The 72089-nt window shown below is 35.1% G+C and overlaps 1 protein-coding gene across 3 annotated transcripts; it reads right to left on the reverse strand.

Moving 5' to 3' along the window:
- Positions 1-210: 210 nt before the first annotated feature.
- Positions 211-41962, reverse strand: LOC114396398 (kinesin-like protein KIN-14B). 3 transcript variants are annotated; one of them, XR_003663296.1, is made up of 24 exons: positions 41474-41962; positions 40178-40301; positions 22954-23040; positions 22590-22760; positions 22379-22485; positions 22010-22141; positions 21708-21886; positions 20797-20958; positions 20005-20096; positions 16894-17045; positions 16521-16694; positions 15788-15934; positions 14756-14944; positions 8926-8997; positions 8372-8427; positions 8057-8282; positions 6374-6565; positions 6037-6228; positions 5260-5610; positions 4122-4220; positions 1563-1703; positions 1319-1477; positions 565-1105; positions 211-427 (listed from the first exon to the last, which is right to left on the reverse strand). XR_003663296.1 is itself a non-coding variant. In XM_028358358.1 (23 exons), the coding sequence occupies exons 1-23, from the start codon at positions 41687-41689 to the stop codon at positions 650-652; spliced, it is 3876 nt and encodes a 1291-aa protein (XP_028214159.1). In that variant the 5' UTR covers positions 41690-41962; the 3' UTR covers positions 281-649. The 3 variants fall into 3 exon arrangements, 1 of the variants encoding a protein (XP_028214159.1); XR_003663295.1 differs by having other exon boundaries at positions 510-1105; XM_028358358.1 differs by having other exon boundaries at positions 281-1105.
- Between the last annotated feature and the right edge of the window lie 30127 nt (positions 41963-72089).

Consider the following 72089-nt stretch of genomic DNA (forward strand, 5'->3'; position numbering starts at 1 on the left):
TTATTCTTTTTTATTTACGTTTTTAGATTTATTTAATATAATCACGTTTGAAAACTGTTATCAAAACTAATTCATTAATCTACTTCAATCTAAACTGCGTTAATCAGATTTATTAACTTAAATTTGATATTATATTCAATCCAAACTATATTACAATTTACCTTTTATATGATCAGATCAAATAATTTTACCTAAATATCAATCCAAATCCAACCACAAATACTCTCAATTTTGCCAAAAGTTGAATATAACTACATGGACAATGGTTGGAAAATGGGAATGAGTAAAAGATGGTAGAGCCTAGACAATGATATTATATTTAAAACCGGATTTGCCAATGCAATCAGATGGCGCAACTTGTGCACCAGGTTGAACTGAACCCGTAAGCTGCGTTTTAAGCTACTTCCATTAACTACCCGAAGCAAAACTGCAGCAAAAGTATACTAAAAATAATTACTATTACATACAAGCATAACGTGCAAGCAGAGTGATAAATACTTTGTACATACATTACAGGGAATCTGCTTCCCCAAGAATAAAGCAAGCCAGACAGAAATGTAATACCACTTAACCAAACTCCCCAAGAGCATTAGCAATTTAGCACAGGCACCTGCACATATAAGTTAAGAACCATCTAACCCTTCAAAGGTCATGTTCTCACATCTTTGAGTGCACCCACTTTTTCAAGCTCACCGACCAAATCCTTAAGCGATGGAACCTTAGTAGCCAAGGTCCTGTATAATCTAGAATATCGTGCCCGAGTGCCATCAGCAGTCCTTGCTAGAGCAAGCAAGCTTAGAGCCTCGGGTAGTTCATTAAATACTTGTTTCATTTCCTCCAAGCTCATATTTTCCAAAACGGAGGGTCTAGGGGCAACCCTCACAATTTCACTACCTTTTGGTTCCTGAACTCGTGCGTCGGCTTTAATGACTAGTTCGGAATTAGAGTTTGCACCACATTTTATTATAAATGGTGAGGACGAGCCTGTATTAAATTGGAGTACATTCCACTGTGCAACGTCAGTTTCAGATCCAGAGCCCAGATCTGTTGATGGCTTGCGACCATGAGAAATATCTTGAATGGGGTCATCTTCTTCAGGAATTGACTGTATGATAACAAAATAAAGGATTTGGGCATCAAAGAAAATCAATCCAAATTCATTTTCATCAGTGCAGTTCTTTAGCATATACCTAAGCTATAGTCACAAACAGCAAAGTAATCAATTTTGTTCAATTTCAGTATTGATGATTATTCGAAGTGTTACCAACTCGGACACCAGATGAAAGAAGTTACGCATACACTACACTATTTTGCATACCTCAACCAAGTAGTGAGCATCTGCAATGTGCCTCTGAGCACATGGATGATCAATTTCAAGAAGCGAAGGCATCTGCTCTGTTAATTCATTCAGAGAAGTAAGCATCGTTTTTTTCTTACTTTTGCTCAAGATGTTCACGGAAGAAAGCCTTATTATATCCTGTTTAAATAAAGCCTTGAATTATTAATAATATCCAATCAATGCACTAACTTTCAAAAATAGATTTGAACAATAATATAAAAACCTTGATTTGCTTTAATATGCTATCAAGTGAAATAAGAGATGCTAATCGTGCATCTTCAGCTGCAGTAGAAGGATTTTGAATAGGGGAACCACCATTTTCTAATGTCAATAAAGCTATATCACTTTTCATTTGTTGCAAAATCTGATTAAAGAAAATTGAAGAAATCAACGTCAGCGTATGATAAACAAATTCATTCAAGATAACAGAGCAGGAAGATCCTTCTATGGAATAGTTTGTAAAACCTGATCTTACCACGGACAATGCAATTATCACTATGAATTGATTATCTATGAACAAAGACCAAAGAATACAAACTAAACAAACCAAAATAGCCATCTATTCTTCATCACAGGATACCATATACAGATAGACCTTCCACCCAAGACTACTACCTCCTTTAACCTAAATTGAAACTACAGACAATTATACACATAAAATCTCTTCCGACCTAGAAGCACAACCAAAATGAATTTCTTATTACGTTGGACAGCAATTGTGTTATTCCACCAAAATGATTCATTTCATTGAATAGAATTTCATCTTTATAACATTCCACTACAACAGACTTCTTTAATAGACAATAAATGAGATTGATGAAGAATGTTATTTTTGAATACTAGGACCAAGAATGTTATTTCTAGGTAAACTCAAAAACATGTTTGGTTAGAATTCAATATCTTAATATTTAGTAAAATTCAAATGATAGGAGAAAAGATTTGAAGTGGAAAGGGAAGTTAATATTGTGGTTACAAGATAACTTAAAATTGTCGTGGGAAATCAAAATACTTATCACTTGGCATGGGAACGAAAATCAAGCAAAATATGGGATCACTATATTCTCAACTTCTCTTTTCCAGGTATAGCATTATACACCATGGAAAAAAAACTCCAAGCAAAATATAATGCAAAAAATAATTAAGATGTGAGGCTCTGATATTTCAATATAAGCAAATGAACAACCCTAATATGCCAAGGTCAAACCATTGGATGATATCTTCTCATGCGGCTTGATTGAATCAGCGTAATTTTTAGTTAGAATATCTCACATTGTCTATATATTATATCTCTCTTAAATTAGAGTATCTAAAAAATTATCTCTCAAGATTAGTTTCTCTATTTTCCTAATTTTCATGTTTTCTAATATTTTATGATTCATTACCTTAGAATTATTAGTATAAATAGGCGTGAGTGCATTAGGTTTCATCATCACATTATATCTTATAAAGTAAATATCATTTAAACTCAGTTTTCTCTGTATTATCTCCCTCTATTATCTAAAACCCCATAATTGCAACAGTTATCTTAGATCATCACTTTGGAGTAGTTTCTATTTCATTATTTTTTAATTTGATTCTCCTTTTGATTTGATTAGGATAAGGAGTCCAAGAATGCTATAAGCAAGGGCTAGTGCTTTGTCTACTGTAATGTATCATTATACATCATAGATAAATATCATATTCTATAAATATTATCCAACTGTCTTTTCCTACCCAAATACTTTCAGCTATACTGTATGGTAATGTTGAGCTTTAAAGGGACATGAGAGAAACGTGGGAGTAGCAGAAATGAGAATGTTAAGATGGATGTGTGATCATAAAGAAAAGATAGAATACAGAATGACTATGTACGAGAAAAGATTGATGTAACACCCGTTAATGAAAAGATGACAGAAAACCGGTTAAGGTGGTTTGAACATGTACAAAGAAGGCCACAAGACAAGGGGCGCCAATTAGAAGAGTAGATTGCATGATTTTTAAACCAGTGAAAAGGAGACCAAAAAGGACGTTGGAGGAAATTATCAAGGGAGATCGAGATCTCAAGCTAAATATTTCCGAAACTTTGGTTTTTAGCCGTGCCGAATGGCGTTGTGTGATCCATGTAGCCGACCTTACCTAGTGGGATAAAAGGCTTTGTTGTTGTCTTTTCCTACCTAAATTCCTATAATTTCAACATTGTATGATATCTGAGTTTTACCATCCTTTGTAAACCAATCCAATCACTACATTACTGCCAAGTTTCCAAAGGTTTGAAGCTCTTACTGTTTGACATTTTTTATCATAATTTTCAGTGATTGTCTTTGTCCATGCTCTATTCCCAGCATTGATGCGGAGAGCAAGAATGATGAATTTAAACCTTTTCACTGAGAATTAATCCAATAGTTCCATTGATGATAATATAATTGTGGCTAATATTGATTGTGACTTGCGAAGGCACCGATATCAAATTCACACAATTTAATTCATGTCTTCGTTCTATATGCACTCTCCTAGGTAGGAGAGAGATGTTTAAACAACTAGAACTTGTTACCAACATTATCAGGTCAAAAGGTCACAACCATATCATTACATCAATTCTCAGACTCTAGTGTCAAAATAAATTTTAAAAAAAAAATGTTTTTGCATTATAATCAGGGATTATATCAGGCATTTATTGTGCAACTTTTATCTAGTAACCAATGCAATGACAAAAGTGTGAGCTCATGCAGCAACTAAAGATATATTATAACATGATTGCAGGCATGTATAAGATTTAACAATTGGAAAAAAAAAAACAAAGCACCTTTCTTCTTTTATGATCAACTGATTCTAGAGCTGAGCGTAGCTTCGCTACTTGTGCTGCATCTTCAGCCTCCTCTGTCGCCAAGGTACCAGCAATATCCTGACAATCAAATGGCAGAAAACAGAAGCCTGACACATTATCTAAGGAGCACATTATCTAAGGAGCACAATAACAGATCATGCTCTCATACAAGGGAAATCAATTAAAAAGGATTCATTCATTTCTTTTGGTCCAAGGTATACATCCACAGCACACAATCTAATCAAACAAATCACATAAATCTAACTTTCTCTAAGAATGTAGGTTTGGTCCCTAACTCAACCCCAAAATCTAGCTCAAATAGGATGAGGGTTTCCTCTCACTTATATACTCTATCTTGGCCTTATCTCTAGCAGATGTGGGACTTGATTTTTCCAACACACCCCCTCATGCCCAAACATTTTTTGGGCTTGGTGCATGGATAATATGGTGGGTGGCCCGCTAAATGGATCTTAGGCTCTAATACCATCTTAGAATGTGAGTTTGGGCCTAACTCAACCCTAAAAGTTAGCTCGTAGGGCGAGGGTTGCCTCCTACATATATACTTTATTTTGGCCTTATCTTTAGCTGATGTGGGACTTGAGTTTTTCCAACGCTATCCTAGAAGGTAATGAAGGTATGCATCTAAATATATGTTAGTTAATTTGAATGTCTGAATTCAAAATGCATTTAAAAAGTTAGGGAAAATAATATAGTGAAACTCTAAGCAGCACTCTTTCTTTGTTTTTTTTTTGGTGGAAATTTCTTTTGGGGCTAACAAGGGACCTAGATCTAGAATTAAGTATAAGAGAAGGTTAAAGAAAAAATTTTAAGTTTAAACTAGATTGATAGATAATATCCACCAAAGACGATACAGTGTGACCATTGTCTAAATATCATAAAGAAGCTATGAAAAGTAGCTCATCCAATCAAATATGCCAAAATAAGTAGCTGGACTCAGTCTATTATGTTTAGACTATTGTAATATTTGAATGCAATGAATTGTATGAGTATCATCTCTCAACAAAGTCCTAAAGTAAACAAGGCTTCTTCCAATAATCAAGAACTTCCGAGGTATGCATTTAGAAGTCATGCAACACAGAAGTAACTAGAGGCATACCTTTAAGTGTTGTAGTTGAGAAGTATAGACACGTTTTGAATATTCAAAGAAAAGCTGGCCAAGGGCATCAGTGTGGGGAGGCAGAGCAGCACCAAGTCCGGCCATCCAACCATCCATAATTGCAGTGGAAAGAAGTTCCAACTGACCAGTAGACCCCCCCGATGCATCTTCTCCTGTTAAAGATAGAAACTCAAAATTCTCTGCAAGCCAGGATCTAATTTGACGCTGCAGCTCACCCGCTGGTGTATGTACAAAGAGTGCAGCAAGAGCCCTGTTCCCAATTGCAAAACTTTTGGCCTCCTCAGTAATTTCCCTGAGCTTTCCACCAGTTACTTGCTGTCTCCAAATGTCCTATGCACAGTTTATTTCAAAATGCAAAAAGAATAAGTAAAAATGAAGTATCTACATGTGACCTAGGTTAAAACAATGAGAGAAAAAAAACTCTGGTATGTGCCACAAAAGAAACAACACAAAAGCAGCACAAAAACTAAAAGAATAAATGGCATGTCTTTGTGGAAAATTTGAAGTTTAAGAAATGTTTACTTTCTCAGCCTTCATTTCTCAACCAGTTATCAGTCATTTAGCAGATAACATAAGATAGGGACACCAAGAAATGGTCAAAAAAAGGCATTTATAATGTTCAAAGATCTAAAAGTCACAGGAGAAACTACAATTTCCCTCCCCAACAGTTTTCTACACCTTAACTGAGCTTTTCTGTTTGTTAGTGTGTACAGAAATAAGAATATATATAATAGATTAATAAGTATTAGCAGCTACCTCATCAATACCACGTATCTTCAACACAACAGATGAAAATTTGGATTTCTTTTCTGGTTTTAGATTTACTTTAAATCCCTGGATCTGCTCATCAACATATAACACAGGAGACCTACCAGGACTACTCCCTCGGCTGGAACTTCTACTGCGCCCAGTATTAGTCTTCTCAAGAAAGCACTCAACTGGCAAAACCTTCAAATTCAATGTGCAATACATACAAAATCAACAAAATGAACACCACTAGACTCTATAAAACATTCCAAAAATACACAGTGAAAACCTTATTAGAATTTATTTTCTTTTGAAAGAGAAATCCAATAGCCTCTACTGTTCTTACCTTAATTGATTGCAACTCTGGGGATCTAGCAAGCAAAGATCTTATATACAGAATTCTAACACGGGAAACAAGCATGGTGTCCATTACTCGTTTTGGTTCCATCTTTCTAATAAAAGAGAAAACAGAATCCTTAATTTCAGCGAGTATCTCATGTTCTCTAGAAGCACCAGCTTTAATGACAGCAGCCAGAACCTGCAACCAATTTAAAATATGCTCTTTAAATTGGTGCAGACATTTCATTGATATGCAGAGCAATCAACATAATTTGTTATGGATAAAATTGTAAGTACAACCTCTTTTGATGCTAAGTACATGATTATTTCAAGTTGTTATAGAATGGGAGCAATTCCAGCTGTAAATATTATCTTAGTAAATGTAGAAATTAGAATAGCACAATTATAGAGATCAGCAGTTAGCATTATAAACACACAAGATTATATATATCATGTACAGTGCTTAAGAATAAAACATTCATTTTCCAGCATGTTCCCTGCCATTGTTAACAGTTTCTGTTAATATGGTATCAAGAGTTGGTCAAAATTTTCCCTGATTTTTTGGGTGAACTTAGGTCCCACCGTCTCACTGCCCATAATAAGAGGTTCAGAATCCTAATACTCTAGCAATCAGGCAGCAGTGTGCTGGTATCACGGGCTTCTCACCAGGTTTCAGTCCTCTCTCATGTCAGCATGTGACAGTGCAAGGAGCCAGTTGTCCTCGGGTTTCCTTTCCTGGCAATGCTTTGCCATTTCTAGTATATTTCTCTGGTGTCTTGACTCTCTTTATAAACCACTCAAACTAGAATCCCCACTTTCAATGTGGGCCTCATGTCCCATACCTTCCAAAGTTGCAATTGGATCTTAACATCCCACCATGATCCACACTCCACAGCCCCAACATATATGCAAGTTGGTCATGCACTAGCACTTTGACTGGTCCTAAGCAAATAATATAATGCCAGGCATCACCAACCATGCTGTTCACTTGTAGCTGAGAGCCTGAGGCATGGTGAAAAGCTATATACCAACTGATAAGACACTTGGGGTTTATGTGGGTGCACAAAAGGCATACATTGAAACACAATGTCTCAGGTTCTTATCAATTGTTATCAATTGGTAAATCATTTAGTATCCATCAAATTTGTGTCATGAAGGGATTTATGAGGGCGCTTGAAGGTTTAAGAATTTTATGGTTTTTTGCAAGATTTGAGTGAAGGAATACATTAGAGCACAGGTCGATGAGGCTTAGGTCATGGGTCAGTGAGGTTTAGAGGTGTGAGGATGAAGATTGAAATTTATGATTTTAATTATGAGGGAAGGCAAGCTTGAATAGGAATTTTAGACATTTTGCCCATAAATTATACAGCAGCTGACACTTTACAATCAACAAAGACAAGTGTTGTGTCCCATACATCAGGAGTGTCACAAGTGTAATGTGCTCTACCCCTGAGATGAGTGTAATTTCCCTAAAGTTTTTTAATGCATCCAAGTTATTGTATTGTCCAGTGAGTAACTAGAAAGAGGTTAGATGCATATGGAAATGTTCAATTTCACATATATGATCAGAATTTAGATATTCTTCCCAGAAAGACTCAGCTTAACATAACTGAAAATAACATATAAGATAGCACAACTGCACATATTAGCTGTTTTCAGTAAAATGAATCATAAATACATTCACGCATACCAGCATCAAAAGCTTGTTTGCACCATCAGATATGGCAGCATGCCCTTCATATTGATCTGGATCAAAGTCATTCAGGGCAGCAGTAAGATATTCACCGGCAGGGGTAGTCTTAACTATTTCAGAGCCAGTTTTAACTAGAGCAACCGTGCCATCATTTTTATCAGTGGCCAAAGGTGAAGGAAGAACACCCATAGAACGAGAACTTGTATTGTTGTTGGTGCCATTCCTGTATCAAGCAACCAGAATATAGTCAATATTCAATAATCATATACTTGAAAAGAAAACAAAACTTACAAGGAATAGAATAAATTGTACCTTCCAATATCCCGAGGCTGAACATTAGCTGATCCACGAGCTAATGGACTTGACAACTGAAAATAAGGCATGAATTTTAGGGAGCCAGAAATGCCCACACACAGCAAAGAAGCATGACTATTGATATAAATAATTGTTACATTACTGTTTGGATATGTTATTTGTGACACGTGGTATGTATATTAAAATACAACATGTTGCTGATTCCTGATTGATCAAAAGAAAGCAAACAATGGTAGGAAAAAAGACATCTGTGGTTGCAGCCATGAAAATAGAAGCCAGTTTATGAATCAAAAGTTCTTCAAAATCAAACACTACTTATGGGTAAGATATAAACATTTGGTTTAGTGACACAACCACAGTCATCAAAAGAAAAGTATAACAGGGCCATATACAGTGTAACTTATATTTTAAAAAAGGATCATAATTTGATATACAAACGTTAAAATAGTTAGTGTCAAATTTAAAAAGCTTGACAACAATTCTTCCCTTTATATACAACAGTTCATAGTGATAGTATACAGTTAATCTGGTATGTAGTGAAACCCTCCTACCTTAGGTGATCCAGCTGTAGATGCTTTCTGAGTTAATCTGTCAAACAATTTCTCATTCTCTTCATGCAACCTCTGCAAACCATCAAAATATCAAATGGAGCCTCTCACCAGTCCAATATAAAACTATAGTAGGCATATCAAAATTCAATACAGCTAAAGAATTAAACAAAAGGTGTGTTTCATACACACTAAGTTAAAGTACAATGAGAACAGTACAGGACAATTATTCAAGTTACTGGACAACTTTTGGTTCTGTACATTATTTGGTATACAATGGACAGCACAAACAAAATAATATAAAGTTTACTGAAATACCCTTTTTAATATATTAGATAACTGTTAATAGCCATGATCGTGTTACTGAATTGGAGTATTGTAAAGGATCAGCAGTTATTCAAGCTTTTCACCGATCAAATTATGGACTGCGGAAGAGGAGGGAAAGGAATGTTTGATTCTGCCATTGTTGATCACTTTGATCGAACTAGGCTCAGGACACCATGATAGAAAAGATAACAGAAATGAAGGGGGAAAAATCAGTTTCATTAACCCAAAGATTCAATGCTTTACAGTTTTATATTTATAGACTAGTTAGTTAGGACAGCTAACTAACTGAGCAACTAACTCCAACTAACTAAGCAAACTTAACTCAGTAAACTGACTACCCAGGACTGCAGTTGAATAACTGCAGATCCTTTACAATACTCCAATATACTGTGACCCTCTCTCTCTCATCAGAGTTAAAAATGGCCTTCCCTAGTGTCATTGCTTTTCTTCTTCTGTAGATTCTTTCAGCTATAAGTGATTTCCCATCTCCGATCTATTCATTATATGATTTTTGAATGTTATCCTTTTTTCTAGCTACTTTTTCTATGGATTGGATTCCTGAAATCGTGATTCATATACCAAAGGTGTTATGAGCAGAATTTCTGCTCTATGTTTCCTAGAATTCGAGGACTAGGAGACCTCCAGAAAAAGGGGGATTAAGGAAAGGAACTTTTCTGATTATATTGCTTGCTTCATTACATAATAAGCGTCCCATATATATAGGCACTAGCCAAGGATGCTGCTCTGGAAACAGAAGGTGCTAGAATGCGAAAATAAACTAACAGAAAAGCAGAAAATGGAAATGGCAATAATGAGTGCTGCAAGATGGGAAACAACATGCCGACAGCATATTCCTTATGGACCAATATCCTCCTGCCAGCTCAGCGATGCCTAACAGATTCTGTTAGAAATAATATTCAAGGTGCTTGAGTGGGTTGCTCCTGCATTAGGGTTGCTGATCTTCTGCTGCGTCTCCAATGGTGCGTTGCAGGTCTGCTGCTTGTTCTGTTCATAACAAAAGGTTTCATGTCTTTTTTTCTTATGGGTCTTCTCAAGTTCTTTTTTTTTAATTCATTTGTAGCTTAAACTTTTCAATTTTCCTATTGACTTCCTGTTTTGTTTGCAATGTGATTTGAGTTCAGAGAATAGTTGAAAAGTGGAACGTGATCTTCAAAGGAGTTACAAGAATTTATATTTTTGTTCTGTCCATCATCATCTTTTTTGTTCTGTCCCATAATCATTTTCAATATCAAACAGGGAACAAAAAATTGTGTCATGCTGTCCCTTACCCAAAATAAATATTCAGAACTTTTAGAAACAACTTATATACTGAGTATATCTTCTACAAAGTAGAAGATCAGCAGAACAGAAGATACAAACCAAAATTTAAGCATGTTTGGTTTTGAGGAATGAAAAGAAGTAAAATAGAATAGAAAGAGAGTGAAAATTAAATATGTTTGGTTAAAGAGAATGAAAAAGAGATGAAAGATTTGATTTAAAGTGGTTTGGTAGGTAAATACATTTGTACCCGTTAGCACAATTAACATGAAGAAACACTTCTTTTCTTTTTGTTACATTTAGAGAGAGATAGAGAACTGATAGAAATCATAATTGTGTTTTCATTATTGATTTGATGATTACAACAAAGGTCTATATATATAGAGCAGAGTTCACAATGAGGCCTAACTCTGATTCTAACAATTACTAACTGATTCTGTTAGTAACAGAATCACAGCATACTAACTAACTAAGAAGAGACAGCTAATAGTAACCACAAACAGTTTTTACAACTAACTGAAAACTAATTGAATTTAAGACTTCTCTCTAACACTCCCCCCACAAGCTCAACAGTACTAAGTACTCTGAGTTTGGAGCGGAAGTTGTAGAACAAATGCTTGCTGAGTGATTTGGTGAGTATGTCAGCAACTTGGAGTTGTGCAGGAATGTAGGAAACAACCAAAGACTCTGAGGAAGTTATAATCAAGAACATTATTGAATAGAACTTTGAGGGGAATGCAATGATTATGAGATGCAGGGAGTCTGTTTATGATGTACACAGCAGTATGAAAAGCATGGTCCCAGTAATGATAAGGGAGAGAGGAGTGGGAGAGTAAGGAGAGGCCCATCTCCACAATGTGCCTATGCTTTCTTTCGACCACACCATTCTGATGGTGGGTGTGAGGGCAGATAATGCGATGAATGATTCCTAACTGACTGAGATATGATGTAAAACTTCTGAATTCACCCCCCCAGTCAGATTGAATGACTTTTATCTTAGTGTTAAGCTGTAATTCAGCTAATGCTTTGAATTGTTTGAAAATAGTAAGTGTTTCTGATTTGTCATGAAGAAAATAGACCCAAATATATTTGCTAAAAGCATCAATGAATGAGATGTAGTATTTGTAGCCCATAGAGGACTGCATGGGGGCTGGACCCCATAAATCACAATAAATTAACTCAAGAGGAGAATTATAAGTGCTTTGAGACAGTTGGGAAGGCAATCTGTGTGACTTGCCCAGACAACAAGAGATACAAAAATCAGTTTTGTTTTTATTGAATGTAGGCATATTACATGATTTCAAGACATTATTCATAGTGTCTAGATTTGTATGGCCTAGCCTGTGATGCCATTGAAAATACAAGTCATTGTGAATAGTTACAATAGAATGAACAGAATGGTGTCTAGAAGAAAGACTAGAAGTAGTTGATGACTGAGAGTGAATGGGATAAAGTCCAGCCTTGTCCAATTTTCCTTGAAGCAAGATTTGATCATTGTCCTGAGATTTCATGACAAAGTGAGATGGATGAAATTGAATGTATGCATTATTATCAGATGCAAATTTTGAAACACTGATCAGATTTTTGTTGATGCTAGGAACATGCAAAACATTATTTAAATGCAATGTATGATGAGGATGAGAAGGTGAAGGAAAAGCATAAGAGGAAATTCCAGTGACACGCAAACCTTGACCATTGCCAAGGAATATGTGCTCAAGGTGAGAAGGAGGAGGTGCAGAGCCTGGAGGAGGTTGCATGAGAGTAACATGCTGAGTAGCAGCTGTGTCAAGATTGTTGTTCATGGTAGGGTGCATGGCATAACCAGTGAAATTGGTCTGAGGTGCATATCCAGTGAAGTTGGCCTGAGGTGCTGCTTGCTGCCACTGAGGGTTACTTTGAGCCCAATTGTTGTTATTTGGTGTAGTGTTCCTTACATACTGATAAGGGTTGCCATGAACATAAGGTTGATTGCTTCCATAAGCAGCATTAAACCTGTGATAACAGTAGGAAGCATCATGGCCTGTGCGATGACAGACTTGACACTGAACAGTGGAACGACCCCCACGACCACCACGATTGCCACGGCCATTTCTTCCTCCACGGCCTCTAGATTGATTGTTGTTCTTGAAATTGTTGTTTTGAGAGTCGTAATTGCCTGAATTTGAGTTCCCAGTTGTCCAATTGGCTTGAGGAGCAATCTGGGTTTCTGTCGCAGAATTAGGGTTCACAGAATTGGGGGTTTTTGAATTTGGCTGAGATTGAGTAAAATTGAGGGATGCAGCTTCTTCAGTGATACGCGCCTTGTCCAATCGCTGCTCATGAGCCAGAAGAAGGGCCCTAATTTCCTCTAAATCGAACCATTCGATCTTTGAGTTGATTAGGGTTACGAGACTTTCAAATTCATTAGGAAGACCTTCAAGAATCACATCAAGTTGATCTTGAAGGGAAACAGACTCACCAATTGATGTCAACGAATCTGAAATGTGTTTGATTTTTGCCAAGAATTCAGAAATTGAAGATGATCCTTTCTTCGTGGTGCGTAGCTGAGTTCGCAATTGTCGCGCCTGAGCCTTGGTTTTCGATTGAAAGGATTGATGGATATTTTCCCAGAGTTGGAATGTGTGCTTGCAACCAATTACAGAAGGAAGAATGGCAGGGGAAAGAGATGATTGCAGCCATGCTAAGAGGAGCTGGTCCTCTAATTCCCAGTTGCTGAAGGCTGGGTTTTCAATATTGGCAAGGCGATCGTGTTCTGAAGCGTATTGAGGAGGTATCTCAGGAGTGACACAGAAACGATGAAGGCGATGAGCCCTTAGGACTGGTTCAATCTGTTGCAGCCATACAAGATAGTTTGTTGCATCTAATTTGACAGAAATCTTGTAGTTGAAAGAAGATAGAGGTGTGATTGTTGAGTTGGGTGTCGCCAAGATTGGTGGTGTACAAGGTGTGTGAGGTTGGGAATCCATTGAAGAAGGGAAGATTTAGAGGAAAGAGGAAAGAGGAAAGAAATGGAGGATCTTGCCACGCTTGTGGAAGAATCAGAAGGCTCTTGATACCATGTTACATTTAGAGAGAGATAGAGAACTGATAGAAATCATAATTGTGTTTTCATTATTGATTTGATGATTACAACAAAGGTCTATATATATAGAGCAGAGTTCACAATGAGGCCTAACTCTGACTCTAACAATTACTAACTGATTCTGTTAGTAACTAACAGAATCACAGCATACTAACTAACTAAGAAGAGACAGCTAATAGTAACCACAAACAGTTTTTTACAACTAACTGAAAACTAACTGAATTTAAGACTTCTCTCTAACACTTTTTTAACAAGGCATATAATTTACAAAATTATCAAGGTGAATCTTAATTACATAAAGTGTCCTGCAGGAAACACTACTCGATCCAGAAAAAAATAAAATTAGCAAAATAAGTGTTATCATTTAAGAAAATGTGCTAAAATTTCAACTATCTGAAACAGCGTTAAAACCTATATTAAATAGCATAAAAAATCATGAGTAATATATAATATTTTAATTAAAGTGAATGAATAAAAAAAATCAAGTGAATAGCGTTGCTGAAGAACTAGTGGCCTCACACACAGATCAGATAGATCATATTCTTATCACTTTGGTTCACCACATAGCATTCGTCCCAGAGGTGAGCAAGGCTAGTTCTGTAAAAATAATTCTTCAACGCCTTTCACTCTCAAACACTGTAGCTTTCCCCTATTTTCATCTCATTTTGCAATAAAAAACTATTTTGTGGGCCCATTTTTTTAAAAAAACTTTCATACATCTTTCATTTCAACCAAACACACTTACTTTTCTTCTTTCTACTCCTTTCCATCCTTTTCACTTTCATTCCTCACAAATAACCTCCACCAAACACAATGTTTAAGCCTTGTTCACTTGGCTCCAAGTTTAGCTTTTATCTTTTTTTTCCCTTTGATCATATATATTAACAAAGCTACCATACTAACTATATCCCCATTTCAGTTTTAGACTTAATTGTTGCTATCAAAAACGATGGTCCACTCATACCATGTTCCTGCATGTATACCATTTTGCATCTTCAAGATGTACAGTGATATGGCCAGTAATGCTTTTTATGAAAAAAATTGCTATATAAAAACTACAAAGAAGTCAAGCAATAACAATATATTAATAGGAAACAACAATTAGACGACTACGTCAATAAGACACAATTGCCAAGCATAACAAACCTCAATCAGTGCATCACGTTTCTTGAGTTCCTCATCTAGTTTTTTGGTTACTGCAGAAGAGTCTATGCCATCACCAGTTGGTCCGGAATTGGATTGATCAGCAGACTCTGTCTCATAGACAAATGTTGACCTAGATTCACTAGATTTAATAGCTTCATTGAATTGAGTTTCAAGAGTTCTAATTTTAGCCTGCATCAGAGAGGAAAAACATAGAACACAGGAATTATCTGGCAAGCATGAAGAAAGATAACATATCATTACACCTAGGACTAAGGATTAACTTAATTTATTTGTATTTAAATCAGAGAATTCAGGAAAGGATGTTATTGATAGTGTTCAAACTAGCCAATAATGAACAAACTGCAGTGACCCAAATTATGACATAGTGCTATTGGTACAGCTTTGTGCTGGAGATGTCACCAGTACACATAAATTTGATAATATATAGCACTTGGTAGCATCCAATAGAAAGAACTGCACAGGCAGCATCAGTGGAGAGAGAGAGAGAGAGAGAGAGAACAAAAGGTAATAAAAAATTAGGGGTGAGAAGCAATTGCAAAGAATATAAAGCTCAATTATAATTTATTGCTTAAAAATGTTATATATAAGATCATTCTAACTTTCATCAAGAAACTGAAGTCGTTAAAGTTAGAATCTGGACTTATTAGACCATTCAAGAAGTTCCTAATGAATAGGTAATGCAAACTAATATAAAAAGATTTAGGGAGAAGAGAGAGAGAGAGGAAAGTGTTTCTGTAGATGAGGATTCAACCCAACCATAGGTTGGGAAATGAGGCAGTACATATAGGCAGTTGCATAATAGAATGATAAAGCTGTTGACAGTTGTAACTTGTAAGTACAACTGTCTAACAGAAAACTAACCTTACAACTGTCTAACAAAACTAACCTAACCTGAGTTAGTTAACTGTGAGAAACAGTTAACTAACCTCTGATTCCAAGAGATACAGAAACTAAGTAAAAAACACTAGGGGAGTAAAATACTACTCTCTTATAGCATAACATAGGACCAACCTGCAAACTTTGGATGGTTGAATCTTGCTCTTGTATCTGCAATTTTTGATCTTGCTCTAACCGTAAAAGTTGAGCGACTTGATTTCTAAGCTGATTATTTTGTTCTTTCTCTATCTTGTGTTTATCTGACAGCAAAACATGTTCCGACTGCAACAAATAAAAGCAATAATGTAGCTTGGTGACTACGCAGATGCCTTTATATTCAATGGTATCAACTAAGTGTTAACAGCACAGTATGAATTTTCTCAGGCAAGTTTTGGGCACATTTTGCAGTTCAAAATATTGAAGCATGTTAACTAAACAAAGTAATGTCATTAACCTTTTTGAACAATTCATAGAATTAGAAAAAACAAAATAATATAGTCAAGTTGGGATAAGATGACAATAGTCAAATAGTTATCATTATAATTTTATGGACCAGAACTTAACACAATGTGCAAAACATTTGACAGAACACCCACCTCAGCAAACTTAAATCAAAATGATATCAGAAAATGCACAATGGTAGATTTGCTAGAATACTTAATTGTGATTACACAGTCAAGAAACTGATTTAAAATTTTAAATGTTGTGTAAATGTCTTAGCATGTTGCAGCACAAAAATAATGTGGAATTGCTCAACAGATTAACATAAGCCAAACATGCCATTTTCAAAACATAATTTTCAAGCCACCAAATAACCAGTCACTGCATAGAACTGGAAAACTATAACAAGCTAATTCAAATAACAAACCTTTAAATCGGTCTGCAATACAGAAGAAACTTTCCATGCTTTCTGCACTTCATTGAAGAGTAGAATGCACTGATCATTTGCATCTTTAAGTGCTTGCTTGAGTTTCAGACCCTCTTGCTTTAGATCATGAATTTCTTTTTCTTTCTCATTCAGCTCCTTTCGCGCATCATTTGCCTATTAAAAAATGACAAATACAATACGTGATATAAGTAGAAAATTTGAAGCCATTAGCTCCTAGTTTACACTCAACATCATTCTATCCACATACAATCTTATCAGATGTAATTGTAATAATGACTTTAAAAATCTTCTAACAGAAATTCACACTGATGAGTAAAAAAGATCAAGAGGAGAAATGGGAATAGGAACTTACAACATCTCTCCACTTTTTAATTGTGTCTCGGTTTCCAAGGCTTAAAGTAGAATTTCGAGCTCTAGCAGAGAAATTGAGAGACGACAATGTCTCAGATAAATTTGAAATACTTGGACACACATTCACAATCATCAGAGCTTTTGAACTCCCACCTGCAAACATTAAAGAACACTTGCAGCAAAACTTAGATCATGTGCCTGAAATCAATCAGAGAGAACTGATCCCAAACCATGATGAATAATGAAACAATTTATATAATTAAATGGGGAACCAATTTACAGAACAGAAAGTGAAGAGCAAGAAAAATAATACTTAAATGAAGGTAAATCCTTTTTTATGCATAAAATGCAGGTAAATTTTAAGTGTTGCTTCATGTACCAATGTCTTTGTCTATCCAACATAGGATAAGGTATCCTTTGGTGGAATAAAATTCACAATGACAAGCCTTCAATAGATGAGAAACTCATTTTACTAGCATCACAATTGGGCGGGCGCAAGAGTGCATTCCACTTATGAATTGACAGATACAGGTTTCATAATTTAACTCAGAGCAGTCTAGACATGTAATTACTTTTCCAGGCAATACTCAATACAAATTTAGTGCCATACAGAATAATCTTATTGATGCTAAGTAGATGAAGAATTTTTCTTATATTTTGAGAGAAGAATTTCATTACAACAAAATAGAATACAAAAGGGAAAGAGGATATTCATCATTCAAATAAAAGAAAAGTCAAATAACAGGGAACAAAAGACAGCAGTGTAGCAAGGCCACCCAAACCCTAAACAAAAGAAAAATAGGCAAAGAATACAGGGACAATAATATCATCTAGGAAAATTCATGGAGAAGCTCATTGTTCTTCCTAATGGCAGTGACCTCAAATTTTTATAATAAGTTGAAAGAAGCTCCATGCCCATTATCACCTTTTAATTAGCTTTTGAATTTTTTCCCTTTCTGATATTGAAAAAGGACATCTTTTTATTATCTTTGTACAATATCTTATCTTTAACAAACTGTTTTATTTGTGAGGGAGAAAAAGATAATAATTGTTTCTCTTTCAAAGATGGTCTATTAAAAAAAGGGGCTGTTCAAAATTTCAGAAACAAAACCCAATTATAATCAGGAAACACAGACAAGCAGGGACAGATCCAGAAAATTTGTTTAGTGGGGGCAAAAAGACAATATGGAGTACAATATTTTTCAAAAAGAAAAACACTATAAATTTTTATGAAATACATAATTTCATGACAAAAAAATCCAAATAATCTAAGCTCCTACAAATTACAATTAGGTCGAGGTATGTGTTAGTGTCACTGACTTATTACATTTGTTTAGTATTAGAAGAGCAGAAAGGTAACAATCAAAAATGATAAGCAGTAAGATTAGTGCTAATTTACTCTCTCTTCTTACATCCATTTAAAAAAAAATGTCTTTTGGGTGCAACATCTATTTTTTAATGGGGCAATCTTTTTTATCATCAAATATAAGAAGTAAAAAAATTATCTTATGGGGGCAATTGCCCCCATTCCCCTTAACCTGCATCTGTCCCTATAGACAAGGGTCCTCTTAAGCATTGATATGAGGGACTAATTGGAATAAATATATAATATAAATTAAACAAAACAATTATAGCAACAGAAGAGTACATGTTCTGCAATATATTTCCAAATTAGCAACAAGACCACCAGACAATCAAATGAAGTCAAAATCAGACAACAGCTTCGTGAGAACCCAATCTGGATTAGTATTAAGTATTAACAACAATTCCATAAAGATCAATGATGAATTACAGTAACAGGCAAAGTGTGTTAAGTATTTGTTCGGACTTAAGCACAAGAGGAGAGCCCAACCCGAAAAACTAATCCATTAGGTGAGAGAGCTTCATGAGTCATGACTAGAACCTCATGGCTTAACTACCACATTAAGTTTCTGTTTCTACTCAATGTTGAACTCCAAACATTGCCAATTTGCCACCCCCTTAAAGAGTCAAGGTCCACAGCAGCTTTCACTCTATCAACATTAACCCGATAGTAGCCTTTTAATCCAGCCTATATAGGTAACCGTTTTCATTACCTAACTCAACAAAAACACCAATTGTTAAGATTTAAGCACAAGGGCCCCAGCCCAAAAAACTAGTCTGGTAGGTGGGAAAGCCTCATGGCTTAAGTACCACATTAAGTTTCTTTTTCTATTCAGTGTGGGACTTCTAACAGTATTTGACATGATAGCACATTAGCACACTAACATAATGTCGAATTTAAAGAGAACAATAATCTTTTGAGAGAGAATTTTGAGAATCCATGATAGCACACTAACATGGATAACATATAGAAGCTTTGTACTACATTTAGAGAATAAAAAGCTTTTATTCTTGTAGAACGTAGTACAAAGCTTCTGCATGTTATCCATATTATATATAGATTCTATATAGACTTAGTGGAGACTATACCCTAGAATTATAATATGTGATGCAACTTCCTAAACACTAATACCCATGAACCTTAAATTCATTGAAGCATATGATACATGAACCACACACACTTCTAACACTCCCCCTCAAGCTAAAGCTTACTAAACTTTCAGTTTGTTACAAATAAACACAATTTTTATTTAAATAAAAGAAATATAAAATAGAAAGTCATGAATGCGGAAAGACACCCAACAAGGTCTGTGTAAGGAGATCTGTCCAACCATGTTAAAGTTAGAGGTGGGGACTGAGAGAGAAAACAGAATATTTTTAGAGAGAATTTAGAGGATGAAAAGCTTTTTATTCTTTTCAAATGTAGTACAATAGTTCAGCATGTCATCAATATATACTCTAGATACACTTAGTGGAGACTGTTCCCTAGGATTATAATAAATGACGCTTCCTAGACACTGATACACACACAAAAAAAAAATTCATTGTAGCATGTGATAAATGAGCACAGACTTCTAACAATGAAAAAACCACACCTGACTTGTAAAATCTCATTGGCATCTTAATAAGCAGAGACAATTTTGTCAAGTATGTCAACATTCCATTAGGTGTAACAACTCAAAGACCAAATTGATGTCACAACAATAAGTTCAAACTTCAAAGATAAAAAGAGGGGAGAGAAAATCAATACCAAGTGAATCTGCAAGCAGTTTTGTTAGCAGCGAATTTTCATAAGGAATAATATCTTTCTTTGATGTTAAAGAAGATAAAACATCTCCCAACCTGCATATTCATTTTTAAAATGCAACAAGTCAGAAAATAAATTTTTCCCTGCACCACATTCTTTTCACTGAACTTGCCCAAAACTTCAATATGAATGAAAAAGAAAATCTATATATATGACAAGACAATAGCCAGAACATGAGAGAAGTTAGGGAGAATTAAATTACATTTCATTTTTGGAGATATAAATAAGTGTTATACAGTACATGGAACAGGACCAGGTTCAAGTGTTACAGTATGGTTGCCCTCAATCTTCCTTGCAGAGAAAGGCTTATCTGAAATCCTCACCTAATCAACATTATGAACAAACTGGATTGTGAATATGCTGTATTGCAGCTGTAAAATCCAGTTCTTCGTTGATAGGGGAATTAAGGAATTAGGTAAGACATTATAGCCCTTAAATTTAAGTGTAGTACCTGAACACCATAAGTGAAATGCAAACCCACATCTATTATTAGGAGACTAAGTATCTAAACATTTGTTCCCCGAGCAGAAACAGAATTAACAATCTGATTAGCTAACTTAGTAACATTTGCAACAGATAATGAAAACTGATAAACCACCAAATCTAAGACAACAGAAAATACTTGAAGTGCACTGACACCTAAAGACATGGATGGACAAACACCTGGCTAACTATTAAGCAAATACCAGTGAATTTGCTACTGAAGAGAAAAAATAACGCATTGAAATTACATACGCTGAAAGAGACTTCATAACATGCAGCAAATCTGTGACACGGTCCCCACTATCATCTTCTGTTATCAAACCTTCACTTCCAGCTAAATCAACCAGAGAGAGTTTACTATAGGAGTTTTCACCAGTGATCAAATTGTTATAAAATACATGTATCGTGACAATCCTGACACAGAAAGGCATGAAATCCAGAGCTGAATTAGTCTACAGCAGTCACAAAATCTGGCAACAAATGCACAGGAATATCAAAATAATAGCAACTGCAAATGAAAAAACTTTTACAATCTTCTTTCTGATAATAGAATATCACAGTGATACATTTAATACAACAAGTTACTTATGTGTTTCTAGTACAAATCTTTGAAAACAAAAAAAAGGTGAAAACAAGGTGGCATTTTATAATTATTTGTGAAAACATAAAATGAAAATAGACAATGTCTTCCCAAATCATATATATATATATACACACGGTCATACAACCATACACAAATGGTCAAGATTGCTTTAATTATTTTTATTCTTAACCATCCATTTAAATAATATAGCTGAAATTAGCTCCTTTTACACTCTCACCCTTCTCTTGATAATTGATATGCTTCCTATATGTATATACATCCCACAAACACAAAGCAATCTTCTATTTGTGTGCATTTAATCTCAACAGCTACAATGGTCAATGTATGCTAGCAAAACAAGTCTATCATGCCACCTAAAATGACACACTATACACACACATTTATATATAGCATGGTAGATTACATCCCACAAATCAATCTTCCATTTATGCATTAATCTCAACAGCTAAATTGGTAAAAATATGATATCAAAAAAGTCTATCGTGCAACCCAAAATGACATAAACAAAACCACTTTTAACGTAACGCTGTAGAATGTAGACTGAGAATTTAGACCGTACAAATGAGATACGTTATTGTTTGATAAATCATTTTCCCGAGTCTGCAATGAAGTTTTTAAAACTTCAGAAAACTCAAGAGGGTTATCAACGTTTTCCTGCACCAGTTCAATGAAACATTCAGGTGATCCCAAGCAGAGTTTAGGCGCGCTTTTCCTTGCCTCCAAAAGTAGATCCCTTGTCTGAAAACACGTAAAAGGAGATAATAAGAAAATTTACTGATCCTAAGTGAACAGAAAATTGGGAAGCACACTAGAAATACAGGAAAAGTGTACAATACATGATAAGTGAAAACAGAAAGAGACCTGTTCGTTATATAGCTCACAAACTGTAACACAGAATTTATATCGAGAAGTAGATGTTGTATCTAAATTGGCTAAATCAAACAACTCCTCAAAACAACGAGCATATAAACCCCGATCATAGCTTGATCCTTCCTGGGAGTAATGAATGAACATCAAAAAGCAATTGATTAAACCAATCATCATTGACTTAAGACAAAAGATGTAAAAATAATTCACCCATAGGCAGTCATTTCATTTTCAATTGTTAGACAACATTGAATTTAAGACCCTCTTACAGGTTCCAATTCCTTTTTCCTTTTGTGTTTTATTTGAGAGAGGAAGTGATTTGCGCACACACGCACACAAACAGCAAAAGAAAGAAATAGAAACCATAGTGTGTGTCTTTCCGGAATGGGTTTGTCCAAAAGCAAATATGGAAACATTATATCCATCCAAAGCTGACTGCACTAGAGGTTGAACATCACAGAATAACTCAGCTGAAAACAGAATTTCAAAGGCAAGATAAGCAATGTACATAGTAAATATCAAAGACAATGTTTGAACTCAAGAAAGATAGTAAGAAAGGATAAAATTATTTTACCTTGACCAACATGAGGTCCATAAACTCGGTCAAATTCAAAATCTTTCTTGGCATTAGACAAGGATTCATCACCAGTATTTACACGAATGGTATAATCATCAGGAAATTCAACAACTGAAGGACCTTCATCCTCAAATAATGGCCTTGTACGGCAGAATACTCGTATGTTTCCTGCAAATAATATTAATTGCTGGATTTTTCAGCTCAGAAAAGCTTATGTATGAGTATGCTTAAATAATAGGATCATTGTGTATTCATATAGCTTCAGTTCCAGTTATTATATATACAGTGTGTTTGGCTGACCATAAGAGTAGATATGAAGAAACTGCCCAATACTAAAGAAAAATGTACACATAAAAACTACCTTTAGATGTTAATAAATCATTGAATAATCTTCTTTTCTCATTGATCAATGGAGATATTCTTGCTTCAGTTTCAAGGGCAACTTGATCTGAAATTCACAAGTAGACCACAAATTTCAAAATTTAGTGACAAAAAACCAACAGTACAATAACTTCACAGGTAAATATAAAAATATATAAAAAAAGTGTACCAAAATTTTAAACAGGGAAATTGGAACTAGAAACAAAAAATAAAAGACAAAATCTTGCTTAACTTCATTTACTTCAAAAAAGTAAATGCTAAAACTGCTAAATCTATTAATGTAGCATAGATAAGGAAACACCCACTTACAACCAATAGCTTGCATAGGGAGAGAGAATGAGAGGTAGAGAGAGAGCGAAACAAAGAGTGGGTGAGTGAAAGAAACAGAGAGCGAGTGAGAGATTGATCCCGTGTTCACTTCACGGGAAGAGGGCATGACAGTTATGGTGCGGCGAACCTGGTGGAGCAGCGGCAGAGAGACAGAAGGAAAAATTAGAGATGCTTCAGATATTACGTCCTTCTACTTCACATGTTTCCCTAAAGACACTCAAGAAAAAGATTTATGGTTGGTTTTTAAGAAATGGGGTAATGTTAGGGAGGTCTTCATAGCTACAGGAACAGCAGCGGTCGAAAGTATGGTTTTGTCAGATTCAAAGGTGTATCCAATGTCAAGCAACTTGAGAGACAGTCGGATAATCTGATTGTAGCGGGCCTTAAACTACGTGTGAACCTACCAAAACATGGAAGGGAAGACAAGAAGCATCTATGGAAAAGGGAGTCTGATAGGGCTACATCTGGTGGACGCGATAAGGGTAAGGTGGTCCAAGTGCAACCCCATAGCCAGCCTAACAAGGGACAACAAAAGACGCTGGATATGGAGGATGTTGGCACCTCAACAAAGCAAGTTGTTGGCAGTGAGGCCGATCAAGATAGACGAGATTGCACAGGCAAAGCGCCGTTCGCAACAGTGGTAGCCAACGGAGGAAAACACGCATCTTGGAGAGGGCAACCAAGAACATTTAGTACGCTCAGAAGAAGTTTGCGAACAATCAGTCTCGCTCAACAATCTCCTTGTCGGTGCCCATGGAGAGTAAAGCATAGTTGAAAAAGGCTTGGGTTGGTCATCTACGAAACTTAGTAGCGTTTGACAAACTTGAGGAAGAGCTCATGTGGGGTGGCGGGGAGGAGACCAAACCAAAGTACTTGGGTGGTGATATATGCTGTTATGGGGTTTGGATCATGTGAAAGCAGAAGATCTATGCAAGGAAGGAGTGCAAAGTGGATTATCTATGTTCCACTCCCTGCAGAAATGGAGTCCAAAAATGTGCACAGGCTTTAGATTGGTCTGGATCATGTGTTGGGGCATCCCAATACATGCTTGGGATATGGAAAGCATTAAGAAAATTGCAAAAAGTGTAGATGTGGTCGAGATAGATGAAGAGGTGGAAGATTTGCAAAGGCTTGATCGGGCTAGAGTCCTTGCCAAGACACCTTGAGCTCCGCTCATCAACCATTCAGTCACAGTGAACATCAATGGAGAAGAGTACATAATGAAGATCGTGGAAACTTGTTATTGTTAGCAATTTTGGGTCATACATATATATATCACATAATTGAATGAGTTAGGGCCAATATATTATTAACCAAAATATTAAAGTGGTCTAATCAAAATAAAATTATGACTAAGGGAAGGCTAATTGTGTAGATATCATTAGTGATATTATAATTTGATGAGGGGTCAAATTATAATTATCAAAATTGGGATAACTGATGTCATTAACAATATAAGAGATTATGGTCCCCATTTGTAAAGAGAAGCGACATATAGTTTCGCTTTTCTTTTCTCTTTATCCCATCAGAAGAGGAAACTTCAGAGAAGAAAAAGGGTTCTCTACATTTGAAAGATTATAAAATCAATTTTGATCCTCATCAATCTTTCATCATTCCGTTATGGCTAATCCAAGTAGGCTTCCGCATTTAATTTTTTATCATGATTTTGAGTATGGGAACACTATGGGATTTTATTCATAGTTATGTCCCAACATTTGGTATCAGAGCCACCCATATTTGATTCATGTATGATTTTGGAAATTTTATTTATTCAAGGTGGCTGACATATTCTAAATTTTAAATGAATTTAGATATTTTGCATATTGTTGGTAAGATCAAGCAAATTACTTTAGATATTTTACATATTTTCATGTACTTTCTGTTCCTTCTTACTTTTAGAGGCCACTACAGGAAATTAAAATAACAATAATGAGCTTCTAAAATTTAAAATAAATAAATAAAGTTAAACTAATTTACTCTAGAAATATTTTAATTTTGGATTTGGTGCATCAATGTTCAAAATTTAGCTATGGTATATCATTTTAATTGTTTAGCATTTGAATGAGTTAATTGAATCAAAATATCACCAAAGTGACCTCTCTTGTGTAGATTGTTCATGAGAAATGTTAACGTGTGTGATTATTTATATGAATGGTGATTGGGCCAAAGGAAAGTTAGCATTTAACTAATTTACATACACACTTGTGATGTTAAACGTGTGATGTGATTGGGCCAAAGGAAAGTTAGCATTTAACTAATTTACATACTCTAGGGCACTGTTTCAGATGATATAACTAGTGCCAAAGAATTCTTTGCTGAAATTGAAAAGCTCTTTGCAAAAAGCGATAAGGCGAAAACAAGTATTTTTCTTCAGAACTTAATTTACATGACGTATCAAGGCAAAGAAAATGTCATGGAATACATTATGGGAATGTCAAATATTGCTTCAAAATTAAGGGCACTAAAGCTTGAGCTATCAGAAGACTTGCTTATTCATTTAGTGATAATTTCTCTACCTTCACAGTTTAGTCAGTTTAAAATCTCTTATAAATGTCAGAAAGAGAAGAGAAATGGTCTCCTAATGAGTTCATTTCATATTGTGTGTGCAAAAAGGGAAAAGGCTGAAGCAAGAAAGGACTGAAAGTGCTCATGTTGTGAGTACCTCTAAAGACAAGGACAAAAGAAAAAGAACTGAGAAGCCCAAGAATGAAGTTGTCCAGCACAAAAGAAACAAAATCAAGGTGACAATTGTTTCTTCTGCAGTGAACCTGGAAATATAAAGATGAAATATACCAAATATCATGCTTGCCGTGCAAAGAAAGGTATGTTCTGAGATCAATTTAGCTTTAATACCTAGAAACACTAATGGTTAGATTCTGGTGTCACTATTAACATCAGTGTTTCAATAAAGGGTTGCCTAAGCTACTAGAAGCCAATTGATTTTAAAAGATGGATCTATGTTGGAGATGGTAAATCAGTGGAATCTTGAATTCCATTGATTTCACAAGCTTTGATGTTTGTGTTGAATGCATTAAAGGTAAATTCAGAACCTCTACAAGATATTGTTATTGAATCTCCCACTCAAGATAATTTGGTCGTTCATGAAGAACAAACTCAAGATCCTCAAGAACCTATGCTTCATGAGTCAGTACCTTTGCGGAGATCTACAAGAGAAAGGAGAAGTGTTATTCCAGATGATTATGTGGTATTTCTCCAGAAACATGAGAAAAATAATGGTATGATAGAAGATGACCCAGTCAACTTCCATCAAGCCATGCAAGATTCCAACTCGGAAAAGTGGATTGAAGCAATGAATGAGGAGTATAAGTCCATGCAAGACAACAAGATTTGGGAACTTGTCCCATTACCAGAAGGTGTGAAACCCATTGGTTGCAACTGAATATTTAAGATCAAGCGGGATTCCAAAGGTAATGTGGAGAGGTATAAGGTTCGTCTTGTGGCGAAAGGCTATACCCAAAAGGAAGGGATTGACTTTAAAGAGACTTTCTCTCCAGTTTCATCGAAAGACTCTTTTAGGACAATCATGGCTCTTGTTGCACATTATGATTTAGAGTTTCATCTAATGGATGTCAAGACGGCATTTCTCAATGACAACATTGATGAGACAACTTATATGGTGCAACCAAAAAACTAGGTCAGGAGACCAAAAGAATATGGTTTGCAAACTGACAAAATCCATTTACGAGCTAAAACAGGCATCTCGTCAATGGTACCACAAATTTCATCAAGTAATTATCTCATTTGGTTTCGAGATTAATCTTGTTGATGATTGTTGTATCACAAATTCAGTGGGAGCAAGTACATTTTCCTGGTCTTATATGTTAATGACATACTGCTTGCCACCAATGATATAGGCATGTTGCACGAAACCAAGAGATTTCAATCAAAAAACTTTGAAATGAAAGATCTTGGTGATGCCTCCTTTGTATTAGGAATTCAGATACACCGAGATCGATCTCGGGGTATTCTAGGATTATCACAAAGGAGCTATATCGAAAAGGTACTTAAAAGGTTTGGCATGCAGGAATGTAAATCCGGGAATACTCCAGTTGCTAAGGAAGACAAGTTCAATCTCAAACAGTACCCAAAAGGAAACTTGGAAATTCGGGAAATACAGAAAATTCCCTATGCATCAGTTGTAGGGAGTTTGATGTATGTCCAAGTACATACACGTCCGGATATAGCATACATAGTTGGGGTATTAGGCAAATATTTAAGCAATCCAAGAATGGATCATTGGAAAGCAGCCAAAAGAGTTATGAGGTATTTGAAGAGAACAAAGTATTATATGCTCACATACATGAAGTTAGATCAGTTGGAGATCACTAGGTATTCTGACTCGGATTTCATAAGCAAATCCTCTTACTAAGGGACTTCCATCCAAGGTTTTTCATAAGCATGTTGCTCACATGGGTGTTTTACAGTTCGAGGAATCTTTGGTTTAGTGGAAGTTAGTCACTTTAATGTATTTTATGTTCTATGTTAGATTTTATATATGCATACATTGACTTTTGGATATATTTGATTATATATATATATATATATCTTTTATTATTCAGTTGTTACACTTTGTACATTAAGATTATTAAATGATTTCATTGGGGTAAAGTAGAACCAATTGAAAATAGACGTGTACAGGCCACCTTCACGTAATTTTCATGCTACACATTTCATGATGAGTTTATGTCATTTGATTCTGTCAGCATTAGTGATCATTGAATGATTTAGCTATAATTGATACAATGAAAATTGTTTTGGTTCTACGTGCGGATGTAATCAATGGACAAGATTTTGGGAATATGCTCAAGGCATGTAATGGCCAATTTTGAGCTCATAAAGTCTAACACATCATGTATGAACACCATTTAGATGAGAGAGAGAGAGAGAGAGAGAGATCTCGTGAGAGAGGGAGACACAGAGTGAGAGAGAGAGAGAGGTCCAGTGAGAGAGATACACACAGAGAGCATGAAAGAGGGAGATGGAGAGGCTATGATTTTGGGAGAACGAGGGAGAAGGGAAAGCACTATTCTAGAGAGTATACACGTCGTCATAGGAATCTTGGTGATAGGATCAGAGGCAGAGCCTCTCCTAAACCAAACAGAAGATGGACAAGAAGGTGGCAAAGCAAGGGTCGAAAGGAAAAATCAATTATCGGGATGCACTTCAATAACTGCAATACTGGTGATGAAGAAGGAGCATGGACAAAGGTGGTTAGTAAAAAGACTGCGAAAGATATGAAGAAGACCCTGAAGGTTGACAATCCAAAGCAGAACCAAGTGGCTAGGGGTCAACATACATGCTTCTATCAGAACTGGAGGGACAAGGAGGATATTACGTCATACTACTTCACCCATTTTCCAGAGGAAGCTGATGAAGGGTTAATGTGGAAGCATTTTAAAAAATGGGGTGATGTGAGAGAAGTCTATATAGCGAAAAGGCGCAATAGGGAGGGAAGAAGATATGGTTTTGTGCGGTTCAAGGGAGTTTCAGACGCAAGAGGGCTGGAGGTGAAGCTGGACAACATCTTCATCAACGAACACAAACTATTTGTCAACTTACCCAGGTTCACGAGGTCAGCTCAGACTGAAGGGAAGCAGCAAAACACTGGCGTTGGAAGAAACATCAATACTACCACTTCTAAACTTTGCGTTGAACCTATTGATCCAAGCAGGAGATCGTTCGTGGAAGTGGTGTCTTATGGGAAGTCCTCAGGACATATGACGAGCAAGGCAGGTGCTGTACCTACTATAACGATTACCCCGTCTGCAGGTACGGGACTTTGGTGTAAGGATGCATGGGTGGGGAAGTTAAAGGAGTTTATGACAGTTGATACCATAGAGGATCGTGTCGCCTGGGATTTGGGGTACAATGTTCGTACCAGATTTCTTGGAGACGACATGATTCTCCTCTCTGGGTTATCGGACGATAAAGCTGAACTTATCATCCAAACGGAGAAAGAAGACGGCAACTCACTCTTCTACGCGTTGGAGAAATGGAAACCGAGGTGCCGGTCTAACAATAGGGTGGTTTGGATTCAAGCATGGGGCTTTCCGTTGGAGGTCTGGGAACTTGTACACTTCAAGAAAGCCTTCTCCTCCATTGGCGACGTCATTGAGCTGGATGACGATACGGAGGACCGACGAAGGCTTGACAAAGCTCGGATGCTGGTGAGGACACCCCTCCCACCGTCCATAAGGAGCGAGGTTGTTGTGCGGGTGGGTGGCCTCAAATATCGAGTGTAGCTTGTGGAGGAGATAGGGTCATTTGATGGGCTGAAGCGGAATGGTATGTCTCCGTCCGACGAGTGGTCGGAGGTGATAACCTCAGACGACGGAGGAGATTCCGGCGGCGCCGACGACGATGATAAGGAAACCAACTTTTCCTTCTCGCCGGAGTTATCCACTAAGACGGGTCTTGCCTTTAACCGCTGGTCAGGGGAAGAGCCGGATGGGTATTGCCGCGATCCAATGGGTAATACTCAATCTCGTGTTAACCATCGGGAAAAGGCAGTAAGCACCGACAAACACAGCAGTGATCTCATTTTGGCAAAGGTTGACCTTGAGCTTAGCAGGGCAGTAGCGGATACCCAGAAGGATTTCACGAAGATGGAAGCCTGCAACGTGGCTCAGACTGCTGCCTTAAAAGAAAACATCCAAGAAGGAAACTATTTGAACGCAAGTGATAAAGTGAGTTCTGAAGGTTATTATCATGGGGAAGCAGAGGGAGAAATAACGTGGCTTAAACCTCATTCGGATTTATGCCCGAATCAGATTTCTGAAGGTGTTGGGCCTACTAATACTTTCGGCCCATTACTGATGCCTGGGAGGTGCAATCAGGAAACACATGGCTCTACAGCCCAACCCTCTATACAGATAGTAGATAAATATTCCAGAGTCTACGTTAGACAAAAATACCCCCCAAATAAACCCAGCAACATGCAATCTGTGGAAAAGCAGCCCCAAGTTCAAAAAGCAGTCGAGGACAGGGAGACTATCATCCATAACAGCATTAAAACACATAACCAGAGCCAACTTGAGTCAAACAACAAGCTAAAAAGCAAGATTATGGGTAACACAGAGGTGATGGAGGAGGCCCATCAATTATGGGAGGTTGGACAAAGTTTAGGCATGGAGGCTGAAACAGACCAGTCTGTATTCATTCAACACTATGCTGATATGGAATCCAGAGACCAAAAGGAAGCTATGGAGTTGGGAAATAGGACAACCCATAGATGAATATTTTATCCTATAACATCAGAGGGTTGGGTAGAGGCATTAAATGGGCCTCTATCAGGAATTTGGTTGGGAAGCATAAGGTGGATCTTCTTTGTTTGCAGGAAACTAAGAGGGATTCTCTGGATAAGGCAGCTGTTCAGGCCTTGTGGGGAGACCCAGACTTTGCTTGGGAATGGTACCCAGCTGTGAACACTGCTGGGAGGATGTTATGCATTTGGAATAACAACAATTTCAAGGTTGATTATAGATTTTCAGAAAAGGGGTTGATTCTGCTGGAAGGGGTATGGTTGGCTGAGTTGACAAGAGTGGTCGTGGTTAATATTTATGTTCCCTGTGATTTAGAAGGTAAGAGACAGCTTTGGCAGACTTTGAGCACAAGGAAGCTTCAATCTCAGGTGGAGTATTGGTGTCTTGTAGGGGATTTTAATTGCATTAGACACCCCTCTGAGAGAATGGGTAGCAATCATAGTAACTCAGATTCTAATCTGATAACTGAGTTCAATGACTGGATTCATGACATGGAGGTTGATGATATCCCCTGTGTGGGCAAGCACTTTACATGGTTTAGGCCAAATGGCACCTGTAGAAGCAAATTGGATAGGGTGCTGATCTCTGATGCTTGGCTATCTAAGTGGCAGGACTCTTCTCAATTCATCCTCCAAAGAAATTATTCTGATCATTGTCCTATATTTTTGCAATCTAAAAGTATTGATTGGGGCCCTAAGCCTTTTAAGGTGTTTGATGGTTGGCTATTGGATAAAGAATTTCTCAAGGTTGTGAGGGATTGCTGGTCTGAAGCTCAGCCTTTTGGGTGGGGTGGATATGTGCTGAAATGTAAACTGCAGAACCTTAAGCAAAGACTGAGAAATTGGAGCAAGGATAACTATCGAGATATGGGTAATAAAGTTAAGCAGATTCAGCTGAAGCTAAATGATTTGGAAAATTCTCTTTCAGCACAACCTTCTGCTCAGCAAATTCAGGATCTCAAGAAGACTCAAGCAGAGCTGTGGGAGAAGGCCACTATTCATGAGTCTTTTGTAAGACAGAAGTCTAGAAGCAAGTGGATTAAAGAGGGAGACAGCAATTCAGCTTTTTTTCACAAAGTCATCAATTATAGCAGAAGAAAAAATGCTATGAGGGGTCTGTTAATTGAAGGTTCTTGGGTAGAAAATCCTAATAGAATTAAGGCTGAAGTATTGCATCACTTCCAGAGCAGATTTTCTGAGCCTCATTTGCTTAGACCTAATTTAGATGGAGTTGCTTTTTCTGTCCTGGACCCATTTCAGAGGGATCTGATGGTGGAACCTTTTAGAGAAGAGGAGGTATATTCTGCAGTGTGGGCTTGTGGCAATGATAAAAGCCCAGGGCCTGATGGGCTGAACTTTAGATTTATAAAGAAGTTTTGGAAAGAGCTGAAACCTGACTTCTTAAGGTTTTTAGCAGAATTTTATGTGAATGCTTCTTTTCCTAAGGGCCTCAACTCTTCTTTCATTGCTCTTATCCCTAAGATCAAGGACCCTCAATCTATTAATCACTTTAGACCTATATCCCTCATAGGATGTGTTTACAAGATTGTTGCAAAAATCCTTTCTAATAGGCTAAGTAAGGTTCTGGATCACCTTGTGGATGAAAGGCAGTCAGCTTTTGTTAAGGGTCGTCAGCTGTTACATGGAGTTCTGATTGCTAGTGAGGTTGTTGAGGAGGCTAGGAGGCAAAAGAAATCGTGTTTAGTGCTTAAAGTGGACTTTGAGAAAGCTTATGACTCTGTGTCCTGGCAATTTATTTTCTATATGTTGAGGAGAATGGGGTTCCATGAAAGGTGGATTGGTTGGGTTAAAGGCTGCCTTTCTTCAGCTTCAATATCCATCCTTGTAAATGGTAGTCCAACTGAGGAGTTTAAGCCTCAAAGAGGTTTGAGGCAAGGGGATCCTTTGGCCCCTTTTTTATTTGTTTTGGCTGCTGAAGGGTTATCAGGTTTGATGAGGGAAGCAGTCTCTACAAACTTCTTTCACAGCTTTTTGGTAGGAAAGAATAAGGTCCCAGTAAACATGCTTCAGTTTGCGGATGATACAATCTTTTTTGGGGAAGCTTCTATGGATAATGTTAGAGTTATCAAGGCTATTCTTAGAAGCTTTGAGATAGTCTCTGGTCTGAGAATCAACTATGCCAAGAGCCAACTGGGAGCAATTGGTCAATCTGATCAGTGGATCAGATCTGCTGCTGATCTCCTAAATTGTGGTCCTCTGCAGCTTCCTTTCTGTTACCTAGGGCTGCCTATAGGTGTCAATCCGAGAAGGAAGATGGTGTGGGAACCTATCATCAACAAATTTGAGGCTAGACTGAACAAATGGAGGCAGAGAAGCATATCCATGGCTGGTAGAATCACTCTAATTAATGCTGTCCTAACAGCTCTGCCATTGTTTTATATGTCTTTTTTCAGGGCTCCTTCAGCAGTGATAAAAAAACTCATCTCCATTCAAAGAAGGTTTCTTTGGGGTGATAATCAAGAAGGGAGGAAGATAGCATGGGTGGCTTGGAGTCAAGTGTGTGCAGCTAAAGAGAGGGGAGGTCTTGGAGTTAAAGACATTACAGCTTTTAACAAAGCTCTCTTAATCAAATGGAAATGGATGATGTTTCACTATCCAGATCAATTGTGGAACAGAATTTTAACTTCCAAATATGGGGGATGGAGAGGTTTAGAAGAGGGGTCCACAAGGAAGCATTTCTCTTGCTGGTGGTCTGATTTAAGGTCTACAATTAATCACAGCAGTATGGCAGATGTGTCCAGCCAATTCATTTGGAAGCTGGGTAGGGGTGATCAAATTCTCTTTTGGGAGGACTGTTGGGTGGAAAGAGGGATTAGATTAAAAGATAAGTTCCCGGAATTATACAATCTCTCATCTCAGAAATTTCACACAGTGGCAACGATGGGAACCTTCGGTGAATCTGGGTGGGAATGGAGTTTTTCTTGGAGGCGAAATCTGTTTGATAGTGAAATGGGAAGAGCTTCTGAGTTTATTGATCAAACTGCTGCAATTAGGCCTTCTACAGCTTTAAAAGATTCTTGGTTATGGGGAGCTGACTCAAAAGGAATTTTTTCCACTAATTCTGCCTACCTTTCTATTAAAGCTGATCATCTTAATGAAGATCAATGTCTTGGCTTCCAGCACTTATGGAACATCAAAATCCCTCCTAGAGCCCTTGTATTTGCTTGGAGGCTTCTATGGGACAGATTGCCCACTAAGGATAATCTACTTAGGAGGAATGTCACTATTGATAATGACCTGTGCCCTTTTTGTCAGGACAAAGCAGAATCTGCCTCACACCTTTTCTTCTTGTGTCCTAAAGTTATGCCTCTATGGTGGGAATTCAGCTCATGGGTAAAGGAACCTAGAGTGCTTCATTGGAGACCTTTGGATAATTTCATCCAGCATTTCTCTACGGCAGGTCTGAAAGACACCAACAGAAAGTGAAAAATCTGGTGGATAGCAGCTACAATATCAATATGGAATCTTAGAAATGACATTATCTTCAACAATAAGCCTTTTGTCATCTCTAAATTGGTGGATAATACAATTTTCCTCTCTTGGTCCTGGATGAGGGGGTGGGAAAAGGATTTTCATGTTCCTTTTCACCAATGGTCCTCAGCTATGGCAGTAGCTTTTAAGTAATATTTGTCTTATTGGGATGGGTTGTTTGGTTTTTGTTGGGTTGGTAGCTTCTGTTTATTGCGGTTTGTTTCAGGAGGCTCTACCTCCTGTGGTCTGTTATAGTACCTCTGGTACTTTGTATCTTCTATCTTCAAATTAATATATTATATTTTTGGCCGTTCAAAAAAAAAAAAACGTTCATAAGGATATATATATTTGTGACCAGTGCGAGATTGTTAGCAATTTTGGGTCATACATATATATATATATATATATATATATATATATATATATATATATATCACATAATTGAATGAGTTAGGGCCATTATATTATTAGCCAAAATATTAAAGTGGTGAAAGGCTAATTGTGTAGATATCATTACTGATATTATAATCTGATGTGGGGTCAAATTATGATTATCAAATTTGGGGTAACTGATGGCAGTTATCGATATAAGAGGTTATGGTCCCCATTTGTAGAGAGGAGTGACAGACGTACATTTTCGCTTTTCTTTTCTCTTTATCCCCATCACAAGAGAAAAATTCAGAGAAGAAAAAGGGCTATGTACATTTGGAAGATCATAAAACCAATCTTGATCCTCATCAATCTTTCATCATTCCATTATGGCTAATCCAAGTATGCTTTCACATTTAATTTTTTATCATGATTTTGAGTATGGAAACACAATGGGGTTTTATTCATCTTTATACAATAATTTCTCTCTACATGGATAAAAAGCATGTGGTTAGGATTGATGATTGTCTGTTAGAATCAAATTAGGTTGATTGATTGAGTCTAAACAGTTATAGCTCTCGGAAATGCACATGTGGAAGAATGACCTCCTTGGACTCATATGAGGAAATCTCTTATGGGGAAAGCGAGATTGGGCCAAATGCTGCCTCTGTTTGCTCGCAATTTGAAGGTGAAAAATCATGGTGGATGATGGCAGAGGCAGATCGGAGAGTGGTGGCGGAAGCTGATCAGAAACCAGCAACAATGGGAGCAGGTGATGTTGGCACGAACAACAGAGAGGGTGGTGACAGAGGTCTTTCGACCATTGGTGGTGGCCTAACCAACACATTGACCTCAATCAACCAAGCTACCATGGTCCAGGACTCGTTCTTGGAAGGGCCCACTAAAACACATGGACTTGCACATGAGGAAAGTTGGATAAATGTTAGTGGTTCTTTCAGCATGGGAAAGGAGTGTTCAGCTACAATAAGCAAAAGGAGGGCTGATAATGACAATAGTATACAGAAAGAGAGGGGAGAAGATGCATTACCTTTTTGTAAGCAAAGTGATGGAAAAGAAAAGACAGCAAGTAATGAGCACAAGAGACCCACAAATGTCAGGAAATTTTGAATTAAAGGGAGCTGAGGGGGGTGTCCAGTTACCTTATTCTGGAAAAGACATTACTTCAAAACATGCCCCATTAGTAGAAGACGTGGCTGTCCAAGATAACATGGAAGAATTGAACTTGGGCCCAAAGTGTAATGGGCCTCAGTCTACATGGAAAGTTTACATGAGGACAAGAAAACGCAAAAGGGGAAATGGGCCTGGTGTAGTAGAAGGAAAAGAAACTTATGAAGACACCAGCCTTCACAAAGACATGGGAAGGGCTGATGCTGGACTAACAAACGTGTTAAGGCCTGCTTCCCCTAATCTTGAGGGAGGAAGTGGCCTTAAAGAAGTTGCCACGTGGGATGCCAATATGAAAAGGGCATATAATGAAGGGTCAACTTCAAGCTCTATATACAAGAGTCTAAGAAGCTGTGATGCTATGATGGATGCTGCCTATACATGGGAATTGGCTAAAAACATGGGAGTTAGTTGCGGGAAGGACGAAAATGGAGTGTTGACTAGAATGGTTGGTTTAGATGGAAGAGACAAGTATGAATTTGAGAAGTTGGGAAAAAGGAAGGGTGATCAATGAAGATAATTACCTACAACATTTGGGGTTTGGGGCGGGGTCTTAAATGGGGACCAGTAAAGAAATTGGTGGTAAATGAACAAGTTGACATGCTATGTCTACAGGAAACTAAGAAAGAAATGCTGGACAGAACTATGTGTCAGGCTTTGTGGGGGAATTCAGAGGTGAAATGGGCAGCCAATCCAGCAGTGAACAGTGCTGGAGGCATATTGTGTATATGGAGTGAATCATCTTTTGAACTAGAGAAGGAGGTTATTGGCAGTAGATTTATTTTATTAGAAGGAATTTGGAAGGATGATGGCCAAAAATCACAATTGTAAATATATATTCCCCTTGTGATGCAAACTTAAAAAGAAACTTGTGGGATCAGATTAAACAATTAAGAAATGCCATATCAAATTGTGGTGTACAGTTGGCGATTTCAACTGTGTAAGGAGACAGTCAGAACGAGTGGGGGTTGGCCTAAGAGAACAAGGTGTGGGATCATGACAGAATTTAATGATTGGATGCCGGATCTAGAAGTTGAGGATGAGCCAAGTGTAGGGCATAAATTCACTTGGTATAGGCCAAATGGGACAGCTAAAAGTCGACTGGATAGGATTCTTGTATCTGCTGAACTGTTCTCTTAATGGAGTGAAAGTACACAATTCATATTGGACAGGAATTACTCAGACCACTATCCAATTCTGCTAAAATCAATCATTGCTGATCGGGGCCTGAAGCCATTCAAGACTCTAGATTGCTGGTTTCAAGATAAATCCTTTAAGAAGACGGTTCGGGATTGCTGGAGAGAATGCTTAGTACAAGGGTGGGGAGGTCATGTATTAAAAAAAAATTGAAGTTGTTGAAACAGAGATTAAAAGTGTGGAATAGAGAGAGCAGTTTGGGGACATCCAACAGAAGCTAAAGAGGGCAGAGCAAAAACTCAATGAGTTGAAAAAGAAAGGGGAGGAAAGAGACCTAACTGAGGAGGAAATTAGATTGAGGAAGGAGCTGCAGGAAGAAGTTTGGGTGACTACGCACTCAAAAGAATCCTTTGAGGCAAAAAGCAAGAATAAAGTGGTTGAAAAAGGGAGACTGCAATTCTAGATTTTACCACATGATTGTCAATTGGAAACGACACAAAAATATGTTGAGAGGGATTTTTATTGATGGATGTTGGGTGGAGGAGCCAAACAAAGTAAGGGAGGAAGAAACAATTCTTTATGAAAAGGTTTGAAGAAACATCATTTGAGAGACCAAGATTGGATGGTGTAGAATTCAAGACCATTAATCAGGAGGAAAATGTTAAATTGGTGGTCAGATTTGAGGAGGATGAGGTAAGGGCAACAGTGTGGGAATGTGGAAGTTTCAAGAGTCCAAGACATGATGGATTAAATTTTAAATTCATTAAGGAATTCTGGGATGTAATGAAAATGGATGTCTTGCGCTTCTAGGATGAATTTCATGCAAATGGGCACCTCCCGAAAGGCAGTAATGCCTCCTTCTTGACTTTGATTCCAAAGGTTCAGGACCCCCAAAATCTAAATGAATACAAGCCTATTTCTCTGATATGTTGTATTTATAAGATTGTCGCAAAAATTCTAACTAGAAGACTTAAGAAGGTCATGGCTACCATCATTGATGAATGTCAGAGCGCCTTTATAGAGGGGAGGCATCTTTTGCACAGCATCGAGGTTGCTAATGAGGCTTTTGATGAAGCAAAAAGAATAAGAAAAAGTTCTCTAGTCTTTAAAATTGACTATGAAAAAGCATATGATTCTATATGCTGTAACTTCCTCATTAATATGTTGAGGCGGATGGGGTTTTGTGAGAAATGGGTGATTGAAGTCTTCTTCTGTCTCGGTCTTGGTGAATGGGTGTCCCACTGATGAGTTCTCTCCTCAAAGAGGACTCAGGCAGGGGGATCCACTAGCCCCCTTTTTATTCAACATTGTTGCAGAAGGTCTAACGGCTTGATGAGGGAGACACAGAAGAAAAATTTGTTCAAAGGCATCTTGGAAGGCAAAGATGGGGTGGAAATTAGCATTCTCCAATATGCTGACGGTACATTATTTTTTGGTGAAGCAACAATGTCTAACGTGAAGGCAATCAAAGCAATGTTGAGGAACTTTGAGCTGGTGTCGGATCTGAAAATAAATTTCGCTAAGAGCATTTTTGGGGCATTTGGGAGATCAGATCAATGGGTTAGGTTCGCCGCAGGATACCTTAACTATAGACTCTTGTCATTGCCTTTTTCTTACCAAGGAAACCCAAGGCGTAATGAGATACGAGATCCGATTATTTCAAAGTGGAAACAGAGAAACTTATCTTTTGGGGAAAGGGTGACTTCAATAAAGTCAGTCCTTAACTCAATACTTATATTCTTCTTTTCCTTTTTCAGGGTACCTAAGAAGGTGGTGGATAGGCTGGTGCAGCTACAACAATCGTTTCTTTGGGGTGATGGAAAGGGGCAGAGGAAGTTGGCGTGGGTGAAGTGGGACACAATATGTCTCCCCAAGGAGAAAGGTGGTCTCGGGGTGCGGGATCTTGCATCTTTTAACCGAGCACTACTCTGTAAATGGCATTGGAACATGTTTCATCATACTAGCACTTTAAGGGCAAAGGTTTTGAAGTCCAAGTATGGGGGATGGAGAAATTTAGATGAAGCTAGGAGGAACCATAAGGAGTCGATATGGTGGCGGGACTTGTCTTTTGTGTGTGGATCAAAGGAGGAAGGTGGGTGGTTCAATGAAGGTGTGAAGTGGAAAATAGGATGTGGGTTGTGGGTAAAGTTTTGTGAAGATAGGTGGAGGGAGGACAGGATGTTGTTGATGGGAAAGTACCAGAGACTTTATTGTATATCGCAACAGCAACACCACACTATTCAGCAGATGGACATTGAGGTGGGGGAATCTTGGGATTGGAATTTTGAGTGGTGGAGAATGATTTTGGAAGGGGAAATGGAATTAGCAGCCAGCTTTATGGAGGATATTGAGGAGTTGAGGATTCAGCCTAACCAACAAGATAGATGGATTTGGAAGGGGTATATGAGTGGGTTGTATTCAATGGGAAGCGGGTATCATTGGCTTAATGAAGTGGTGGCGGATGAGAATGATGACAGGGCATTCACAATTATCTGGAATATGAAAATCCCAAGCAAGGTTGCACACTTTGTTTGGAGGTTGGTGAGGGACAGATTGCCGACAAGAGCAAACCTAAGGAGAAGGAATGTGCTGCTAGATGAGTATTATTGCCTGTTTTGTTCGAGCCAAGAGGAGGATGCGTCCCACACTTTCTTTAGTTGCAAAAGAATAATGCCTTTATGGTGGGAGAGCCTTGCATGGACAGAAACCGTAATTGTGTTCCCTTCATCACCTAAGGAACATTTTCTACAGCATTCTTACTGTAAGGCACCAGGAATAATCCAAAACAGATGGTGGATTTGGGGGGCTGCCCTCACATGGTGTGCATTTGGAATCTCAGAAATAGAATTGTATTTTCAAATGAGGAGTTTAATGGACAAAAATAGATGGAGGATGCAATTTTCTTCTGCTGGCTATGGCTAAGATATCTAGATAATGATTTTAAGGTGCCACTCCATTTCTGGGCCAGTAATATTAAATCTGGATTCTTGTACAAGGGTGGGACTAGGCTATAGATATCTTTTGTAATGGGTATTCCAGTGTGTTTAGGGGCAGGGATCATGGAATTCTAATATATACATCATATTCCATACCATAATCTCACACCGACAACTTGCATGCTGGGATGTACAGATTTTAGTAGTACTTGTACTGTTTTAATATATATATATATATATATATATATATATATATAATACATACATATTTTTGCTGACCAAAAAAAAATGTAGCATAGATTAGATCTTGATACTGTGTCATTGCCATGCATGAGTTTAAAGAATGAGTCTCATGTTGTCACTTAATTAAGTATTTCGTTGAAGCAAAAGAATTTATAGGACAAATGTCAATATTCCAAAACCTTCTGCTCATTTAAGCATGATCCATGAGTCAAGATAAATTAGTTTCTTACCTAGATTGCGGGTTTTCTCTGCAAGAACACCTAGATATCGTGTAACTCGATCAAGTTTTGCATTTGAATATTCTTGAAGTTCACTTGCTTCTTGTCTTAATTGCAAATAGTCTTCTTTAGCAAGCTGAGCAAAATATCTGATGTGATTGTTAACACATGACTAAACCCAAAATCACATGATCCAAAAAAATTGGCAAAGATGCTACATAAAAAATAACTCAAACCAGCTAGAAAGCAGGCCAGTAAGAATGAGCAAGTACTTTAAAATTTTAAATAGTATAGAAGACATTCTATAGATGCAAATCTTCTAGCCATCTTATTTTTTCTAGATAAATGGCTGCATGGAGGTTTGAACCTAACACCAAACTACCCAAATCCCAAATCAGCACAATCCATCACAAAAAAGTGATTTTCAATACGCAACTCTATATACTAGAATAGTAAAATCATTTGATAACATATGAATCTAATCATGTAGCTTTACTTGTTACATGACATATACAGGAAACAAACAAAATTCGACCACTCTGTAACTTTTTTATCAATCGGGTACAATCAGCACTCTGTTTTCATACGACAATTCATATTATAAACATGCACCATCACATCTATAGCACCCCCAACTTAGCTCCTGGTTTGATCCAAAATTATTCATTTGCTGAATTCTTCTTGCTCATATCATATTATTTTAAAAAGCCTTCCGGAAACACCCTACACCTCAATTCAAAATCTTGACACTGTAAGAGCACAAGCTGCAATATCCCCGTCCCAAGTCCAAGCAATCAATTGAAGTTCACAAGAGGACCATGAAGAACACCAAATCTACATTCATTCAAAAAATCAATGCGATCATGTTAACTGAGAACATCCTTCAACACACAACTCTGAAAGAAGCCCCGTGCAGTTTCCGATGCCACGTCAGCATAGTACGTTTAGATTCTACAAGCCTCCAAACTCAGCAAGCGCTACACCTTCCCTTTCTCTCGAACTCACGCTGAAACTACTCATACAAACCACAAGTCCACAACGCAAATTCAAGTCCGGAAACAAGAGCTAAAACGTCGTCGTTGCGAGCACCAGCAATGAAGCAGAAACTAAAGCCAGCGAAACACTTTCCAAACTAAGAAGAAAAAAAAGAGAGCTAAAACGTCGCCGTTGAGAACACCAGCAACGAAGTAAAAGCTAAAACCACCGAAACAATTTCCAAATTAAGAAGAAAACCAAAACGTCGTTGTCGTTGCGGAGAAGAGAAAAGAAGCTAAGGCGCAGTTACAAGTGGAGACGAAAACGCATTACCTTGACTTGGTCCTTCAGCCGCTGAAGCTTGAAGGCCACAGCGTGCTTCGATTGCGGAAGAACCGACGTGGCCGAAATGGAGTACCGCCGCACCAACGGCGCACTAGGTTTCCGATCGCCGTGTTCCGCCGCCGCCGGCGACTGCGGAGGCGTAGACGACTTCCACGGGTCAAAGCCGGCGACGTCCCAGCTCCACCGGTTCTTTTGCTCTGCCATTGTTCCCAAACACACTTCGCTTCTTCTTTTCTCTCCTTCGCTTCGAATTTGAGTGAAGAGAAGAAGAAAAAAAAGTGATTCGGAATATAAATAATTAAATGCGAATAAATACTGAGAGGCGCTTTATGGTTTTTATTTTTATTATCATCATTTCTGGCTGTTGTGGCTTTTTGGTTTGGTTTTGGGCTGTGATAATGAATGGAGGGAGAAGGAGGTTTTGGTTTTGGGAGAGATGGAACGGCATCGTTTTGAGGTGCGCGAACGAGTTAGAATGAGACAGTGTGTTGTTGGGCTTTTATAGCTCACATAATATTTTGTGCCTCTTGTTTGTCTAACCTTCGCTCTCACTTACTTATTGCTCCATTGTTGTGTCTTGAAAGTTTAGTTTTTTTGTTTTTTAGGATAAGGCATAGCACGTGAAGGGTGATCTACTTGGCTTCGCCTTCACGTAAAATTCTGCTTCCCAAAGTTTATGCATTTTTTATATTTTTCTACCTTTCTTTTTTTTAGTTCAAAACCATGATATTTGTAAATCAACAGAAGAGGCTGTGAAAGCCCTCTTTTCATGGTTTACCTACGAGTAAATATGTGAGGGAACATCCTCAATCCAAACTTTAGTATGGAAAAGACAAGTATTGTTCCTATAACTCAGCAAAATTCCATGTATGTACACTACATCCTACCTTTCTAAACTCTTAACAGGGAAATGCTACGTGAATTCAGTAATTTTCTGATATTTCCAAATTACCCCTCAACTTATTTATTCTTCTTCCTCTTCCTTCTTCACTTAACATTTTATCTTGTTTTTGGCTGCTTCTCTCGTGAGAGTTCCGTTCAAGGTGGTGTGTGATTTTGGGTCGAGCTCATTGGTTAGGGTGGTTCGTTGATAAGTGATGGTTGTGGTGGTGGTTGGTGTTGTTGGACAATGGCAAACTGAAGCCACAATTGTTTCATTGTGATGTCCCACATCGAAAATATAATATTCCTTTTCTTTATTCCCAAATTTCCTAACTGATTTTAAACAGTTTTGATTGTTATTCTTTTAACAAATATTTCCTTTTATTTAATGCTCTTGATTAGCTATAAACCAAATAGCATAACCTCCACTTTATTAGCAATTCTCTAACGGTTAATTTGTTAAATGTGTAGCTAATAATTATGATTTGTGGACAGGAAAAGAGAAAGATGTTTTTCATTGGTTTTGCTATTAAAAAGAGGATTGCCATAGTCTTGCATGGGCTTGCACAGGCAGAAATAATTTTCAATTCTTTTCTTATTATCTACTTCTAAAATTCTGGGCAATTGTTCTGTGATTTCCATAGCCTAAGGCCACGAGTGCACGTGTTCATAGGCTCGTTGTGTTAACCTTGGGGAGCAGTCGGCAAACTAGATTGCATCAAGGTCTAGCCGAATTTTGCTTTCAAGGCAGTGATTTTTCACGGCACAACAAACTTCCAATCTGTGTTATATTTTTTCTGTTTTGTACTTCTGACTTCAAGTTTTTCCAACAATTTGAAAGCAAAATTTTATTTTTTCCTTGCATCAAGTACTAAACAGAAATGGCTGGAAGTCTATCAAAAATCATTCCGGATATGTCGAAAATAGAACCTCTAGACGGCTCAAATTATAGGAGATGGTCTCAAAAACTGTTGATTTTGTTTGAAGCCTTAGAGGTTGATTATGTGCTATTTGAAGATCCTCCCGCTGATGTCAACGCTTCTGAATCATCTACTCCTGAAACTCCTGCTACCCCTGTCGTCACACCGCTTCCTGCAGAAACCAAGAAAGCTGACGAAGAAGCAAAGAAGAAATATAAAAAGGACAACAAAACTGCTAGAGGTCATCTGCTAACTCATATGGCAGATAATCTGTTTGATCTTTTCATTAATCAAAAGTCTGCGAAAACAATATGGGACACTCTGCTGAAACGTTACGGCGATGACGATGCTGGAAGAAAGAAATATGTGGTAGGAAATTGGCTGCGTTTCCAAATGATGGATGACAAACCAATCATGGAGCAGATTCATGAGTATGAGAATATAGTTGGTGATATACTAAATGAAGGAATGAAGATGTGTGAGATATTGCAGGCTAATGTGCTTCTAGAAAAATTTCCACCTTCGTGGAGTGACTACCGCAACCAACTGAAACACAAGAAGAGAGACTTGTCACTTCAAGAATTAATAAATCATATGAAGACAGAGGAGGCCAACCGACTTAAAGATAAGCATGTTTTACATTCTATAAATTCAGTTAATGCTAATGTTGTTGAGTTTGCTGATCAATACAGGTCAAAAGGAAAAGAAAAATGATTTCAGAAAAAAGGACAAAAGAAAACACACACTAATATCAACAAAGGTGATAACAAGATTCAGAAAAGAAAGGGTGAGTGCTATGTTTGTGGCAAAACAGGTCATAAAGCTTATGAGGGCAAACTGAGGAAGGGACAACAATCTAACAACTCGAAACCTGCTGCACCACATGCTCCTCAAGCACATCTAGCAGAAAATGAAGAAATGATAGCTGCTGTGGTAGTGGAGGCAAACATGGTCGACAACAAGGTGGACTGGATTCTAGATACCGGTGCTTCTGAACACTTATGCGCCAACAAAGAGCTTTTTCACCAGATTGAGGATGCTGATGACGGAGAATGTGTTTTCATGGGAAATTCAGCTACAGCTGGAGTGCTTGGTAAAGGAAAGATTCTCCTTAAACTTACTTCTGGAAAAACATTATCTTTGAGTGATGTTTTGTATGTTCCCTCTCTGCGTAGGAACCTAATTTCTTGTAGTTGTCTAAATAGAGCTGGATTAAAATTGGTTTTTGAAGCTGACAAAGTAGTAATAACTAGAAATGATGAACGCTATGTTATTAAGTTATGGTATGTCTACCCAAATGTGGGGGGAAGCCATTTTTTCGGCCTGTTATATACTAAATAGAGTTCCCCATAAACAACTAGATAAAACTCCCTATGAATTATGGAAAGGATTTGCGCCAAATTTAAATTTTTTAAAAGTATGGGGATGTCTTGCTAAGGTAGCTCTACCAGATTTCAAGAGGACTAATGTAGGTACCAAAACTTTTGATTGTGTGTTTATTGGATATGCTCAAAATAGTGCTGCTTATAGGTTCTTGCGTTTGAATGATAATTCTATTTGTGAATCTAGAAATGCAGAATTTTTTTTGAACAAGAATTTCCTTTAACAAAACATGTTAATGAATTGATTTCTTCTTGTAATACTACTTCAGTGCCTTTACATTTGCGTACTTCTTCCTCTGTAACAAATGAACAAGTTAATGAACCTAGAAGAAGTAAAAGGAAGAGAATAGAAAGTAGTTTTGGACCAGATTTTGTTACTGCCTTCGTGGTTGAAAACAATGATGTCGATAAAATAAATGATGTTTTTGTATCTACTTTTCTCATTGAGGAAGATCCTAAAACTTATAATGAGGCTGTAACTTCCATTGATGCCAACTTTTGGAAAGAGGCAATTAATAGTGAATTAGATTCTATCATGTCTAATCATACTTGGGATTTAGTTGACTTACCTAAGGGAAGTAAACCAATTAGATGCAAATGGATTTTTAGAAAGAAATTAAGAACTGATGGAACCATTGATAAATTTAAGGCTAGATTAGTAGTTGTTGGTTACACACAAAAGAAAGAAATTGACTATTTTGATACATATTCTCCTGTTACTAAAATTTCCACAATTTGTTCTCTTGTTGCTTTAGCTGCTATTCATGGACTTATAGTGCATCAAATGGATGTAAAGACAGCTTTTCTTAATGGTGACTTGAGAGAGGAAATTTATGTGGAACAACCTGAGGGCTATGTGATTCAAGGTCAAGAGAACAAAGTGTTTAAGTTGAGAAAATCATTATATGGCCTTAAACAGGCTCCCAAACAATGGTATGAAAAATTTGACCAAACTTTGGTAAGTGATGGTTATATTGTGAATTCATCTGACACTTGTGTTTACTCTAAATTGTTTGGACAAGAATGTGTGATAATATGTTTATATGTTGATGACATGTTAATTTTCGGTACTAATGTGACTGTAGTGGAAAAGACCAAATTATTCTTATCTTCTCATTTTGATATGAAAGATCTAGGAGAAGCTGATGTGATTCTTGGAGTTAAAATGAGAAAAAGTGATAATGGTTTTTCCTTGTGTCAGTCACATTATATTGAAAAGATACTTAAAAAATTTAACTGTTATGATGAATTACCTGTGAGAACTCCCTATGATCCTAGCATACATCTTAAGAAAAACAATGATTCTAGTGTTTCACAAACTGAATATGCTAAAATCATAGGGAGTGTTATGTTTCTCATGAATTGTACTAGACCTGACATAGCATATGCTGTGAGTAGACTAAGCAGATATACTCACAATCCAGGTAATGAACATTGGACTGCACTTCGTCGCTTACTCAGGTATCTTAAAGGTACTATGGATTGGTGTTTGCATTTTTATAAATTTCCTGCTGTGTTAGAAGGATTTTGTGATGCAAATTGGGTTACTGATAATGATGAAGTAAGTTCCACTAGTGGATATGTTTTTACTTTAGGTGGAGGTGCCATATCATGGAAGTCTTCCAAGCAAACTTGTATAGCACGTTCAACTATGGAATCAGAATTTATTGCTCTTGATTTAGCAGGTCAAGAAGCTGAATGGTTGAGAAACTTGTTGGCAGATGTGCCATTGTGGGGGAAACGGTCTATACCAGTTTCTCTTCATTGTGACTCTGAAGCAGCTATTGGAATTGCTAAGAACAGTGTTTATAATGGAAAAAGGAGACACATACGCATTAGACACAGTTCAGTCAGAGAATTGTTAAAAAATGGTGTGATCTCATTACAGTTTGTTAGATCAGAGAACAACTTGGCAGATCCGTTCACTAAAGGTCTAACAAAGAAAGTTGTACTTGAATCGTCGAGGGGGATGGGGCTTAAGCCTTTGTGTTGAGGAAAGTATGGTGGATACCATCAATGGTCAAACGAAACCATATGATTACTCTATTGTATTACATTTCTCATCTCCATGACATGTGGTAATACATTGTGGATAGGTTGAACTTTCAGTTCTTAATGAGTGCATAGCCTTAATTATTAGGTGGTCCATATGAATTGGACTTGATGGACTCACCGCTTGTTATTTTGAAAGATGAGAATTTTTTTGCTCTTAATGAATCCATAGCCTCTTTGGTGGTGTTTTTGAGACGCACTTGATGGATTCAACTTCGTGAGAGTGAAGGTGGGCCGCCTTCTATGAAAGAATTAGGCTTTCTTTCTAGAACTCTCATTAGTATCCAAGGTGTGCGCATGGCCATTAAAAGCGCTGGTTTGTAATATTGCGGAAATCACAAATATTAGAGAAATACATGTGTTGTAAGGGTCTCATTTGAAAACTTGGTAGTTCGAGAGTAATTCACTACCTAGACACAATTGTTGCCTTACTTCACTATGTATCAATTCAATCATTATGATATTGATACTTAAATGTTACTCTCTCTTTTGCCCAGAAATTGCTCTTTTTTTAACTCCAGCTTTACCATTGGTGGGGGATTGTTGGACAATGGCAAACTGAAGCCACAATTGTTTCATTGTGATGTCCCACATCGGAAATATAATATTCCTTTTCTTTATTCCCAAATTTCCTAACTGATTTTAAACAGTTTTGATTGTTATTCTTTTAACAAATATTTCCTTTTATTTAATGCTCTTGATTAGCCATAAACCAAATAGCATAACCTCCACTTTATTAGCAATTCTCTAACGGTCAATTTGTTAAATGTGTAGCTAATAATTATGATTTGTGGACAGGAAAAGAGAAAGATGTTTTTCATTGGTTTTGCTATTAAAAAGAGGATTGCCATAGTCTTGCATGGGCTTGCACAGGCAGAAATAATTTTCAATTCTTTTCTTATTATCTACTTCTAAAATTCTGGGCAATTGTTCTGTGATTTCCATAGCCTAAGGCCACGAGTGCACGTGTTCATAGGCTCGTTGTGTTAACCTTGGGGAGCAGTCGGCAAACTAGATTGCATCAAGGTCTAGCCGAATTTTGCTTTCAAGGCAGTGATTTTTCACGGCACAACAAACCTCCAATCTGTGTTATATTTTTCTGTTTTGTACTTTTGACTTCAAGTTTTTCCAACAGGTGTGACTGTTAACGACAGAGGAGGTGAAGGTACGTATGTTTATTTTTCATAACTCCAAGTATGTTATATTCGAATTTGCAATTCGTAAAAAATATACAGATTGTCAATCCGTAAGTTTTTTTTTTACTTTTTAAAAATTTGTTTTTGTTTTTTGTAATATAATTAGTGTTATTATTTAAAATGTTTTTAAATACATATAGTTTGATAGTTCATTCGTACCTTTGAGTTTTTATAGTTTGAAAGTGATATTTATTTTTAAATAATTTAGATTTTTATTTTATTTTAGTCATTTTATTTATAAAAAAAATTAGTCCTTATAATTTTATGAATTACAATTAACTACACGAATATTAACAACACATTCGTAAGTAGTTTATCACAAAATAATTTATAATAAAAAAATTAATATTTACAACCAATTTGTAATTATTTATGCAATTTTTTTTAGCAAGGACTAAAAGGTAAGTCCCTAAAAGAGTTGATTATTTTTCTGGTAGCTAATACTAGATGAGTATTTAAACATTTATAATAATTGTGTAAATATTATTAAGTTAACTACTTTATGGAAGTAAAAAAATAATTATATTGTGTCATATGTTAGTTTATGCAAGTCTAAATTTTGATATATATGGTATATATGGTTATAAGTTTTAATGTATTATCTTATTAGATGCAATACAAAATTTAAAAAATGTGTGATAGTATATGTATGGTGTCGTTAGGGGTCGTTTGTTTATCATTGAATTTTTTTCAATGTTTTGTTAAGATAGACGAAGATTAGTGGATGTATGACAACATAATGTCTGAAAAAGTTGATATGAATGAAGAAAATTAAGAGGAACTTGGTGTAAATGAAGAAAATGGAGAGGAACCTGGTGTGCATTAACATGTTGATTGTTCTGATGCCTTCAATATTTCTCAAGTATTAATATGATTTTGTTGTTAAAATAAGTAAAAGAATGTTCGTTGAAGACTAAACATGTATGGATTGCATTGTAGGTGTTTGTTACCCATGATGATGCTTTGCATTGGACTCGATTTGTTGCGTATGATATTGGTTTTGTGACGGTGATTATGAGGTCAGACAAGGATACTGGAATTAGAGGAAAGACTTCATTTGTTTTAATTGGTTGTGAAAAGAGTGGAAACTATATGGTCAGGAAAAAAGATTTAGTACGAACAGTTATTGATAGTAAAAAATATGGGTGTCCCTTTAAGCTGTGAGTGAAACCAGTGATGGGAAGTGAATGGTGGATGGTGAAGTTAATTTGTGAAAGTCATAATCATGCATTGGCTAAGTCATTAGTTGGACATTCATATGTTGGTCGATCGACTAAAGATGAGAAGATTATTATTGGTGATATGGCAAAGTAACTAAGAAATATTCTTCTAACATTGAACGAGCACAATGTCAATAGTTAGGGGAAGATTGAACATTTAGTTATTGTTAAGCCAGTATCTGTAACGTACATAGTTGTGACATACTTATAGGGTTGACATGTAATATGATAATGAACACATGTTTCATTTAGTTTTTTATTTTGGGTTATTTGACTAATTAAATTGAATTAGGGTTTAGGGTTTTAGTGTTGACGAATTATGTATTTAGGGTCGAGGGATTAAATAAGTTGGTTTAAGGTTTAACATAATAATCTACTTAGGTCAATAATTTAGTATTCACATACTACATAAACAAAAATAAATGAAAAGCTTATCAAATAACATTAAATAATAAACATTGTTCAGTTATATTGCATACATAATTCCTATAAAACCTAAAAAAATGCTAACAATCTTCATGCGTCCAGCGTGCATAGTCTTCGTCTCGATCGAACATATACATTCCCTTGCGCAATCGCACCCTTGGCGATCCTTAGGCACTCCTTGGTCACATTGTATGTTTTAGTTCCTTTAGTGACTACCCTCAGGTTGATCAAGCATTCCAACCTTTCTGTTATTGCATGGCAAGCCTCCTACGACATTGACAACAAGGTAAAAAGTAAACATTTAATGCATGACACATAAAATGACTAACATTGAAAATTCAAAATATATTATACCAATGCATGTCGAGGCATGTCTACATCAGTAGGTGCAGTATAGGTGGTTTTGGCATAGCAGGTGTGGCAACCGACTGTTTAGGAGGATTTAGTTCAATAAATGTATCATTATGAACCATAGGTGGATGTCTAAGAGGATCCCCAGGTTGTGTCGGACTCATGAAGAGATGAGATATCATGTAGAACCACTCCATATAGTGTTTTACACACTGTCCAGGAGCAACACAAATCTGACCCACCGGTGCAAGGTATTCAGAGAAGTGCATCCATCTATCCCCAATCTTCTCTACAGATTAAAATGAGGCAGCAGAGGTTGGAGAAATGGTCTGCACATAACCAAATTATCGCACAACCCTCTCTAGTTGGTGTATGACAACAGATGGACTCCATCTGATTTGTTCGCAAAATAATGAGATCAGCTAAAATTCTCTGAATGCACAGTGGTCACTATAAGAGATCCAGCACACAACATCGAACATCAATCTATCCAACCGCTTATGATACATTGACACAAGTAATGCTTTCCCAGACTTCCAATGACAAACACGTGGTTTCCTCTCATGATAATCTTTAGCAGCAATATAAGAAGCAATAGTAGAAAAATGCTCATAGATCCAACACTGCACATATTTAAAAAACAATAAAAACTCAAAACAATACTCAATATAAACTACAAAACTAAAAATTAAATTTAAAATAAATAATAAATACCTAAAAAAGTGTGATATATTATGCAAGTTGCTTGGTAGTTCTCTTTGACACATCATTCAAATTGTCATACATATGGACCATTGCAGCAGCTCCCCAAGAGTAGCTTCCAGTTTGGCAGAGGTCACCAAGAATACCACATGCACATGTGTGGCACTCTTGTTAGTAAAAAGTGTGCAACCTACTAAATGCAAAAGATATGCTTGAGTTGTTACAGTCCACTATCCTGCGTCACATTTGCTACGATAAATGTCTTGCAGCCAGGATAGCCGAACATATGCCCCCATTGAAATGTCTCATCTCTTGCTTCTTGTGAACTGACTTCAAGCAAGTCAACTAACAAGTCCACAACTTGGTCTACATGAAGAGCATCAAAGGTATGGAAGGTGTCTGCAATGGGCAGATGTATCACGATGCCACATCATCAAGGGTGATAGTGGCCGCTGATACCGGAAGATGGAAACTACTAGTTTCCTTATGTCACCTCTCCGCAAAACAGATATAAGTCCCTTGTCACCAGTGTCTAAGGAATATGCAATCAGAGGACTTAATCTTGTGGCAGCCACTATGTCTTTAATCTCTGGAGCAGACCTTCCAACTTTTTCTACCTTCCTTCCATGGGAGGACAACTTCAATTCAGGACATTCTTGAAAATAAAAATTTAAATAATTTCAACTTAAATAAAAAATAGTTATGAAAATATTATATATTTTAAAAAATAAATACATCTCCATTCCAAACTGTGACTATCACATGATGAACATAGTTCATCAAAACTGATGTATCGTGGGGCTTGCCTGAAAAATCCTGTGCATCAACTGCCTCTTAAGGCTGCTCATGGACCTCGTCAACTGCATGATCCACATGTTCAACATCTTCAGCAACAGGTGCAGCTGCCTGTTGCCTACGTGCAGATGTTGTCGACCTTCACTGCTGAGGGGCTTCATCTGCATCATCCCAAACTTTTGTCCCTAAAGCTCTTCCTATAACCCTGCCTAAAGTCGGACGTAATTATATGATTCTAATCATAATATGCATATTTAAACAACAATAACAATTAATGTCATCGTTCAAATAATAGTTGAGTTTCATAAACTAACTAACAAATTCACTAATAAATAAATTTAATTAAAAATATTGAATAAATTAGTATTTAATAATTCATAAATAAATATTTAATTATTTTTTAATTAAATTTTTCATTACTTCTATATATTCATAAATATATATATATAGAAATTATTTTAAAATATTTATAGACTTCACATCATTAATTCTAGTAAACTTAAATATATGATAAAAATGTAAGTAATTTTTTTTATTTCTAATAAATGAGTATTTCATTTTTTAACAAATTAGTATTTTAACAATTTAAATTTTTTATAAACAAATGATCAAATTTTAATTTTATACTTTCAAGGACTATTTATATAAATATTAATTACTATTAGTGTAACAATATTTATATGACTATATCAATAAAAATAAATTTGTCATTTACAAATTTAGATTTTCTTGTCAAACTAATTTCTACAATATATACTTATAAAAATTATAAATAACTATTTCAAATATCAAATATAATTAAATTTCTTATATTTTAAAAATAAATAAATAGTAATAATATTTATACATTCATTTTTAAATAAAAAATTCATAAATTAATTATTTATTGAATTAATTAATTATTAAAAACCAACTTCAAAAAAAAATATAGTTAATTAAATAAATACATATTAAAAATATACAACAATATTTATTTATTAAATAAATATTATAACAAAAAAATATTATTTTTTTAAAATAATAATTATTTATCTAATTATTCTTTTATTAATTAATAAATTAAAAAAAAATCAATTATACGGATTTGAAATTTGTATATCCATATGCATTATATGGATTTTGAATTCGTATGATGACTACGCAATCCCATTAAAAATCAACGAATGGAAAAGAGGGACTTACGGCAAAGGCAAACACGACGACGGTGGTGGGAACTAGTGAAAGGCGCAACCAGATGCAAGAATGATGACGACATAGCGAGAAGAAGCGAAGAAGGAAGTGCAACAACAACAGGTACAGAGAGGGAGACCTTTTTTAAATTTTAAGTGAAGTCAATTTCGCCACTTCACTTAAAATGTTGGGTGTACAAGTAGTGTTGGGTACACCTAACAAAACCCCTCTTAAGACAACTTATCACTCAAGGATCCACAAATATGTATTTAAGCAAAAAAAATAATCTAAAAACAATCTTAAGTGGCTCTTGCTATTTATACCTCATTTTTTCTAAGTGCACCCTCATAACTCCTTTCTATCTCTCGATTACCCATCATACCTTTTTTCTTAAAGAAGTACACCCATTTTTCTTTTCAGAAATGTATTTTCAAAATTAAATATACCCATTTTAGCAATATATCTTCCGAATTGTGATTCATAGTTTGAAAGATATACTTCTGGAATATGTATAAATTTTTTAATAAAATATCACTTAAGAATTAAGATGATTGACAAGAAATGAAAAAAAAAATAGATTATAAATGCTTATCTTATATTTATGCTTGTTAGTCTTATTTTCATCCTATCATTAGCGTTCTTTAAATACTATCTAAAATCTTATTTTCATCTTATTTTTATTATTCTTTAAATCCTAATTTTAAACTATTTTTATCATATATTCATTACGTAATATTGAAATTTTTTATTATTATACAATATTTTGCGTTTTCCTTCATGTGGCAATGCATTTCAAGGTATGTTCACCACTATTATTATATAATATATGAAGTTAATGATGAAGATACCTTGAAACGTAGTGCCACATAAAGGAAAATACAAAATATTGCATAATAATGATGAAATTTCAATATTATATAATGAATATATGATGAAAATAGTTTAAAATTAGGATTTAAAGAATGACAAAGGTAAGATGAAAATAAGATTTTAGGTAGGATTTAAAGACACCAATGATAGGATAAAAATAAGATTAACAAGCATAAATATAAGATAAATGTTTATCATCTTTTTTTATTTCTTTTCAATCATCCTAATTCTTAAGTAATATTTTATTAAAAAATATATACTTATTCTAAAAGTATATCTCTAAAACTATGAATCATAATTCCAAAGATACATTTTTAGAATAGATATATGTAATTATGGAAAGACATTTTCAGAAAACAAGAGAGGTGTACTTATTTAAGAAAAAAGGTACAATCGATAATTGGGATATGGGGGTGTAATTAGAAAATTTGGGGTATAAATAGCAAGAGTCTCTTAACTTAAATCTTCCAATTCCAAAGGCCCTGTGTTATTTAAGGCTGGAAAATATTTTATACTCTTTTAGAATCAATCATTATTAATTTAAGTTCTAAGTTTATTTTTACTGTTGTAAGCTAATGATTTATTTTTATTAAATTTTACATCATTTTCAAATAAAATTGTACGTTATTTTTAAATAAATTTATTATTATTTGTATTCATCTATATCCAACTTGTTGGCTTATTTGCAAATTCTTTATAATAATAATAATAATAATAATTTAATATAATTATCTTTTTAACTATGTATCTTAAAAACATAATTATTATTATCTTTTTAAGTATGTATCTTAAAAACTTTCGTATTCCACTTTGAGGGTTCATTTATTTTGCTAAAGAACGAGATACCATATATCATAAGTAGAGTTATTCCATGTTTAATTTATAATAAGAACCATAAGACAATACAAATAAAAAGAGATGAATAGCATAAAAACATAATACTTTGTTACTCAAAAAAATATTAGACAACTTTTTTGTCTCTAAGTGTAAACTATTAACAAGATAAAAAATATCCATTTTAATTTCTCTCCCCCCCCCCCCACTCTCTACTGTCGTTTTCAATTTTTTTTACAACCCCTGTCGTGATCTCTAGTTTTAGTCATTGTTCTCTTTCGTGATTTGTTTTGGCTTTGATACAATATAGTAATATTTTATCTTAATATATATATATATATATATATATATATATATATATATATATATATATATATATACATATTAATGTATAAGATTATATAATAAATTATAATATATATTTAAAATATATAATATATAATACTAGTAATATGAATTATATTAAGATAATTAATAATAAAAAGGGTATCACACTAAAATTCATATTATTTTACTTTCTATTGATGTCAAAAATTATTTTGTAACTCAAAGTATTTGTCCAGTATTGCTCTCCTTGTGTTATATTATATTGTGTATCAAGCGCATCCTGATTCTTTTTGTTTCAATTTTTATATTTCTTACAAGTAAGTTATCCGTCCTTACTTGTCGATTTGGTTTGTGCTTTTTTCCCAACAACTTATGAAATATGCATTGCTTAAATATGTTTAAAGAGAACAAAATGAAATAACAAATATCACATTAGAAGGGGATTAAATAGTATGTTAGATAAAATAAAAATATTTTCAAAATGGATGTTGTTTTCACAACAGAGTTTAAGTAGGATGCTAAAAATCAATTTCTGATGCATCACGCAACAACACTAAAATAGTTTTAATAAAACATAGTTTTAAAACTATTGTTCAATCTTGTATAAAAAAATTTCACAAAAGGTTTTTCAAAATCAATCTTGTGCATCCAAGTGTATAGAAATATGTTCAAGAAAATATAAGTTAAGTAACAAAGAGCGAAGTAGAAACACTTAGTTCATATTGATTCACTCAACTTAAACTAGGTCTAAATCTCCTTTACAAAGGTAAAAAGTTCCTCTAATCAAACTGATTATAAACAAGTATTTTGACCTGTCACTCTAGGTTATAACAAGTATTCTCTAGGTCAGTCCTGACAACTCTTAAACTCCTCCTGAGTTTAAGAACACTCAAATATTGTTTAACACTAAGTCACTTATAGCTTTCTCAAACAACAAATATTTGAATGAATACAATGATTCAACTCTCACAAAGATGATATTACAATACACAATTGTTTTAAAATAATAACTTTGCAAACCAATTGATAACAAATTTAAGCTTATGTATACTTTTCGTCCAATTAGTATATGACGAGTACTTGAATAAATATGATAGGTTGCAATAATTGTTCGTGCTTCACTCTTAGGCTTGAGGATTTTGAGCTTATATCAGATTCAGTGTATTACAAGCAATGACAAAAAGACAAATAGGATAGAATTAGAGTACATAATTTACTCATTATCATTAGTATTGATGTTAACAACATACTTGTATTCTTCATCCAAATATTTACAAACATGATTTTTTTTATGTTATTGCAGATGAAAACAAAGTAGCCCTTAGTGATATAGAATAATTCCATCTAACATGCCTAATAATTTAGCACATATTTTTGTGGTGCCTTAATTTGATAATTTAAATGTGGGTTAATAGGAAAAATTATACAATTTTTTCATAATATAAAGGAATATAAATATTTAACCTCCTCTTTTGTTAGTGAAACATACATGACCTTTCCCTCCATTTGAAGGTAATATTCAGTCAATTTGAGATGTAAAAGTCAAACGAAGACAACATAATGGATAAAATTAATAAAAATTAATTTAATTTAAAGCATATACCTAGTTTGTAATGAAATAAATTTGTAAACAATAAAAATATAAATGAACATGCATCAAAGTGCAAAGGGAGAATAAAGGGAAAGAGTGCAAAGAAAGATAAGGAGGTTTAGCTCTATACAATAAGCATGCAAAGTCTGAGTTACAAATAGACAAAGGAGAATATAAAAGCAACAAATAGTAAGACTAAACTACCCATACAAATAAGTAAAATAACAAGAACACATATTATTTAACAAAATCCACTCATAATTGGATTGAATATGACAACGATTACTTTTAGGATAGTTTGAATAGCAACCTCACTTGGAAAAATGTGATCAACAAAGCAAAAACGAAGAACATGATATAAGGAATTAAATTTAATATGTATTGTATAAAAATAGCGCTTAAGATTTAACATAAAAATTAGTGTGTGAAATTATAACTATCCAAATAGTAGAGAACCATATGGGTTAATTTTTGCAAACTAAATAGCTATTAATTAAATAATCAATTACAGTTTCCAAATAATCATCACATAGCAGACAATCAATTTGAGCCCCACATAGATCAAATATGTTTAGCCAGTATAAGATAATGTTAAAACCACATACATACAAAGTTTATATAAAAAATCAAGACTTAAAATGATTTAAATATATTTAAGTGAATACATATGTGTAATCAACTATTTTCATATAAAATTTTCTTTCTTATCTTCCATCTTTAATATATTTTCTCACAAATGATCTTACAGCCAGGATCCTAACAACATCTAAGTATATGGATGATAAAATAATTTAAGCTTAATTACTCGAAAGTTAATTTAAAGATAACATTGAAAATATAAAAAAATCACCTATTAAATAATTAACATGTGGCACAAATTCATAACATGCTTAGGTGAATGAGGGCTAAACTAAGTTTTGCGAATCTATGAAATTTAATTAATGTAACCACATAATATTTAGTCAAAACCAAACTATAATCATGGTTTGTCATTCTATCTTCGCCAATGTTATTTATAACATTTAAGTTTTCAAAAGATTAACATTCCTCAACAATGACTATAGGTAAGTTGAAGATGCCCTCTCTCACTTGAAGTCTTTATTTTAGTCCCCTATAAATTAAGAAAAAATCATGTCCTATTTAATTTAAATGTATGTTAGCAACACTTAAAGAAATCATTATGATTTGTTAAAAAAACAAAAATTACATAACCCATGAATAATAAATGAGTTTAAACATACTTTTGAATCAATGAGAACCATGTTCAAATATTTTTTTTTAAAAAAAAACCTTTCCCTTGTAGTCCATGAATGTAAAAGTGGAGAAATTTTCTTGTACTTTGATCTATCTTACATGTGACAAACTCATTGTTGTTTGAAGATGTATTGCTCGGTAGAATAGTAACTTAGAAGAATGAGTTTTTAACTTATACTATGACTCAACATTAAAGGATCAAATGCTCTAAATAACAAAATGTAAAGAACATCAATTAATTTTGCATAAATTTTGAGTAGTAAAAAAAGTAAGACATGCATATTTCATTACATATTTCAATAAACTGTGACTTTTTGGGAAACTTTATTTGAGGAACCATTAGACTTTAGCACATGGTCTACTGCACTCTTACAAATATATTTTTTATTAGAACACCCATGATTCCATTTTTCTTTAATGTCCTTTTGCAGTGTTTTTCCTATATCATCATGATAGACATAATCAATACCGTAAAATTTTAAGACAATTGGTAAATAAAAGATAAACTGAGATATTTAGTTTTTATAGAATTTATAAATAAAATTTGGTCGTATCTTTTTTGAATGATAGACATGATCTCATGTGAGACCTTTTTATTTATTGTGTTGAGTATTTCTTTTTGTCTTAACTTATTAATTCAGAACAATCTTGTTGGATTGTTGTGATCTTGCATAAGAAATTTTTTATTTCTTATTACAATTTGTTGCTTAAGAATATTATTTAACAATCTATGACAATCTAATACAAAATACGAACCAAATAAAATGAGGAAGCCTAATTTGGTCCATGTAATTTTGTTCATTTTTTAAAATGAAATTATTTATTTTTGGATGTTATTATAAAGTGATTTTATCAATAACTTATATGTTTGAAGAAGGTTAAATGACTATCCTAGTTGACATTTCTTAATTGATGTTAAAATAAACAGCAACAATGGAAAATGTTGCATTAAATAGTCTTTGTACTTGTGATATAAGTATATTGTGTTAGAATGTACAATTTGTTAGTAGATGTGCTAGTGTCATTATAATGTGATTTAGAAAGCATTTTAAAAATACAATTATATCATTCTAATTAAATAAAACATGACATTTTTTAAAACACATAAAAATTTATATCTCCTTGTAATCTATTAAAGCCATGTTTTTTTCGGTGAAATCACTTGTAAGAACATTCAAAAAAGAATTTTAAAAACTCTTACAAATTTATATACTTTGTAAAAATTACTTACAGGCAAAAAATCCACTCGTGACTAAAGTTTTGGTGTCCGCAAAATGTAAAAAAAATGGCAGCCATTAGATTAGGGTAGCTTGTACCAAACATGATCTACCAAAAATTTCCTATCATTGTATATCAATACTTTAAAATATCGATCATGTGAACTACAAGCGATCATTGTAACTACATCTGAACAATTGATTTGACATTTTATCAACAAAATAAAAGGACAATTGTGTATTGGTTCATTAAAAATGAAAACTATGTTGAATTGCAAGTGATCATAGGAGCTACATATTAGGTCGCAAAGTAGCTTATTACAAAGGTCAATTTAACTAAGGTAAGTTTAGATTAGAAATGCACCCGATAAAGGTTATGGAAGACCTCTTTGAAGACAACATTGGTGGTGGTGTTTAATGGTTTTTTTTCTTTTCATATACCAATATCTTTGATCATCATTTGCTTTAAACTCTGGAAATTGATACACATAACTGACTATGACTGAAGATTGATATAGACAAGTATAATCCAACACTTACTAGTGATTGGCCTTGAGATTTGTTAGTGGTCATGGCATATGAGACAATCATAGGAATTTGTCTTTGCTTCAGTTTGCTAGCCTTGTGACAACCAAAATAGTACCATTGTATAACCCTTCACACTGGTTCATATTTATCAAAAGCATGATTGGGATCCCAACTTTTAGTTTGATTTTATGTTAAGTATACCAAATGTTTTGAGAGAGTGGTGAACTTTAAGGGTTAGTGCTTCAAATGATTGACTTTCAATTATTTTTAACCTATCAATTGAATCTAAGTTTAAATATTCTCTTTCATTACCTGTAATAATTTGAAAACAAATATTGAGTTGGTAATATCTCAAATTGAATGTAGTGCAATATAGATAAACCAATTAAAAACATATTGAATGAAATATCACTACTATAGAAAAGACTTTTTAGAACAATTAAAAATGACTTTTTTAAATTGGTTGTACGGATGTTGTGGTAAGTCATGTTATAGAAAGTCATGACTTTTTAGATCGATTTTCAACCGTTCTAAAAAGTAACTTTATAAATATGTTATTTTAGTGACCATTCTCAAAAGCTACAATTTTAAATTGGTTAAAAAAAAATGATCTAAAATGTTACTTTTTAGAATGGTTATTAGAAAAAGAACGATTATTAGTTTTATTTTAAACATTAGCGTTTTATGCGTTGGAATTAAAACTAAATTTCACATTGACAAGGTCATGCAAAGTAATATTGAAATGAAGGTCCTCATGCATATCATAGGCAAACAAAAGCATAACATGGTTATTTATGAATTAGAATTTGGAATAGCTAAATGCAACCTCATGATAAAGGTCAACAAACACTATAAAATGAAAAAAAGATAGTTAAAAAAGCAACATGTAAATAGTAAACCCTCTATAGCTTATTAAAAAGATTCAATTACTATTTCATTTTTAAGCACCTAATCCTTAATATGCATGCAACATTATATTTTGGCTTTATATGAATTAGACAAATCCTTGCCACTCAAATATAACAAAGCTAACAATTAATATAAACATGAAGAGAAAAAGCATACCTTCACTACATGTGGCCCTGTACAACTTTTCCAGCTATTGATGTCTCTATGGGTGCATTTGATTTGCTAAAAAAATAAGGGACCAGACAACACAAAAATATTTGTACAACGTTTGATTTAAAAAATGACTAAGGGACAATATAAAATAAAATAAAGAATGATGAACTCGACAAATACTCAAAAACTTGTAACTCACTAAATCCCATACAACGTTTTGTCCAGTATTTAACAAAAGTAAAAATACAATACTATCCTTATTTTCTAACTTTTCATTATCACACACCTTTTTTCTTTTTCCATACGTGCCTCCTTCTCTAAATCTCTCTCTTGAATCGTCAGACTTGCCGTTGTCATCGGTGAGATCCAAGTAAGTGATAGGTTTTTATTTTCTTTCCACAACATGATTAATCTCCTACCACAATGTTATTTCTTTTTAACCTTTTATTGGCTTTTTATACTTTTTTCCATTGCTTGTTAAGAGAAAAGTGAAGTTAGACTTTGGCAATTTCACCATATATTCCTTTTCAAGCAAAATATAACTTTTTCACTCATAAAAATATATCAACATAATTAATAAATTGTAATTTTTTTATAACAATAAGTACAAATAATGCTTTAGAATATATCACAATATGATTAAATTATAAATATTAGTAAAACATGATAATAAATTTTGTTAAATAATAAAATAATTTAAATAGTTTCAAAGTCTTGTTCTGTATCTTTTCCTAATGTAAACCACAACACAAAGGGTATTATAGTAAAATTCACATTATTTTATCCAGTACATAAGTACATCAAACAAAATACAGCATAAAATTACTTGTATTGCACATCGACCATCAAACAATGTGCAAATACAAAAAGTTGTCTTCTGACTTAGTTACTTGTGCAATGTTATTCTGTCTGTCCTGTCTTTTTTAGCAAATCAAACACACCCTACATTTCAACCTCATCAATGACCACAACATCTGAGCTCTCAAAACTAGTATTATTGAAATGCTTTATTACAACTTGAATAAAAGTACACTGACAAAGATCACAAACTAAAAATTAGAAATTTGTTTCATGTGATGTTTTTTTCATCTAGAAAGTCACCAAAACAAAAAAGGCATTTTCATATTTTACAAAGCAACGTGAGAAAACTTGATCTTAAGTTCTTAATAAATTCAACATTCTTGCATTTCTTATCTTCCTTTCCTTTATTGTTAATAACCATTGAAAAAATTGATTATATGGTAAAATGTCCAACAATAATAAATACTACACTATCTTGATGAGCTAATTATAAATTCCAATCTAAATTACACCTTGGAAATTCAAATACTCACATACATGCACAAGAAGCAACCAATGACGACTCAAGCTTAATTTAAATTAAATCATCAAATTATCAATTGGATTCAATCTCCCAATATCCCATCAAGCAAATATTAACTAGAAAAAATAGAAACCTACCGATAACAATCAATTATTTGTAATCCCATAATTCCTACATTTGTTGTCATTACCTTTTATAAGTAAAATTAATTAGAAAATCGATTGACATCAGGACACAAACAAAACTTTGAATAGTGTTCCAAAGCAAAAGGACAAAAAGGATAAATTGGATGATCAAATCACAACTATAGACTTCCAATGACAGGTCAAAAATTTAAAATTTACTAATTTTTTTAAAAATCACATATATGTTTCACAAGCATAAAAGCAAACAAACCTCTATTAGTGCAATGAATGAAGCAACCATGATAGAAAAACCTTCCTCAACATAATAAAAATAAACAAACTCCATGTAATGTAAAAATGGTTTATCGTGTAGCTCTATGTGGAGCTTGTAGGCCTTGGATCTTCTTCATCAATGGAGTCCATTGCTTCTTGAAGATCAATGACAGCGGAATGAAGAAGGAGAAAAGGTGATTAGAGACGTCACTTCAAGGAGAAGATGAGTCAAGAACAAGTTTACCACCATAGGAAGCCATGGATAAGAGCTTGAAAGTAGGAGAAGATAAGTGGAGGGAGAGGGAGAGAAGGGGCACAAAATTTATGCCTCAAATGAGGTCTGAACTTTGAAGTGTAATTTCTCAAATGATCAAAGTTGAAAAAATACACACACAAGGCCTCTATTTATAGTTTAAGTGTCACACAAAATTGGAGGGAAATTTGAATTTCTATTCAAATTTCACTTGAATTTGAATTTGAATTTGTGAAGCCACATTTGGAGCCAAAATTTCACTAATTATGATTAGTGAATTTTAGCTATGGTTCAGCCCACTAATCCAAGATCAAGTCCAAGATTCTCCACTAAGTGTGCTTAGGTGTCATGAGGCATGTAAAGCATGAAGGACATGCACAAAGTGTGACTATATGATGTGACAATGAGGTGTAGCAAGCAAATGCTCACCTTTCCCTTAGGAAGGTCCAAAATTTAGTTGGATTGGGCTTCTCCCAATTCAATTAAATTTCTCTCCCAACACACACACATCAAATAGTGCACTTAATGTATGTGAAATTACAAAACTATCCCTACTATAAAAACTAGTCTAGGTGCCCTAAAATACAAGGGTTGAAAAATCTTACATTACTAGGGTACCCTCCCTACACTATGGAGCCCTAAATACAAGGCTTAAAAATAATAAAACCCTAATCTAATATGTACAAAGATAAGTGGGCTCATACTTAGCCCATGTGCCAAAAATCTACCCTAAGGCTTATGAGAACCCTAGGGCCTTCTTCAATAATCTTTTTGGAATCTTCTATCGAATGCCCTTTGGGGGGGGGGGGGTAGGATTACATTAGTTTAAATAATCAAAAGCTTCCCCGACACCGAACCATTGCTATGCAAGATCCTAAAAATGGTTTAAATTTCAGTTTCAAAAGCAATGTATAGCAATCAAATTCCAACTTAATAGAAGAATGATTACCAGTAGCTACTAGTACTTAGCCTCCCTAGAAAGAATGCTCCAATAAAATGGACTCACGTCATATAACCACAAATGAATTTAAAAAATCAAAATCATCTTAGTATCTCACCTCTTAACATCATATAACCATTAATGAATTATCAAAATTATCTTATCTCAGTATCTCACATCTTAAGTTTTCACTTGATATACATCCTAGTTTTTCTTGAATTGATATCCTTTTCTCTCTGAGTTCTCGACTTAATCACTTTTCACTTGTTGTTAGAGGAGAAGATCTTCTCTGGGATCATCGCATTCAATATTTGACCATTGTCAATCTTCATGGCATTTTGACAAATGAATGTGCGAATCTTTTTAAATAAGGCAAGCTCTTCATGATTCCAGTAGTGGATTGATCTTGAATAGATCCTTTCTAAATTTGTCTCAACCATGCTAGATTCAAAATGTTAGTTTGAATCAAGTAATAAAGAACAATCTAAAGTAGACAAATTATAGTATGAACAACTCCGTTCGTTATTGGACTACACTTATAAAGAATAGAAATATTTATACAAGTGTTTAAGAGTCATTTTGAATGCGTGATCAAAGCATAACAGGTGATTCACTAGTTTTCAATGCTTGTTCTATTAGTAGCTCATTGGAAATTGGATAAAACATTATCACTTAATTATAAAGTGAACGACAATTATAAACGAAGGTTAAAGCATAGGAAGTTATTACCATAAAGCTTCCATATGATGTGTCATGTACTCTTACATGTTAATGATTAGTAATCATAAATTTATATTATTTTTATTCATTAGAATCAAATGAAATGAATGAATCATCCAATTCTAACAATCTCCCCCTTTTTGATGATAACAAACTATATAAATTTTGATTCAAGAAGATAATGATGAGTGTATGCAATCATATATATGTAAACAACAAAAAAGTAATACACACAGTCTTACCACCAAAAACACTAATTTTATTAAGTGAAGTGTGTTGTTGTTATTGCATCAAAATTCCTAAGTTTTCTCCCTTTTTTTATTAGTCAAAAAGACAGGTGGGTTCAAAGAACAAAAGAAATGATAAGGACATGACTGTTGTCCATGAGTGGGTGGAGGAGGAGGAAGTGCGATTGTTAGTGGTTGGGTAGGTGGTGGAGGTGGAATGGATTCATGTTGACTTGGGGTTGTAGGAAGTGGTTCAAGGTTGCTTGGTGGAGGTGGAGGAGGTAGGCTTCGAGGTTGGTGAGCAACATTTGTGACAAGCTAGTAAAGAGGACATTTTGAATGGAAAGACGATATTTCTTGTTCTCCAACCATTTTTGTTTAACAAAGAGTTCAAGCCTCTGTTGAGTTTCTTCTTTTTGCTTTTGCATGGCTTGATTTAGCATCTTTTGGATGTATTCCTTAGTGATTGCCACAACGGGTGCATTATAGTTTATTGGAGGAATATCTTTGGGATTTCGGGAGCTGGCAGAGTAAACGATTACCTCTTGTTGGATGGAAGTAACTTCATGGGATTACTCAGCTTGAGTGAACTCATGGAGGGGTTCTTTTGCTGCAATGTGATGAATGGACACATTCACCTCCTTTTCTATTTCCTTTGTGCTAGATTGTTCAAGATCAACAATGACTCATTGGATCCTAATAACATCTACTTTAGCATGTTTTTGTGATCCAAATTTGTTCCTTTCTTCGACATTCAATCTAAGTTTTCGCTTGTGTTCATAATAAGCTCCATCCATCTTTTGGAGTTCATGAAAGTGAGTGGCACGAGCCTTAAGCTTGCCCTTAGGCATCTTGTTTAGGTTAAATATAGCATAGTTGAATATAATTGGCAGTTTCTTGATACATTGAATGAAGTCATCATATGAGTTTTTTTATAAAGCATGTGTTTGTATCATTAAAATGATAAACTCTTGTTGGACGCAATACTTGTAACAAATCTCTTTGATTTGATACGACAATGTGTTCAGAGTTGGAGGGGGATGCTTTCTATGTGTGTCCCCATAGGATTTGATTTTATAATGTCTTTGCATCATCTATGTCTAACTTCCTTATCAACTTCTTACCTTGAACAAGGTTTTCCTATTCCTAAGATACTTGACAAATTGAATCTTCTATTCTCTATTGGGCATTTCGGTGTTGAAGTACAACTTGAAATTCATCTTTTTGTCTTCATCACAAATGGGTAGTCTAGGTCAACTCCTATTTGGTACCATCTTAATATCGATAGTTCTACTTATATGTAGACTCGGTGAATAAGTTGTTTCTTGATTTGCTACAAACATTTGTTTTATGATTCCTCATATTATATCTTACTCATTGGGAGAAAGATGAAGATAAAAAAGGTTTGAGGGAAGGAACCTTGTTCGTGGACACCAAATGTTGACTTGTTTTGACCATTGGACTGGAAGAGTTAGGTTTTCCAGTGATGGGTTCAACCTAATGGGTTTTGCAGGGATTGCCTTGTCTAAGGGATTCTTTTGTTTTAGCTATGCTCTGTTCAAAATGGATGTTTGTGTGGTTTGTGGAGTTCCACTAAGTAACCAATGAGGATCCATGCGAATGAGATTTGGACATACAGGCCTCATTTATGATAGAGCTTCCAAATATACAATTGCATCTAAGGGAAAAGCCTTGTATGCTTCTGATGGAGAACGGGTGTAGTCATACCTCGTCCAAGGAGTAGGGATCACAGTGATGTGATGCCTTTGGATAGGTTCTTGTGGAGGTTTCTCAATGACTTCACTTGGCTTATGAAGATTTTGCTCGTTCAGATTGAGGAAGGCAATAGAAAATCTCCTTCTGATAACTTTTTTTGGAGAAGGCTTCTGCATTGCTTTCCACGTGGAGCTTAGAGGCTTCTTGTTTTCTTGAGTGGTGGGGTTCTGTGATGATTGGAGAAGAAAAGGATTGATATCACTCTCAGATGTGTTGGATCCATCAGGTGGCCCTACATCCTTTTAAGTGAGGGTTGTGTTGAGATGAGTAGTCCTTGTTTCTTGTCTTCTTGGAACATCAGTTGTAAGAGTGGGTTCCTTGCCTTTCAGTGTTGCTTCATTTTTGCTTCTTGTTGACAACACAAATTGATTAAATATCTTGCTTTCACTTGGTTGAGATAATTAGAGGAGCCTCATCCTCTATTTTGCTTAGATCACTTAGTACATGAGTAGTCGAGTTCTTCTCAGAATGATTCCTTGGACTTTGTCTAACTAGAGTAGCCCTTAAACGCACCTCTACACGAGTTGTTTTAGGCGCTACTTGTGGTTGATGCCTTTTCTTTGTTCATGCTTCTTTGGCAAGGAGTTCTTATTCTTCTTCTTAATGATGGGATTGTCTTTTGGTTTTCTTTCTTTGTTGTTGCTCTTTCATAATATTTTGAATTTTCTTGGTTATTCCAAAGCTATTCAGACCTTTATCTTTGTTTGCAATGGCTTTGGTAAGCCTCTTTTGTTTTCTTTGTTTGATTGCTTCCACATCCACTTGAGGAATTAGTTTTTGTTCCTCCATTACCACCTTCATAGCTTTTAGGTTCGTTTTGCTGAAGCTTTGTTGTTTGGCCACCATTGAACCTTTGATCTTTAAGTTGTGCTTTAAGTCATCATCCAATTTGTCAAAAACACGATAAACCCCTTGATCCCATAACATCTTGTTCATGAAAGCAGGGTAGTAGATATCGTCCATGCCTCCCAAGTTTCTCAAATTATGAAGGATATTGATGTAGATGGTGTTTGGTAGGTCAAATGGTAGGTTTTCCATAAGATGGAAAAGTACAAACTTATCTAAACCAGAGTTTATTTTTATAACCAACCTTGTGGAGGACACTCTTGTTGAGCATATTTGCCCAAATTTTGGCCCTTTTGCATAAAAGATTGTATATGATAACTTTTTGATCTCCTACCTTATTAGCATTCACTACATAGAGAGCTTTGGGTATGTGAGAGTTGTAAGTTGTCTCCCATCCTTCATAGTGTGCTTCCTTTGTGGAGACATCTAGTGGCTCTGGCGATGGTGTCGTTAGATGGGGACACAATTACCCCTAAGACTTTAGACAAAATGACCTTGTTGTCTTGGAATTCAGAATTCCTCTAGAATATCTTGATGAGCTCTAGGTGGATGAGTTATGGTTCATTGAAATAACACCTTGCACTGCATAGAAGCAAGGTCTCGTAAAGCTTAAGACCAACTTTGTCCAACTCATTGATGTCAAAGAAGTGCTCAATGTGTATGGGGGTAATCTCCATGGAGGGAATGCTCATCTCTTGGTGTGGACTTTCAAAAGACATGGTTGAGTTTTCGGTTAGGGTTTAAGAGAAAAGTTTTCTTGTTGCTTTTTTATTGATATTTGAGAGAGATTAATGTGGTAACTGGAACATTTCTGGCTTTGTATATAATATAGGGAGAAAAGAGGGGAATGTGGGCAATTTTCTTGGACTTTTAAAGAGAATTTGATAAGCCCATTACTCAAGTACCGACTTAGCAAAGCACACACACATTACTTTTCTTACCTTAAAACACTACATTTCATTTCATGTATGAATGAATGTATGTATGTGTCTAGTCTTTGATCATTAGTCATGCAAATAAAATAATTTAGGAGTCTTTGGATGGTGAGTCCTCTAATCACAAAGTTATATAGAAATAAATCATTCTTTCATGAGATCCATTCCCAGCTGATTTCTCAATAAAATTATCCCGTCCTCATAAAGGGGTTTCGTAAAGATGTCAACAAGCTGATTTTCAGTTGGTACAATGTGTTGATCCACTGATCGAGGCCGTACCCGAATCAAATAAACATGAAAATGCAGTAACTAGGAAGTGATCCTAGGTCGTTTCCCAACGAGCAATGACAAACCAAATGTTCATAATATACTTGCGCATTAACAGTAACGATTGGGGGGGTTTGTTTGTTTTGTGATTAAAGAGCAGAACAAGTAAACTGGAATATGAAACTACTAATATTAAAAACGGGTTGTTTCCTCTGATTCAGAAGCCATTCTCTTATCCTGGGTTATGGAGAATTCGTCCCTAACAGTCAACCACTTAATCCAACCCTATTTCAATTTACTAAGCGAAAATCAACTTAGGGTTGTCAATACGTGATTAGGCACCACATACACCAGTTAGCCCTTCGTCCATTAAGCATGAACGCAAGTTAGGCTCAGAGGCAATTAATCGAACACGAAGCGTGCACTGATTAATGTTCACGAATTTGGGATAACTGGTGAAGGGAAAACTGCAAGGAAACCACATTACAAACGAAACCTCAAAGAGAGTTGGGCTTCGTTCTCAAAAGGAAACAACACCTGAAAAACTAGCCTTCCATAGATTCAAACAGAAAACACAAATGAAACATGAAGCAGAAACGTAAATGAACAGAAATGTAAATGAACAGAAATGTAAATGAAACAGAAACGTAAATGAGACAGAAACGTAAATGAAAGTAGAAGAAGAAGCAAGAACGAAATTGTAATTAGAAGCAGAAAACGGAAAATTGCATTAAGAACGAAAACAATAGCCTTAGAACAGAAAAACGTGAAAACCTAAAACAAAAGCTTTGAATAATAAAATAGCATAACAGAATAGCCTTGCACGAATCCCAAGGCTGCTATTTAAAAAGAGTCACTCAAAGCCACTGGGCCTTATTACAATACTCTGGCCCAAAACGAAATAAACACTGAACAACATAAAATAAAATTGCAAAATTTCCTAATTAGAAATTAACTAAGGTAAGCGCTGCTTTATTTGCCCTCTTCAAGTCCATAACCAAAATCCGGATTAAGCCCAATGTTTCATTAATTCCTGAAATTAGATTAAAAACATCAAATTAGCTAAATGAGCCCAAATAATAAAACTGCCTGATTAATTGACAATTAAGACCAATTAGTAATTAACATGGTGCAAAAAGGGTTTAGAAAATAGAAGAAAATGATGGCACATCATCCACTATCATTTTCTGAACAAAATCTCTAAGAAACTGATGTTTAATTTCTATATACTTAGCTCTAAAATACAAAGCGGGGTTTCTGGATAAACTTATCGCTACTTTGTTGTCATAGTAGATAGGAATTCTGCCTTCAAAGACCTTTTATCCTTTTCTCTTCTTGGGAGTGAGGTCTAGTATGAGACCTATGCCTCCCTCCATAGTAGTCACTTAACTCTTTACTCAAACTTTTACAAAACTCATGACTACCATGGGAAGCATTTCTTCCTCTTCTTAATTCTTTTATTAATTTTCTTCTTTCTTCATCTCCTATTTTCTCTCTTTCATCTTGACTTATTTCTTCCACTCTTTTTTTCCCTTTTTCTTTTCTCTATTGTTTTTCTTTCCACAATTTAATAGATCTCAACTCATCTAATATCCTATATAGGGGTCCTTAGGAGTAGAACCCTCACAATTAACCCTAGATGAAGAATGAAGACTCATGTTGGTTCTTAAGTTGTGGTTTTTTCTTGTTGGGGGTTTGAAAACAAAAGGTAAAAGAAAGTATGGTTGAAACTAGCCAAAATAAGTACTAAAGGAGGTGTGAAATATAAGGTAAAGACTAATTGGTAAAAATCAAGCTATCTAGGCGATTTGACAATGGAAGGCAAAGGAAATTTAAAGCAAGCTAGATGGTTTCCTATGTGAAGGCTTGGATGACCCTTTGGAGGTCCCAACTAGCTTTTCACTTAGTCTACACGATTTACACTAAGCTATTACACACAAATGGAGATTTGGGTGGTCTCTTGGAGACTCCCCATACACCCCTGAAGAATGTCAAAATACAAGGAATTACAATAGAAAAAATTCATCACTCAATTGTTTTATTGCAACAAATTTAACAAAGCAATTAAGGTCTTCAAATTTGTCTTCAATGCTTGTTTTTTTCTCTCTCAAGTGTTTCACTTAAAATTTGGTGAGGCTTTGGTTGCTTCAAATCCAATGGTGCTCCTAGGATGGTTAGCCTCCAAGACTAAAAAATCTTCCTTCAAGCAATGCTCCCAATTTCCTCTTCCAATCCTTATTGTAGGCAGCACTTAAACAAACAAAAAAAAGAGAAGAAGACAAGAAAGAAACCAAAAGATGAAATGCAAGCTAAACCAAAAGGAAATTTAAAATTCCATTAATTCAATGAGATTCAAGAAAAAATAAAGTAAAAGGACAACACCACAAGCCAAGGTGGAACACAAAGGAAGTCCTAGAATGTCACTAGATTAGATTGAAAAATTAAAAACATGACTCAAAGAAAAATTCTAGTTATGTCAATTTGGAAACAAATCTAAAAGATGAACAACCCCAAGAAGTCAAATAGGCTTGTAATACAACTCAAAATAATGAACAATTTTCAAGCAAATCAAGCATACACATTTTTTTTTTATTTTTTGTTGTTGTTCTGGATGTGTATTTTTACATTAATCTTTATCACCTTTTCTTGCTCATTTATTTTTTTTTTTAATTATTTTTCCATTGTTTTCATCCAGATGTCTATTTTATCTAGTTAAAATTTTAGCTCAAAACTCAAAGTATTCAAGACATAGCGGAGTTAGGAAGACAATGTGTCAAAACTGACATCAACCAGAATTTCAACCTAGAAACCAAGAGTAGTGTTTATGTTGCTTAAGACTTGGATAGTTACAATTTGTGTTTGATTATGTTCAATTTTCTTGGATAACACAATTCAAGAGAGCTTAAGACTTATTTTGATTCACAAATCCAGCCACAACTCAGCACCAGAACTCAATTTCTTCATATGCATCATATAAGAAACTTAGAAAACTTGAAAAGTTCAACATGAAGACTACTTCTAGGAATTGATTTAGAACATGTTATGAACTAAATAACATGCATGAATTAGACCCAAAATTCAAATGATAGGATAAAATTGCAAGAATACATGAACAAATGTATGTAGAATTCAATCAACAAAATCAAAATTCAGCACAAACCTATGACATAATGTGACAATTATTATGACTAAACATGACTCTAAGACAACATGAATGAAGAGATTTACACTTAGATTTTTGTGTTTTATTTTCTAATCAATATTTTGCAAGAAAATTGAGATCTAAAGGTTCAACACAAGAAGATTATGATTGAAAAATGATAGAATCTAAAATTAACACAAAAACATGATTCAAGAGTAGATCTATAAAATTTGAACCATAGAAATGCAAGAACAAGTGTAGATCTAAGATTTAATCAATTTATTTTTTTTGAATTTACTCTAAACAGCACCGAACCACAAGACAATGGAGGAGATATATGGAGAAGACAACAAAGAATAAAGAATTAAAGTGAATTGACCGAACAAAAGATAGAGGAAGCAAAAGAACATCACCTAGATGAAGATGCTCTGATGCCATATAATGTAGCTCCATGTAGAGCTTGTAGGCCTTTTAATCTTCTTCATCAATGGAGTCCCTTTCTTCTTGAAGATCAATGGCAGCGAAATGGAGAAGGAGGAAAGGTGATTGAAGATGCCGCTTCAAGGAGAAAATGAGTTAAGAACAAGCTCACCACCATAGGAAGCCATGGATAAGAGCTTGAAGGTAGGAGAAGATGAGAGGAGGGAGAGGGAGAGAGGGGAACAAAATTTTGAGAAAGAGAAGAGGGAGAATGAGGTCTGAAATTTGAAGTCTAATTTCTCAATTCATCAAAGTTGCAAAATGCACACACAAGACCTCTATTTATAGCCTAAGTGTCACACAAAATTGGAGGGGAATTTGAACTTCTATTCAAATTTCACTTGAATTTGAATTTGAATTTGTGGAGCCAAATTTGGAGCCAAAATTTCACTAATTATGATTAGTGAATTTCAACTATGGTTCAGCCCACTAATCCAAGATTCTCTACTAAGTGTGCTTAGGTGACATGAAGCATGAAGGACATGCACAAAGTGTGACTATATGATGTGGCAATGAG

Source organism: Glycine soja, chromosome 18 (assembly GCF_004193775.1).
Source record: "Glycine soja cultivar W05 chromosome 18, ASM419377v2, whole genome shotgun sequence".
In the NCBI taxonomy this organism is placed as follows: Eukaryota; Viridiplantae; Streptophyta; class Magnoliopsida; order Fabales; family Fabaceae; genus Glycine; species Glycine soja.

Coding starts and splice junctions, on each gene's coding strand:
- LOC114396398 (XM_028358358.1), bottom strand. CDS start 41,689: ATGGCAGAGCAAAAGAACCGGTGGAGCTGGGACGTCGCCGGCTTTGAC. Junction 23,041..40,177: donor AGAGAAAACCCGCAATCTAG/GTAAGAAACTAA, acceptor TGTGAATTTCAG/ATCAAGTTGCCCTTGAAACT. Junction 6,566..8,056: donor CAAACAAGCTTTTGATGCTG/GTATGCGTGAAT, acceptor AATTGGTTGCAG/GTTCTGGCTGCTGTCATTAA.